Here is a 72,089-nt window from a genome sequence, read left to right on the forward strand (position 1 = left end):
AAAACTCAAAATGATTTGACATTTAGCCATAATTGTGTTAAGCTATCAATAATCCACGTGGCCAACGGATTTTTGTTAACATCAGCATGTATCGGTAACGTTCAATTCCAGTCTTGTTATAATTAAACAATAATTCATGGGCATCTAAGATTAAAACATTAGTAGATGATTTAGGATGTAGTTATATTTATTTAACTTCCTGGGTAAATTACAACTTTGCACCTATTTTAAAGCAGAGGTTACGAGATCAATATGTACAAAAATGGCATGAATGTTTAGAAGACATGTCCAAATTGGAATATTATAGAATGTATAAACAATGTTTTGGTTTTGAAAAATATTTGGAATGTATTAATATAGATAAATTTAGAAAATGCATGACATGCTTTAGATTAAGTTCTCATAGTTTAGAAATTGAGGTGGTAGATATCAAGGTATGCATAGAAATGAATGAATCTGTAAAGCTTGTAATACAAATTTAGTTGAATCGGAATATCACTTTTTGTTAACGTGCCCTATATATTCTGAAATAAGAACAAAATATTTAGGTAATTGTTCATGGCCTAGTAGGCAAAAATTTTCAAACATTATGTCCTGTAAGAGTAAGAATAAGTTATATAAAACTGCCAAATATTTGTATGAAGCATTTCAAATAAGAAAAAGATTTGTAGATGTAGAAGCTGCTTCTTAATTAGCATTATATAATAACACTTCACTATACTGTATATTTGTGACAATTTGTGTAGGTTATATGTATATTCATTATGTACTAGCACTGTATTATGTACTGTTTTATATGTTTATGTTGTCTTGGCCATATTCTTCACTTTGCAAATGTTAAATTGGCCAAAGGCATGTTATTATGCCGATCTGCTGAATAAACTGAAACTGAAACTGTTATAATTAAGATAGGTTTTATGGTATCATAAACATGTTTCATTGTCAATTATTGGTCACTCATATTCATAATAGTCATTTTTTATAATATATTTCTAATTCCTCTCAATTAACAGACACGAAAATCATGATGTTTTTTCTTGAAAATTATAAAATAGCTTATATGATTCATTGTTCAAACTGTAAATGCCTGAAAGTGAAAAGCACTACTGTAAAAGTAAGCAAAATGGACATTTGCTAATATTTACGTAAAAGTATGACGTTTTCATTTGTTAACTCCCAACCGCCCACTGGTTTCTTCTTAATCTATCTGTACGTCCAGTGCAGACCAAGATCAGCCAGACGGTCCATCCTTGTCGCCTGATCATGATATTGAGTCTATTTAGAATCTACCCTTTAAACTAGACATGTTAATCGTTCTTGATGTGTGTTAAACACTGTTAAAGGTTAGGAAGGTTCTTTAGCACTTTTCCTAAATATAATCATGTTTGCATCTTAAAATATGTTCATCAATAATTCCGAAGAACAAGAAAATATACCAACATCGAGAATGCCCCATAGAATGCCCCATAGCACTTAACACCTATGTGACCTAAATTTTTTCTGTTAGTAATAGCTGATGGACGAGTTATTATGAAGTCAAAGCGTTCTGTAAAGTAAATGCAGACGATAAATTTCAAGTATGTCATGTTAATTGCCAAAATAACGCTCACAACGTTATTTCCTGCGTTGAATAATTACCGGTTTGTAATAAAAATGACAGACTGCGCAGCCAGTGTCGTAAATATGTTCTTTTTTATTTATATGAATAAATATGTTAATTATTTATACCAGAGTGGAATCATTTTTAAAAGTGTCTGATTCAGATGACCGATGCTGACCAAATAGTAAATTATCTTACCAACATTCATATTTAACGTCAACAGTTTGAACACTGAGGGTTATGTCACACAACCAATTTTGCCTATGCATGAAAACGTAAACAACATTGGTTTCGTTGAAATCTCAGTTCAAATTATGAAATCACTGATAAAACAAAACGATAATGAACTTACACGAAAACAAAGAGAGAACAATTCAAACTTTTAAGAATAACGCATAAATAATTTGTAATAAATGACAGCGATATGTAAATTGGTGAAACCCCAGCTGTAAAGCAACATTTATTGACTCCATAATAAGGTAGGAGACAGACAGGGTTCATTCTCCACCCCCTCATCTCATATCTTATGTCTATTGTATATTATACATATTATTTATAATATAACTAAAATCATAATACATACTGTATTTACACACATAATCCATTTGTGTTCCCCACGACTGAAAAAGAAAAGAAATATATGCAGAAAGTATTTCATACGAGTCTTGTTTTTTTTAAAACTGGTGATCTTACAATACACCACATATCGAATTTATATTTGATCAAATTTGTTATTTTATAGTAGTCAATGCCATTCCAAGACTATCTTCAAAACAATACCTGTAGATAAAACAAAATCTTTACAAAAATGTATTTATCTTTTAAGTTCTAAAAATATGATATCATAATTTAATTTAATTGCATCAGGGACTAGAACAGAAAGAAAATATCATCACAATTATAAATGTCATCGTTTCTATATTAAAATTGAGACTATAAAGTGTATGCCATTACAGAAATAAATGTGAACATGCTGGTTCAAGTCAGTTACAATAACTATAATTTTATTTTCAATTTTCATTTAAAACAAAAAGAAGTTTGATGTATGTAACAAATGAAAATACGAATTTTTAGTACAGTTGAATTCATAGATAAAAATTAAATATTGATACATGGTATTATCTGTAAAACATGTGTCCCATTTGTTTTGACTTCTAAGCGCATACTACAAATTCATATACAATTTTCTAATTGTTTCCAATATTAAGAATATAATATGTTTAATACATCAGCTTAAAATAGTGTATTGAACATTAAGAAAATAATTGCAAGTAAAAATGGCAAGATGTTACATAAATAGTTTCACTGCCCGTTTTAAACCATGTTTTTTGCAGAAACTTAAATTTGCATGTTACTAACTTAATACTGTATAAGAAAACATGACGTCATCGAAGGTACTTGTAATATAAAGTACTAGCAAATGACATTTCTAAGTATAGATCTATCTAGTATATGGTTTAACTTCATCATATTAATTTTCCATATTTACTAACGATTCTTATTATGTTTTTCTTATTTTATTTATAATAAAAAAAACAACACCAAACAAAACATTGTAAAAGAAACAAAAACTAAATACCAACTTTATGAAAGTATTGTATACGTTGTAACTGGTAGTTAATAAACAAATGTTTAGACTTGCTTTGTATCTTTGTAACTGAAATTCAGACAATATTTCCTAAACTGAAATGCAAAAAATAATGATCATGAAAAATGTGTGATTATTAGACAAATTCTTATTGCAAATATGTTTCTAAAATAACACCATTTCCGTCTGAATAAATGGTTTACATACAAATTTACCATTGTTCAAGCTATAACATACTACAAACATTTTAGACTTTTATGTCCCAATTAGTTGTGTCTCTGATATAATATTCAGAATGTTTTCATTTTCTATCAACAATTAGTCTCATTACGTTCATGTTGTACGCTCATGTTTCTCACTATTTCGTTTGTAAAATAGATTCTCATTCGACGTACGTTTACGGCAATATACTTATTATGTAAATCTTACAAATGTATCAAGTAGTAAAACTTATCAACTAATCAACCGTAATCAATATCAAACAATTAAGAATGATTTCATATGATTAAGACAATGATTGGTGAAAAGAAGGTTTTGACATATTACAAATTGCAGGAACAATTACCCGTGTTTGATAATTATTTCAATAATCTGATCAGAAAATCATTTTCTTTGGTAGGTATTGAACTAATTGTATATGTCATGTTAGTCGACCTTCAACATTCCCTTCTTCTTTCATAACACACATTTAGGTTGAAATGAATCAAGCCAATTAAAGTTATGTTTTCAATATGTGTGCGAAATTGCATCAGGTAATCCTTGCCTACCAAACAAAATAATATATATTGCATACATATTACAAGTATTTTATACAGACGACACATGCGGAAGTACAGACCTACCTAATTCTTGTTCATGGTATGATAGAATTCCATTTATTTTTGCCCTAACTATACCAAATACAAGGTATATACGGCATAAAGGTCATTGATATTACACGCAGCGTGTTAAATAAGTCCCTTCAACTCGGTATTTTTCTGTAGAATTCGAAAGTTTTTATATTTTTGTGCAGCTTTTGTCAATTGAAAGTAAACAGTCGTTTAGTCATAACGTACAATTTTGCTCCTACTTTTTTTAACAACCTCTACCCATAGGTTTTTAAATGGAAGTTAGAATATTGAGTAACGTTCCTCACTAAGGACAAAGGAGGGAACATACGCCAAGGAAATCCATCGCTGCATGGCTGATGTGTATGGGGATAGTAGCCCGAAGTATTCAATAGAAACTATTTCTATTTATATAAGTGGTGGAAGAAAAAGAAGAAGAAGAGAAGATGAATATGAGGATTTTATTAAACTACATTTACACAAACACATAAATCATTATATAAATCATCAAGCTGTTAAATAATCAACAAGTCAAAATTTAATATTCGGTTATCTTGTCTTGTCCATCTTAATAGGTATTGTTATTGGTTAAGAACATATTTTATGCCGATTTTGCCAACTAGAATTGTATAAACTTTAGTTGATATTTAAGCAATCTTTGTAGCAACGATATATGTCGCAACGCCGCTATATGTCGCAACTAACGCTAAATGTCGCAACGCTGATGCTATATGTCGCAATCAACGCTATACGTCGCAATCGCCTACCGCTAAATGTCGCAACGTTGCCGCTATATGTCGCACAAAAAATGATTGCCACTAAATGTCGCAACACCTTGACGCTAAATGTCGCACTTGGTAGGAAAGTAACAGATCGAACTGAAACAAAAAGTAAGTGTTAAAACATTTAAAGTTTATACCATTTACACATGAAAACATATCCTAGTAAGCAAACAAAAGTTGTATTTCGCGGTCTATGGCAAAAACCTTATATGGCCATAGAAACGGTTTTTGATTAAAGGGATGGAGTTGGTTCTCAACCACGGACCAGGTGTGAGATCAAACTTTCTCTTTGAGGATGTCTTTCTCACAAAATGCATCAACAAAAACATTTGGATATACATGTATATTTGTTATATTATTTGACATAACTGAGCAAACCGCTTGCTAATGCTAAGGGGGAACTATATCTTAACATTTTATGTTAATAGCTGTCATTATAAATAGTGGTCGAATAGCCCAGTCTAGGTAATTCGAATTTGGTATTTGTCCAGAGCAGATATATACTTATGTATTGAGTAATAAAATGTGAAACATCAGTGTGTTCTCTCTCCGTTATACGACAGGGGATACAACAATATTTTGATATCCGAAGTACTGTGTCCAATTTCTCATATTATACTGCGCTTTGTTTAAGCCTCGTTTTTTCTCCGTTACATGGATACTTTTGTAATGGTTTGATATTGTAGCTTCATTTTTACTTCAACATGGTTTCGTTTGTGGCGTTTTCATAATGAAGTATCATTTTCATTTTATGATACATTTGCCTTGTTTTACCATTACATGAAATACTTTTGTAAAGTAGCCTGGTTTTCAGTGTCACATTTCCTTATTGTAGCCTCGTTTTCATTATAATAGGGTTACTATAGTCTCTTTTCCTGCGTTTAACTGTAACGCGGATACGTTTGTAACGTTTCCTTACTGTTGCCTCGTTTACACTGTAACGCGGATATGTTTGTGACGTTTCCTTACTGTTGCCTTGTTTTCCCTGTAACGCGGATACGTTTGTGACGTTTCCTTACTGTTGCCTCGTTTCACTGTATCGCGGATACGTTTGTGACGTTTCCTTACTGTAGCCTCTTTTTCATTGTTACATGGTTACGTTTGTGACGTTCGTTACTGTAGCCTCGTTTTCATTGTTACATGGTTACGTTTGTGACCTTTCTTTATTGTAGCCTCGTTTTCATTGTTACATGGTTACGTTTGTGACGTTTCTTTACTGTAGCCTCGTTTTCACTGTTTCATTGTAACGTTTGTGACGTTTCTTTACTGTAGCCTCGTTTTCATTGTTACATGGTTACGTTTGTGACGTTTCTTTACTGTAGCCTCGTTATGGTTACGTTTGTGACGTTTACCTTCTGTAGCCTCGTTCTCATCGTAACATGGTAACGTGTATGACGTTTTCTCCCTGTAAAGCACGTTTTCACTATTACATGGATTCGTTTTTGACGTTTCTTTACTGTAGCCTCGTTTCATAGTTCATAGTTACGTTTGTCACGTTTCCTTTACGTGGCCTCGTTTGTATTGCAATATGGTTACGTTTGTGACATTTTCTAATTACATGTATATTCTCGTTTTGATCGAAACAAGGACAACTTTGTGAATGGTTACTCTATTTCCTGATTTACATGAACACGAACACGTTTATGACATTAAATTATTGTCTCATATTCTCCCTTATATGTTTTATCCTCTTTTTCCTCGTAACACTGATACATTTGTTAACTTAATGTATCGTAGTCTCATTTTAACTTCACCATGGTTTCATTTTTGATGTTTCTAAATTATTTCGAAGCAGAGTTGTTCGTTCCTCACATATATCACATCTGCAATATGCTGAATGACAAGAATCTTGTCAAAACGTAACAATTTTTTAACACTTTGACTTTAAATATAAGACCATAGATAAAATCCACAAATAGAAGAACGTTGTAAAGATATGATAAATTTTATCATCATTTTTATTGGAACTTTTGTCATGTCCAAGTATGCAGATGATGTCATCCAAAAACTTGAAAGTGATTTTAATATAATTTTAATATGTGGTAGAAACATTCCTGTTTGGACCTCTGTCAGTTTGGAGGCAGTGGCCTTACTCTGGCGACATAAATCGCAAAATTATTCATTTCCAAAATGTTAACATACGAGTATGTCAGTGCGGTTTTGGGACTACTTTCTGAGCCAACTATACTAAAGCGAATGGAATAGATTATATTTTTCTTATAAGTTTCGTTTTCATCGTTACATAGATATGTTTTTTACGCGTTTTGTTAAAGTCTAATAGATTCTAGTACATTTGTTACGTTTTGTCATTGAAGTCTCGTTTGCATTGTAACATGCCGTTCGTGAAGTTTTCTTGTTGTTTTCTTGTTATTATCGTAACATAGTTACGTTTGTAACATCTTCTTCCCGTAGTTTCATTTTCAATGTTACATATATACGTTTGTGACGTTTTCTTATTGTAGCCTCGTTTTTATTGTAATTGAAACATGCTCACGTTTTTGACGTTTTGATATTGTAGCCTCGTTTTAAAACTGACATGGTTACGTTTGTGACGTTTTCTTATTGTTGCCTCGTTTTCGTCGTTACACGGTTGCGTTTGGGACGTTTTTTTTCTTTAGCCTCATTTTCACTGTTTCATAGATACGTTTGTGACGTTTCCTTACTGTCGCCTCGTTTTCAGCTCTAAGTTTGCGTAGCCTCGCTTTCATCGAAACAGGGTTTTTTAAGTCACGTTTTTATCAGAAAACGAATGCGTTTATGAATGGTAATATAATGTTCACATTTACATGTATTAAGTTGTTGTCTTATTATCACCCTTTGATGATTTATCTAACGACAAATTGGATGTATAATTCAATCGATATTTGAATTATTCTTAATTTGTCGCACACAAGAAAAAATGAACATTCGGTTCATGCTTATTGAATTATCATTATTAATATACATCTAGATATCTAATACATACGATTTTATGTCTGGTTGCTTTTGAACATATTATGACATAATTCATGGAGGATATTCAAGTGTTTTCTATAAATACAGGATTTATTTTCATCTAGTGGCAAGACAATAATTATTTTATGAGTGGCGGTAGCCATGAATGAAATATGATAATTTCCATACCACAAGATGATAATAAATCCTGTATTTATAGAAAAAAACTTGAATTGTCTGTTTATCATATAGATTTCTCTTCTTTTTTATTCTTTTTTTCTTTTGACATTACAATTTGAAAGAATTCTCCTTAAATTATGTGTATTGTCTGAATTTAGAAGAAAGTAGTCCGGCAAGACAGCAGTGAAAATACGGGAAATATATTTCACTGCAGTGAAAAATAGCTTTTTACAGTGAAAATACTAAAATTGAATATACGCATTTTATTTCATCAGTATTTCTCAAAATTTCACTTATAAGTATATAATAAAAAAAAAATTCTTTTTGGCTTGATTTTTAGTTTCTCTATTTTTTTTCATGGGTCAGCCTATAACCTCTATATGTGAACGGATAAAAGAATACCTCTATTTATTAATTTTTATTCATTTTTGTATTTATTTATTTATCTAATTGTTGTTGTTGTTGTTGTTGTTTTCTAGTGGGGGAGTAAGCAGTTGACAGGATGCAATTGACAGTAAGCAGTTGACAGTAAGCAGTAGGCAGTTAACAGTAGGCAGTAGTTAGTCAGAAGTAGACAGTAAGCAGTCAACAGTTGGCTGTCGTTTATGGAATTCCATGTTATAGTCCATGCATTTATTAATTTATCAGTTAATTCCTTTAAATGTTGTTCTAAGAATATATATGTACCTGTAAACTATTAAAGTAAATTAGGAGGCAGAAAAATACAAAGGGTCCAACCGGGTTTTGAGCCACAGACCTCTTGGTCCGTAGACGGACACCTCAACCACGTCGTTAAAGGGTTAATCTAACAGCAAGGCTGATGGAAGTGGCCTATATACCTACAACCACTACACTCCTCCCCTCTTTACTTTTCAGAGCTAGCCAGCTCTCCTGAATGACACTCCCTGCTTACCGCATGAGTCCGTCAAACACTTCTGACACCATTAAAGTAAATTAGGAGGCAGAAAAATACCAAGGGTCCAATCGGGTTTTGAACAACAGACCTCTTAAATTAATTTATCAGTTAATTCCTTTAAATGTTGTTCTAAGAATATATATGTACCTGTAAACTATTAAAGTTAATTAGGAGGCAGAAAAATACAAAGGGTCCAACCGGGTTTTGAGCCACAGACCTCTTGGTCCGTAGACGGACACCTCAACCACATCGCTTAAGGGTTTACCCAACAGCAAGGCTGTTGGAAGTGGCCTATATACCACTGCACTATATTGTGTTTGACCTCCAGAACGGCAACTATTTCGGCAATTGAATAATTTTTTGACCAATATAGTTGTAATAGGTCGTCCATTTTTATTTTAATGCTATAAGCAGTGGATAATAAGTAGTAAGCCGTAAGCAGTTGACAGTAAGCAGTTGACAGTAAGCAGTAGGCAGTCAACATTTGTCAATTCCATAGTATATTGATTCATTAATGTTCCCAAAGAAATATTGAGATAAATATAAAAAGTTATGTAAGTATAACAATTCTGTCATAAACCTAAATCAATACACCGCATAGTTACGAATATCGATCAACAGATCAATTGGGTATTATTTAAAACTTGCATGTAGTAAAGCCTATATCTAGTCAGATTATGAACAGGTATAATATAAAATATATATTAAGATATAGTTCCCCCTTAGCATTAACAAGCGGTTTGCTCAGTTATGTCAAATAATATAACAAATATACATGTATATCCAAATGTTTTTGTTGATGCATTTTGTGAGAAAGACATCCTCAAAGAGAAAAGTTTGATCTCACACCTGGTCCGTGGTTGAGAACCAAATCCATCCCTTTTATCAATCAAAGCACAGATGGCGCTGAATTTGTTTGGGTCTCAGAATGTCAGAAAGGTGAAGGTTGTGAGATTATAAACCATTTTTTTTTTGTAAAGTGCCACCAATGCTTTCAAGTGTTTTAACGGTAAGACTAATTGCAACACTGATAGTCAATTCAATGTTTATTTGACTTAAAAAAAATGAGTTGCCTCAACTGGGATTTGAACTCCAGACCTCTCGATTCATAAGCGAGCGTGCAAACCACGGTAGATATATATGTTATCGGCCTGAAGAAAACCATATTATTCTAAATTAGGGTTTGTAACTCTTATCTCTTATCACCTGTTGTTTAACACAGATGTAAATAATCATGGAGCTTACTGTAAGCATGTATATCTATAAAGAATGAAACAATATTAGAAATCTTCGACCAATCGGGAACTACTTTGCTTGAAAATTAATGCGCCTGTCATTTGACAATATTTACGCATTGATCTCCCTGAATTTTTTGGCGTTAGTGTACATATAAAGGGAAGTAACCGCTTCAAAAAAGTGGACTACTTTAGGCATTTGCAATTAACAGCATTCGACTCTGAAATTCCGCTACCATTATTTGTTTGGTCTGACGACCCAAACAAATAAAAACCGTTTCTATGTCCATATAAGGTTTTTGCCATAGACCGCGAAATACAACTTTTGTTTGCTTACTAGGATATGTTTTCATGTTAAAATGGTATAAACTTTAAATGTTTTAACACTTACTTTTTGTTTCAGGTCCATCTGTTACTTTCCTACCAAGTGCGACATTTAGCGTCAAGGGGCTGCGACATTTAGCGGCAATCGATTTTTGTGCGACATATAGCGGCAACGTTGCGACATTTAGCGGTAGGCGATTGCGACGTATAGCGTTGATTGCGACATATAGCGTCAGCGTTGCGACATTTAGCGTTAGTTGCGACATATAGCGGCGTTGCGACATATAGCGTTGCTACAATCTTTAAAGACAAAATAAACTCGGTTAAACAGTAACTCAAATTTACAATAAACGTGATGTCCCGGGTGCCATACGGCTAGATATTTTAGATTTACTGAATTGTAAAATACGGTGACAAGATATAAACCGACAAAGTATATTTTATGAACGTTTAAAATTGCAGCAAATATGACAGTTACAAAACAGCAATTACGTTAAATATGCACAATATGTTACAAGACTGTCTCTATGCATTAATTATGGTACAATATGGTAATAAGTACATATTTACGTATTTCCGTGTTCAAGTTTGCATTAAAATTAAATTTATATGAAAACATCCATTGTTGTAGAAAAGAGAACTTAACAACAGTACATTTCGAGTTTTTAACATGTCAGTTATAAATCATTTTTCGCAAGGATCTCTGCGTCCGATGAGCCATTTTTTTGCTTTATCAAAGAAACAAAGATTTCTTAGAAATATCCTTTTGGCGTTTTGTCGGAAAATTGGCTTATACTGGCACAAATGCAAACATCATTGTACGTTGTGAAAGCTTTATAGTTAATCATTGTTGAATTGTAAGACTAACATTACGTACATTTTATTATAAAAACATTCCTTTTATTAATTGCTTGAATGATGGCTAATCTTTGTTTTGTTTTGCAACTTATTTAATTGTTTTATCTGCAGTGTTTATTTTGTCACAGACCTACAGCGATGATATTGATGTACTTTTGTTCCTATATATTCACATAATATTTATTGTTGAAAAATTTGTCAATTACGTCGTATGATAGCATTCACGTAGAGAGAACATGTGTTATTTCTTTTAACAAAGCTCAATAAATAATAAGACATATCATAACATTAACACTTTTAAATATAATAATTTAATGATTACTAGAAATATCCATGCCAGTAATTTTTTTTGTGGGCTATTTTGGCGTCCATTGCTTGTCCCAAATGTAATGCCCTTAATGCAAAACTGATGCTTTATCTATTGTACGGTGTCCCACACGATGCCTGTTCAGATATTGCTGAAGGAAGGATGGGTGTTTCGGTAACTTTACATGGTTACTTATCTACGTAAATTCTAAACAAGGCTCATCTGCATAGTTTTTCAATCTCGGAGTCTAATTACAATGTACAATGTATATTTAAGTACAAAATTGAAAGCTGTACATGTATAGGCATGTATAGGTTCCAGCTTTTATGTAAGTATCTTAGAAAAAATGGCATAACTGGAAGTCTGTCAAACACAGAAAATGTTTGTGCTTGATATTATAACACTGCTAAAGCATATAATAAAAGAAAATGTCAAACTCTTATACATGTAAATACCTTGAATTACTTTTTCTTTTTCTTCTTTTTGAATGATGTGATTACAATTACGATGTAAACAATTTAGATCAAGGACAACAGATTGATGGATGGATGTAGAAATGCTAATTCACGGTCTAACATTTACAGTTCATGGATAATTTATTGTTGATCTAAAAACAACAATCTTGAAAATACATGTGTAATTGGGTACAAATATGTAAAACGTAATGAATTGGAAAATAATTTGTCAAATCGATAGAAAAATAATGGGTTGCTACTTTTTTCTCAAAGTTGATTTATTTTGTTAACATGACATTTAGATTAATCATTGTGATGCGTAAATAATGCACGTGTATGCTGGAGTAGAAATATAAAGAAGTTTTACAGTTTTATCTGTGGATGTTTCTGAATTGTTATGTTTTAAATGTTGAATTCTCCCTAAGTCGGTGCTAGGAGGCATAGACTGTAGCTTGTAATTAAAACTACCATCCATAAACAGGCTCAATAAAACAGAGTCTCCGAAATTTTCAACTTTGCCGATTTAGACTTTCTTAAGAGATTCCGTTTTCTCCATTTCAATTATATGTAAAAAGGAACACCCCTTGAGGGCAATTTAGCAAACATGGGCAAATATTGCACTTCCGGTTACAGCAGACACAAATTGACTTTCGTTTCCGTGAACAAAATACACACATTTATGAAACTACTAGGTGGATTAACTTAATTGGTATCTCATAAGTTTTGGTTGCTACAATAGAGGGAATGACTGGCGTCTAATTGAAACAATTTGATATGTCCTTCATGTCTTAATGTTATAACATGTCGTGATAAATGTAATTGGTGTCCTACTGAATTAATGAGAGGCTGTTTAAAATAATCCGGAGCTGTCCAAAAACCGTCATAAATTAATTCTTTATTATCTGTATTTATTTAACAGAAGGATGATCATCGTCAAGTTTGATTTGTAGCGTCCATAAATTTTGACTTTGAAAAATAATTTTCATAACCCTTTAACCATGTGTAAGTAAAATGCCCTGCTTTGTACTTTTAACAGTTCATTTGAAGTTTAAAGGGTTTCAAATTCAAAGTACAAAAAAAAGAAAAAAAAAGAAAAACGAAAGAATAGATAAAAATATTTAACACAAAAATTTCCAATTTAAGGTGACCTGGCTATAATTTTTTAAAAGGAAATTTCCCCGCCCGTTTGGCGTTTAAAGCAAATTTATTTTTTTTAAAACAAATTAAATTATTTAAAATTTTATATAAAATTAACTTATATTTTAAAAATATGAAAGGTATACTTCTTTAAGAGATGCCAAAACAAAGTTTATTTATCTTTGAAAATTTTATAATTGAATTTTAAAGAAATTGAAGAAAAGGATTTTTACATTAAAATCAGAAAAATCAAATTTTTCTGTTATCAAAACATTTTTTTAGACCTTGAGCAAAAATTTTTGCAAAAAACAATGCAAAAATTTAAGATATACAGAATGTTGGACAACAGTAAAATCATTATTATGATTTTTTTCATGAAATAATTTTTATATGCAACATTTTTAAAAAAAACAAGATGTCTACTAAGAGATTTGTTTTTTGGTGTTTGATACAGATTTTTGTTTTCTTCTTGATAAAATTTTAAGTACCAAAAACCAATACGGGGGGAAAAGGTGTCAGCAAAGTTTTTGTGTTAACTTTATAGGGCTGTTAGCCGAAGTATACGAACAATAACCCAATAAAACGACAATATATTTACACTTTATTCCGATCAACTTACAAGCTAAGCATCCTTTGAAATGTGAAATGTGCTTAGCAAAGAAAGAAAAAACAGTTAAAATTACTTCTTGAAGATATCTAGACGTCGCAACAAAAATGCACAATTTACATGCAGATCTACACAGACTCGAGAGCGAACATATTCATGGTTTCGTGGCCGAGCTGTTAACACGTCGGAATAGTAATCTTAGGATTGCTGGTCGCGTACGTGAGTTCAAAACCGCGACAGGGGCAAGCCGTTGTGTTCTGTAGCTAGTAACTTTACACTCATTGCTCCGTACTTGTTTGTTCCAGGAACGGAGTCGAGATTGTTCAATAAAGTTTAGTTTCTTTACAGTCAATATAGTGAAAATAAACAATAATTAAATTATTAAACAACCAAATAGAATTTATCTAAAATAATCCTATCCTTTATAAATTTCAACTTGTATTGATGATAAAAGACAAGCAAAAAACTAAATATCTCTTTTGCAACAATAATCTAATAATATCGCTGTGTGACCCTTTTCAAAATAGTTTTGTAATAACAATATGAAAAATAATGTATGGTAATACCCGAAAACGGTATATCTGTACATAACTTAATACGTTTCATTTTATTAACGATATTGACTCCATTATTGCCATTCGCAACTTTAAAATGTCTTATTTATATATCTAATATAATGTTGTATTTGCGTGATGTTTGGTGGTGTTAATATCTTAAATCGTGTTATTCTGGACATCATTCAGTCACGATACTAACAATGTAATAAGTATAAAATTGAGCCGCGTCATGCCAAAACCAACATAGTGTGTTTGCGACCAGCATGGATCCAGACCAGCCTGCGCATCCGCGCAGTCTGATCAGGATCCATGCTGTTCGCTTACCAACCCTATTACAAGTAGAAAATCTGATAGCGAACACCATGGATCCTGATTAGACTGACTGCGCGGATGCGCAGGCTGGTCTTGATCCATGCTGGTCGCAAACGCACAAAGTTAGTTATGTCATGGCGCGGCTAAAATGGTTAAGCACAATATTATTTAAGTATGGTTTCAAATACAATGTGATCAGAATGTAAAAACGAACAAAGATAACGTGACAAGCAATCGATTTCATAATATTTTATAGTAATTGGGAGTATACATATACACATGTATGTACATGCAGAGACAAAATTTGATATATTAACTTTACATAAGGATTTGTCGTGAGAAATTATATCTTTCTATTATATCTTTGCTTTCACGAATGAAAAGTACAGCAAATTATGATATATATCATACAAAAAGATCAAATGATAAAAGGCAATTTATTATTCTCAACAAATGATATTAATCAGAAAAAAATAGAAGAAATATTTGTCAATAATAATAACAGCGAGACTTACTCCAACTTACAATAAACAAACGAATATGTTTGTGCATTGTAGCGAGATTATTTATTATGAGATTATAATTTATGAGTATTTATTTATCACAAGAGGATATGTATCAAGCATATTACGATCAAAACAATAAAACAATCATACATTGCACAAGACATTTCAATGTGAAATATAAAGCTAAATATAAACATCCTATAATGTTCGATCGTATATATTCATCTAAGAAAATTTGACATTTGTGCAAACCCCCTTTTATCTTATTTTGATTTAAGAGAAACCGTATATCATAATCTTGGTCACTCACAGAGAAAACGCTTCAATAAGACTTCTCAAACTGTTCTTAGAAATATTAAACCACGAATAATTGCTCACAAATGCTGAAATGCTTATAACATACAATCCTACAGATCAACCTATTTGTTCTCAATAACCTTACATTATTGTGTTTTACATATACAAGTATGAAACATACTTACATATAAACTAGACGACCAAGATGACCCTGAATCGCTCACCAGAGGATATGGTTTGCACAGACAAGATAAAATTATCAAGACAATCCTTTGAATTCATTTCTATACAAATCAACTAAGGGGTTAAGAAGATGTCATTTAAGTGTTATTTCTGTATCTAGCATATTTTAAAAAAATCCTTATCGGCAAGATGAAAATGTTGATGGTAGACTCGATTCGATTGAGCCTATTCACGGCCAGTTGTGGTAAAAACACTCTGCCGTCAACGTCAATGTTTTATCAAAAGGTTGAGATGATTATTATGTTGTTAAAAGATTTTTCTATTGTTAGCTCTGATGGCCATATTTTAGCACACTTGGACAATTTTAGCAATTTAAGTGAAAGACCACACACTGTTTAGTTTATTTCTGTTGACGTTCATTTAAAGCAATCGAGCGGCTATGGAGGAGATGTCATTTAAAAATCTATTTCTATTTTAGCAACCACCTTGTTCAATAAACAAGAATGATGTGAGAATTCTAAAACCTACCTAATATCTACTAAGTGGTGGAGGAAGATATGTTGTTTAAAGTTTATGTTTTTGTTGTTTGTTTTTGTTTTGTTTTTATATTTTTAGCTGAGACTGATCAATTTTTCTGGAGGCTTTTCGTTACTTTCCTACACTTATTACCATTGACGCACTGTATATTTCAAGAATACAGCTCCGGTGGTCTAGTAGTAAGTACGGCGGAATGGTAAAAGTGAAGTTGCAAGTTCGAATCTTATACAAACATTTTTATAGATTTCAGTTTTTCTTTCATTAAACTATAAGTGCAACTCGAGTTGATAAATTTTGTGTTTAATTTCTTGCGTTTAATTTTTTAATTTATCATAATTTTGATAAATACATAATTTTACATTTCATTCATTTCAATACGAAAAGTCGTACAATGAACACGCAAGCATTATACAGATTTATTAAAGAAAATATGTAAAATATGATTATAATGTTTTGACTATACAACCTAACAGCCTTGCACCTTGTCACTTAGGCTAGTTTGTCAAGCGTTATGTTAGTAATATATATACCGTTGTGTCATACATTCAAATGATTCACTTCGGAATCGAAAATTACAAACACAAAGTCATTGAATATTCAAATGTCTTAGGCCAATATTCACAAACAATAAACCAGCTATCAAAATTATCAGTGTAAAATGTTACAGTTACAAAATGTTGTCATTTTAATATCTTTCCTCTACACAGGGTCGTTTTTGCTACATGTAGTATACACATATATCTACGACGTATAAATCTCGCAAACATCTTCAAAGTTATAAACGTAAATGGAGTTTTTGGAATTTCCAAAAATATTTGAAAATAAAATTACAACAGTCGGCGCTGTTTATGATAATGCATACAGTTACAGTGTCAAACAATCTTTTCAGTTTGACAATAAATCTTTATATCAGATTTTATGTGTATCGACCTTGACCTTGAAGTCTTTGTAAATAATAATGTTCTTTTTAAAGTTTATTATTATTATTATTTCAAAACATCGGGCGTGTTGTTTGTTAACAGTAAGGAATGACATCATTTGACTTAAAGTTTAAAGTGAACATGTTCCATTAATTTTCATAAACAGGTAAACAAAAGTTTTTTAGCACTAAATTAAAAAGACGGTTTATACAAGTATTAAATACATCGTTATATTTAATATTTGACGCTTTTGCAGGTAACGAGCATGTCATTTTTACACCAATAATAATCTCATGTTAACTTTGCCTTTTCTTACTTAAAGAAAAAATAATTCACTTCTCAGGCCTAATATGTCTTCAATGCGGCGCCGGTAAATTCATTGTCTGACAAATGCTAAACACTTTATATAATGTTCAACAAGATCAATGAATTTTGCAGGAATGTGTCAGTACGTCTAAACATTTTTGACAAGAAGTACTACCCAAAATTATCTCCCAAAGTAACTTTAAATGTTAAATTTTAATTTAATGGATACATAGGTTAATGTGGCAATATTTATTCTGTATATACATGTAGTTAAATTTGGGGTTGCTAAACTTATCGTAGTTAAAAGTTGTGTTGTTTATGGCAAAATGAGGCATCTTTTATCCTAGCTATAGTTAAATATGACGTCCATGGTTCTATTTACATTTAAAAGTGACGTTAATGTTAGATGTGGTGTTAATGATCCTATCTACAGTTAAATCAGGTATTGTTTGTCCTATCTATTATTTATAGATAATATTACCGAGGCCGTTATTGCACATTGCGTCCTGAGACATGCATATTGTAAAAATAAATAAATAATAAAGCGCTAAAACGGCGCGTGGTCACTCGGATTTAATCGTTAAGCATGTTAAGTTTGCCATATATTGATACTTGCGCACGTTTTTTTATTCAAAAATATTGTTTCATTGCTTCCGAGGGATCACCCATTTTCCAGAGTTTTACAGGCGTTAAGTGTCAGCTGTGGTAGCTATTAAAATATGCCCCTTACTTTACTTGTGTTGTATAATATATTCTTAGGATGTGTGTGTGTGGGGGGGGGGGGTGTACGTGCGTGCGTACATATTTATGGTGAATAAGATGGTACATGTATGTAGTGTATATAAGGTATCAGCAAGTTTCTTCTTTCTTGGTTGTACATGACAAAAAAGCATTCAAAACTCGATGATAGTTGGTACTGAAAATTATTAAATATCTTATTCTCTCTCAAGCACGATACATAAAATATGTTTAAACCAGAGTACTTTTGAGAAGTTGCTTTTTTGAGTTGTAGAAATCAATATTGCTATAAATAATGAATGTATCCATGACTTTTCTTGAACAAAAAATACAAAAGAAGAAAGGTGTTTTACACCTAAGCACATAGCTGATAAATTGATATAAGTAAGAGAATAATGTAGATATGGCGAAGGTATCAATTTCATTCACGATGTTGAACTTGTAGAATCCTCGATGCTTTTCTTAAAGCTAAAAATGATAACAATGTTTGTTCATACCTATAAGTAATAACATGCTCCTTTGCATAAGGTCAGATTATTCTATTATAACATGGCCTGAGATTGACTGCAAAAAGTGCAGGGTAAACCGTAAGATTCAATGGGACATGTGATTGGAAGAAAATATAATGTTTACAAGTATGAAAATAATTTTAGAAACTAATTAACATTTTTTTTGTTTTCTTATAAAATGAACTGTTTCATAAGTTTCTAGGATCATTTCTCATTTGGATATTTGAATTTTAAAAAAGTATATGTCAGTCCTGTGATCAGCAGAAAATTTCAATGAAAAGGGGTGTACATTGTAACCATCCTTGGGGACATTTTGCGAAAAAAATGGCCGATCAACCATATTTAACAAGATCAATTTAATGTGTCAGGCATGCCATTCTTCTAGAAAAATCACATCTTTAGCATAAAGATAGGTTTAGTGGTCATTTCTTATAATGTAAGTCTATGGGAAAATTAATACAGTAGTCTGACCATATCAAGTATTATTTTTTCTTTGTAATTGTGAAATTATAGCGCTATCCCACTCCTCGAATATGATGAATCGGTACGATTCAATGTCATATTTTAGATATTAGATACCTATGACAAAATCTCATCTTTGATAAATATTCATTTTCATTGAAGGAACAGTGTTCACACAGTAGGTTCATATCGAACCGGGGTCAATCCTATTATATATTTTTTTCCAATGATAAATATCCTTATTCAGCTGACCGTTTTGTAACAGACAATCTGATTGGTTACAAATGTTGGTCACGAAGATTTTAATACAGTTTCATCGAGAAAAAAAAAATGATATGGAAAAACCAATAACAAATTTTATTTCATGAAAGGAATAAAAGGAAATCCGATCATATATGCTTATTAACCGAGTCGTTAGTGATTGGTATGAAATGCTGATATAAATATACGTTAATATAGAAGTTTCCGCCCTTAATACAAAATTATGATACACGGATAGAGAGTCGGCGTGTGTCTTCGTATTGACTCCTTAAGTTATATTAAGTGTATAATGATATATAACAATGCATGAACATGTACTTCAAAAGATAGTCATTGATTAAATTTAGCTATCAAAATATTGTAATTACGTATTTTCATACTGTTGAATCATCTTTAAATTCAGGGCAAATTTACCACAAATAAATTCTTGAAAACCATATACTATCAGAATATAGTATTTATATATTCTTCATATTGTAGCTGAACTTTTCTTAATAAAAAGTCCAATTATCAATACATTTGAGGCAAGAAATAATCATCAACACCGTTCTGGACGGCGGCATATATTAACAAAATTTCTACCATTTCTACCCATACACCGCCTGCCCTAAGCCAACCAAAACGGAGAATTAAATACCACATGATAACAAACTGGACGGCAAAAGACTTCAAACAGGAGCGCCTAAGGAGCACGCCATCTGCCATGTTATTGCCGGGTTACCTATATATAGAATTCATGTACGAAGCTCCAAACCAGTGTGCAGGCTCCTTCGGGGTAAACACTGTATGGAATATTTCTCTTAAAAAAGGAACATTTGTTATTTTGTTCATGGAGGAGTCTACGAGTATTTTATCAAAATTATTTTCAAATACCCTGCTATACGGCCATTCCGAGCATTTCTAGAGTGCTATTTATATAGAACTGCACTATTCTGAAGAGTTCACATGATGCGGAAGTCCCCTTTACGTGTTTTAATCTACTTCCGTCTTCCGTCGTGTAACTGTATCATTATATCCTTAAAATATCGATGATGACGTGTTTAAGAAGCTCTTCTGAGGTTCCATAACATAACCTCTGAAATTCTTATATAGAAAATATGAACAAGATGTTAAAATTGTAACTGAAAATTGATTTTTGTATGATTCTAAAGACAATCGGAGGAAAGAAAGGTTTCAACGCTTTCCGTTTCAAGGTCACTTAAGACAATTAAATTTATAAAGATATGTAATAAATAAAATAGTTTAAATATGGTTTCATTTTTTTTCTGAAAGAGCATAGCGACCCCCATAGTCTTACATTTATACATGTATTTTACGTTAAACATTACGTATGCTATTTCTAAGTGTTCTATTTTTACAGCTTTTGAGCGTTAAGCAAACGATAAATTTCATGTGCGACACATTAATTACCGAACAATATTCTTTATGTTTACATTATTTCTCGCGTCGAATAATAACAGTTCGTTATAAACCTGTCAGGCTACTGCTCAACTAGAATAATAAATATGCTATTTATGAATGATGTGAATAAATTTTACATTCATCATATTGGAATTAAATCCTTTTAAAGTAAGTGACCGATGCTGTCCGAATTGTGAATTTGCAATATGTATCTATATATAGCAATACAAATCTGCGACGTCAGCAGCTCTGAAAAGTCGGAGCATCTGTCTATTATATAAATAACATATAGTTTAAATGATACACATATATATCATAAAAATAAGTTTAAAACAATTTGTTATGTTTTACTTATATGTAGATAAATCTATGCGTAATTTATAGCGTATGTATGTACGTTGTTTGATTGTTTGATTGGGTTTTACGTCACACCGACACAGTATAGGTCATTTGGCGACGTTCCAGCTTTACTGGTGGAGGAAGACCTCAGGTGCCCTTCCGTGAATTATTTCAGGCACGAACGGGCACCCGAGTAGAACCACCGACGTTCCGTAAGCTAGCTGGATAGCTTCCTCACATGAAAGAATCCAAAGTCCCTGTCGGGATTCGAACCCACAGCGGTGAGGGGCAAGTGGTTTGAAGTCAACGAACTTAACCACTCGGCCACGGACGCCCCTATGTATGTATGTATGTATACAAATTAGTTGATGTTTTCCGCTTTATTGGGACCTTTGCATTCTTGCAATAAAATCTTGAGAAAAAAATCCTGAACATATGTTTTCAAAGCATCAAATTTATTTTTAAATAGTTACAGTGTTAAAGATCCTGTATGTTGTAATGAAGGATGTAACAACACTTTAGTGGAATTTTATATATGTATTTAATTATTCGTCTAAAACAATTTCAAAACATCAAAGAATATGTTATGTATGTACTGCAAATGTTTTTTTCGCATTATAGGTAATCATTAAATTCTACGCAATCAATTCTTATTTAAACATTTGGCTTGACTTTATCGAAAATAGATTTCTAATTTCTTCCATTTGTTTTCATAAAATGTAAATTCGGTAATATCTTTACAAATAATGCTTTTTGAAATCACAGTATTGATAAATCATCATTTAAGTATCAGATTTATTATATAAAACCATAAAAATTTCTGCAACAAATAGCATTGTTTCATTTTACCAGATAAAAATAATGGCTTTATTTTCTTTCCTGCCAGAAAAAAGGTACAACACCATGAGCTAAGCTGATATCATTTATGATTTTGATTTAATTGACAGAAATTTTCACTCAGTCTTTTTAAAAACAATAAGACATGTGCTCTAAAACAAATTTACTCATATCTTTGAAAAAAAGAAGAAAAAAAAAACAGATTAGAAAGCATAATGAATAATTAAAGAACAACTGGGCGTTTTATCTCAAAACCTTTTTTTAATACCAAACCAAGGTTATAAATATTAATTTGAAATTTTGTTTCAGATAAATATTTCATAAAAATGGCTAAAATCATCTGTTACTTTGAAACTGTAGACAAAATCGCCAATAGCAAAAGAAATACAAATGTTAGAATTGATAAATTTACTTGCAGAGGTAATATTTCAAGTAGATGAATAAAAAAGAGAAACCATTTAGCGTTTTACATTACAAATGAAATAAATGTTATAATTGGTGTTCACGTGCCGTAAAGACATCAGATCTTTTAATGTTCCCTTTGATCTAGAATAACCTACATAAATATCCATATGTCACAGTTTGCTCTACAATAGTCACATCATCTCCACATAAAACTTTCAGACTGCGCGTGGGTGCTGAAATATTTGTCGTCTTACTGTGCTAAATACATTCTTTATCTTAGTCAAATCAGTTATAATATATTTATATTTAATGGTATTTATAGATACAAAAAAACCTTTCATTCATACTGCAATTGTACAAAATCTGCCATAAATCTGAATATTTTGTCTACTGACCTATGTTTGATCTTTCCTGGTCCATTATTTGATGACTTAGCAAAATATTCTTAGATGTGCCCGCTCTTGGTATACAATAAAGTGAATACATTTTCCGGTCTTTGGACTTTAATCATTGCAAGCGTTTACTTTGTTAATTCATGCTTGACCTCCTGGTGATATCTATGATATAAAGTAAATCGATGCATTTCAAAAAAGTACATATTATTTTATGTTGTCATAGAAAGTTATTATTCAAAATACCTCAATGAATATGATAAAAGCAACTTGTGTTTATATGTGCACATAAAAAAGTAGCCAACATCTGACGCTAGCTAGCGCTATTTTACATGTTCCTACCTTAATAATATTCAGATTAACTCCTTATATATACATTGTTGTATTTAAGACATCATATTATTTCTCAATTTATTTATTCAATACTAGTAGAAAATGCTACATAAAAGTATGATAGATCACAAATTTTACCGTTTCCCCTCTACAAATAATACAGGGAGAGATTACATTGAAGGTATGAAATGGTCTGAGAATAGGCAATTTATTTAGCTCAAGCACAGTCATGTGTGCAATTTATTGTTTTCTGTTCGTGTCAGCTTGTTACAGCTTCTCTGCATTATTTGTTGTATATAGTCATTGTTGTACATAAAATGGTTTGCAAGTTACTTAAATATTTAAGAAAAAATACATTGAGAGCAACGTTCATTGAAAGCGGCCCTCGACAATGCCCAGACACACATTACCACAAGTATGACTTCGAATAGAAACGAGACAAAAAGCGAAACAATTGTTATTGTACAAAAATTCAAGAGAAGAACCCTTCAGATGCAATTAGAAACAAAAATGAATTAAATAAAAAAAGGCTGTTTAAAGGAATGATGGTTGGATAATATAATGAGGGAGAGCATTTTTATAGGGTTTTACGTTACACCAACACAGTATAGGTCACAAGGCAACTATGCAGCTTAACTGGTGGAGGCAGACTTCGGGTGTTCCTCGGTGAGTTTTTCAGGCACAAACGGGCATACGAGTAGAACCACGCATTCCGTATCTTAGCTGAACATCTTGCTAACATGAAAGAATCCGAAGACGCTTGTGCGGCTCGAACCTACAGCGGTGAGAGGCAAGTTGATGGAAGTCAGCTACCTTAACCACTTGGCCACGCACGCCTCAGGAAAAAGTAAATAGTACCAAGTAATCTGTAGCATATTCTGCATGGAGCTATACGAGTGCAGGTAAAGTTTCTTTCTCTAGATATATCAAAGCAACTATTTTGTAATTTCCTTTTTCTTCTGTCAACATGATGTCATATTTTGAAACATTTTGTGTTTGTGTTATGACAACGGAATTTTTTAGACATCAAAATATTCATTATGAATATGTTAATTTAAAAGTTTTCAGATTTAAATTTTACAACTTTTGAATTTATTCTAAATTTTGGATTTAAGGTTCACTTACGACAGACCACGTGATTTAAACATAATGAATTTTTAAATCTATTTGAAAATCATTATTAGCAAAGTGAAACCCAACGTCAAGGACACATCTTTCACTTAAGGATTTTTCCCCTTTGCTTGACAAGGTGTCAAAGTTTTGGATATGCTAAATTTGTAACAGAAGGATGTCTAGACCGGTTCACAAGAAGATCGGTCTCAAACAAGTAAGCTTCTTATAAACTGTATATTACTCGTTCCGTACTTTGTTTTAACCCTTAACCTGCTGGCAGCAGAAGGACTAGCCTTAGCCAAGCCAGCATGCTCATCCGCGGAGTCTGATCGGGCTCTATATTGTTGATAGTTTAAAATGGGAACTTTGTCATTGAAATCATTAAAACTTCGAATGAACTGTTCTTGCATATCAGACTGGCGTTTCCGTTAGATTTACCCATGCCGGAAATCTCACCTGGCATGGGGTGCCAGATGAGTCGCGTGCTATACAATGTCATGCTTAGGATTGCGTAATTTTACCGTTATGAATGAAGTTGTAATTTTATACGCTGTTGTAAGGTAATAGTGACGGGTGTAATGACCTAAATTTCCATGGACAATTGTTTTATTAAGGTAAAGAAATTAAAATATCAAAATATGGGTGTTATTTTCTCCACTGTCTGTTTGTTGCTCTACTAGATGCCTGGACGTTATCAAGGACAACGTTTTGTAAACGTCATCTTAAGGTTCATTTTTTAAGGAAAGAGCACACAGAGTTTTGCATTAAAACAAGTTTTGCAAGAAATCAAAGTTATGACATCGCAATGTGTTTGCTGCATTTTCTATGCTCAATACGCATTTATTAAATGAAGAAATATCAGTAGTTGATAATATAATAACTATGAAGGTACTGAGTATAATTTAAATTCAAAACCTACTTATTTATCATAAGACTTATTTCAAAGTGCCAGTTAATGACACTTGTTTCCTTAAAAAATAGGCTAATGTAATACGTAAATTAATGAAATTATTTTAGTTTATTTTATGATATGTCAGAGTTTATAATTTATTTCCTACGTTACGTTTCTATAAAAGGACGCTTGCTGCATAAATAAAAGGCTACGTGTTGCCTTTAATAGCATGATTGTAAACCCTGTCCAGATCTGTAGTGTAATCATGCCATACTGACTACATGAGAAACTGGTTAATTAAAACTGTCGTATAGGTGTTATAAATTTATATTTTATTACCTGCAGAAAGATGGACATTGTCACGTTGATTTATGGTAGAAGTAACTTCTGCCCTTCAATTTTATTCCGAATCGTTTGTAGATGACAGCTTCGCGAATAAGGTATAGATAAGTATTGGCTCAGAAAAAAATAACAAAATGATCTTTTAATTATTTTGTTATGAACAGAGACGAAATTAAATAGCATATATACAAAATATCTGTTAACTGGTCTTTCTTTGCTTTGAAGTTAAATATAGCATAAAAAATGAGCTGTAGCTGTAAAGGCTCAGGTTATGACACAAATTAAAGGTTAGCCTTTAGTAACCAAGGGATGAGATATACCTCAATGCAATTTTAAGTATTACTCAAAGAATTTAAAGATGAAAGAAGGTCGAACTACCTAACTTACAGAAATATCAACAGTTCAGGCTGGTACTTCTTCCATTGTACGTTCAAGCCGTTTATCTGTTTTCAGACACGTGATTATCATTCTCAGTGCGATGGGCTTTTTTTAGAGCCATCTTTTCGGCATTAACAGAGCACAGGCAACTTTTTATCAGGACTTAATATCTTGTAAGTTCCCTATATACAATTAATATGTTGTTCCGCCCGCAGCTTCTGACAACGGCATGTGCTTTTTAATCGCGACGAGCATGCCCCAGTTTTTCGAAAGAATATCTAAGTTAATCTATGGTCGTATATTTATTTGGGAAAACGAATCTGCTCTTGCATTTGATGTTATAATAGTGAAGAAACTATAACTTGTTTTAAGGAATTTCACTGAGGTCCAAAAGCCTTAAAGTAAGTATAAAGTTTAAAACTCTTACATATTTCGACAAAGGCACTTAAATGGACAAAGGTGAAATGATAATAAAAAATATCCTTAAAATTAAACTGAAATTCGTTTCTTAGATGATCTGAGTTCAACGAAGTAAGCAAATGATCAAATGATTTATGCATACAAGTTACTGGTATAAAGCTATGTCAAACGGTATAAAATATCTTGAACAAATATTGCTGTCATGTCAAAAAAAAACTCAATGAAGAATCTGTCACCTTTAGTAATATAAATATTGGAATCTTGAATCTTCAGTAAATCATGTGATTACCTATTATAGTTTGCAATCAGTAGCCCACATACACGTTCACATTACATGTATTTGCAAAGTGAATCACCGGCATGAATAAGCTTTTTTTACTTTCACAAATTCTAGTATGCGAATAATAAACGGACTCGTTCAAGAAATTTAATTAAGTTTTAACACCGTAACAGAAATAGTTAACACAATATACGAAACATAATATCCGAGAAAGGTGCAGATCACAAGCTGTTTTTATAACATTTAATTGAAAATTGTGTGCAAGCAAATTTCATTGAGAACAGCCTAGGGTTTCTGTATTTTAACACTACGTAACTATGGATTTTGTTTACATTTATTTATTGTCATAGCATCATAACAAAAGGTCATTGGTTCTTGTTACAAATGTAGACACCAAAACAAACAACTATTACTTGTCAGACAGAAACAAGAACACAAGACAATGTTCTATAACTATATTGAGGTTGTTTGCCAAAGCAATGTTTGAAAATTGTCGGTGAAACACGACGTTTAAGAATAACACCCTAAATTGTACACGTTATTTACGTGTACTGACAGGTAAAGCATCCGTTGACTTATGTTAAACATTAGCTCTAACACCTTTCTGAAATGCGTTAACTTTATAAATAAGGAAAATATATATCAACATGTAAGGTTAGATAAGCAGACGACAACCCTTGATAGAAATCTAAAAGCCAGCTCAATTTAAAACTAGAAACATTACAAGACGCAAGGCAATTGCATCACTAACACCAACAGTAGAAAATATTGCTAGCTGTTAAAAAGAGCTTTTAGTGCAATAAAATATGCGTAGTTGTAGTTTTAATAGAATTTACTATCAATCTGCCACTGCTCTATCGAGACCATGTACAACGGTTTCATTTCGGTTAAATAATAGCGGGGATATGTCACTCTCGCAATTCAGGGCATTGGTCGGATAATCCGAAGTCAATATCCTCGAAACTCCCAAAGATAGTGGGTAGTGGGTAAAAACTTTTTGAATCAAATTTGTATAACCGGAACAAACATATTAACTCTAATACGAATAAGCTTTAATTCTGGAAACATTAATTCTGGAAGTGCTCTTTTTTATAAATCTATGCACAAACGTGCGTTATTGTCTTCACAAATTCACAATGTGCTTATTGTTTATGGATGTGCATCATCTAAAATATTTTAAATTGCGTTATCTTAAACAGTGTAAGATCATTTTAATTGCAGATTATACAGATACAGTTAATAAATCAAAATATTAAAATATATTAAAATCAATTTAAGTTGTAATTTTGCATGTCATTAGAATGCAAATGAACAGTAAAATGTATGTTAACAACATGTTTATACGGTGTGTCATGCTAAATATCACACAACCAGGTGAAAAGTGTTATTTTAAATGAACAGTTTTTTAGACAAACTTAATGAGCAAATGTATAAATTTCCAAATGCATGATTAAGACGTTATATACATTGCAATAGCTGAGAAGTTATTTTAAATGTATATACATACAAATATACAATGAATACATCCAATCTAGTTAGAAAAATATGAGAAAATTTAAGCCTTAGACATCAACAAATTCTCAAACTAACTTTTAAAGTTTTGTTTATTTGCACAAATTAAAGAAACTAACTATCGCATTTGGCAAGTTAACTTTAAATTAATTTACATGAATACGGCAAATTTATCCAGTTAAGCATAACATTATCTTTTTAAAGAAATGACATATAAAATTTGATATACAGAAAACGGTCGCTGATGCAAATATGTAATAACATGGTTAAAATCATAGCCCTTTAGATAACATCACAAGAAAATCGATTAGCAACATTCATATGAAACAGCTAAAATAAAGCATCTATACAATACTGTTATTACAAAATGTTATTATTAACATGAATACAAAGATCTTCTATTTCAAATTTTCAACAGGTTTTGGCACTATCTATTAACAAACTTCATAAGTAAAAAATAATTTTAGCTTAGAATTATCATCCAAGCTATAAAAGTTACTAACCGTTTGTCATTCTTTAAGAAGAAAGAAATTTGATCGTATATCATCATATAATGCACAATGTAATATAACATGGAGTTCTGACTATGCATCATTGCAAAATGGACATTTTCTTTTAAAAATTATAGGTTCTTATATCTCTCTGTTTTGTGATAATGGCCGCAACGCAACATGTAAATTTGCAAAAACCATCCCTATGTCTTAAGTTTGATGATTGAAATATTACTTATATGAGACAAATTACAAAAGGAATTTGCAGTTGACTACTTATTTTTCACTATATAGCCCGGGTCTCCACGATTCCGGTGTACATATTTTATACAAGGTGTTTTTCATATAAAATTTTACTAACTTGATAAAAAGAAGGGATAAACAACTTCATTAACATTTAATCCTCTTAAAAATGCATTACTGAGTTCTGTTACTATGAAATTCTCGCTCACTACAAATGTAAACAATGGTCGACCATTTTGTATGACGTAGTTAAACAGACTTCATGCTACCGGTGCACTGGTAAAAATGTTATTTATATGGAAAGCCATTTCAGTTTTAATAGCAAAAATATCATTTTAGCATTCTTGTATTCATATCTAAAAAACAAACTTAAAAACAACATAAAAACGTGTGTTTCAATAGTTTACTGTTCCCTTTTTATCACCCCAAGGGATCTCTGTATTAGAATCTTACACTCCCAATTACAGGTGTATATTTTACCATGTGACTGGATTCAAAAATTCCCCCCTTCACTTAATTTTAGCGTTGTTGTGATTTTCTGGTCCTTTTATATCATTTAATCTATTTTATTTCTATATGATGAAGATTAAATATCAATATGGCACTTTACACAGTCTCCCTTAAAGGACTGAATGAAACTGACTTTTTAATTTTCACAAACTATTTTATATGCACTAATGGCTTTCCATAGATTTTTTTCCCCGCCAAAAATGATGTCAAAAGGTCAAGTGACATATAATGGAGGTTGAATGACGTCACCACCTGTCATTTTTTATTTTTTTGGAAAAAAAAGTGTTTTGTAGAGTGACCAATTTATGCAATGGAGGAATAGGATAGTAAAATAAAAATAAGGTAGGATATGTGAAATATTTCCTTCAGAAACTCATGAAAATGTTTAAAAACTTTGAAATAGCCACTATTACTGGGGGCATGTCAATATAAACACTCGGTAGGTGGCGTTGACAATAATATCGCGAGATATGTGAATATACTGGTACCATGGAGTCACCGGTATCATGGGGTTCGAGTATATAAGACAAATAAGGCATCCGCCGACAGAAAACAAATACCCATGATAACCGATAAAGCAGTTAGCAGGACAAGATTAGCAGGACAAAGAAAAATAAGTTGAAAAGTTTTTTGTATGAAAGAAATAGTTCATGCAAATATGGAGCGGTTTGTGAAATGACATTAAACACTAATGCCGTTTAGGTCATATTTGATTATGCGCATGTCATGATGTGTCAACCTTTGAATGTCTGACGTTATAGAATCAAGGAAAACAGACAGACAGACAGACAGACAGACAGAAAAAAGTATGAGTCGATCAATGCAGACGCAAAATAAAACATGATATTTCAGTTACACCTTAATAAGTAACAAAAGCTGAAATTGTTTAAAAAGATTTTATGCAAATAGATGAAAACACAAATTTATCAAAACATTAAAATTAATTGTTTGTTTGCATAAATGAAGATAGTTGTCTAACATATGCAAACAAGGTATTAAATTTCGTACATAAGATATATATGTATAGTTAAGGCAAATATTACATTTGTCAAGACAAAACAGAAAAATACACTTAATACAATGCTTTTGAAAATGCGAGGTTTAAGGCCATTTAGTCATAAGCAAGCTGATATGATAATGAAAAACAGTATGGTATTGAGGTTTTACCTTGTCAAACCATTTTATCAATTTACAATTAAAAAAATATACGATTTCTTTGGTAAACAAACATTTTGTATTATTCAAGTTGTAACAAATGAAGACATAACAAACTAAATAGGTCAAAGTTACACTATTTATTTACTCGCAGAAGTACATAACAAGAAAACAAATTATGATGTCTGTCAAAGAATACGTTTGAAAACAATAATTTCTCATCACAATACATTCCTTGTTAATTTGTATATACATATGTTACCATATTGCAATGAAGGGAGCTCGAAAGATGTACAGAAGAATAGATATAATCTCACTCAAATTAAATACTAATAACGTATAACATGTGAAGATGTTTGTTATGTTGTTCGATTGCGGGTCTTCTGCAACGTCTGTCAATTTCTAAATACGTACATGTGGGGAAGCTAACAGAAACGTCGACGGTTCCAATTCGGTGCCTGACAATGCATAACATAATACACGGAGAGTACCTTTTCATCTATAAACCTGGATAAAAACCATACAAACCTTTAAATTCCATCCAAAATACGTTGCTTTATGTAATAAGTTATTTTTAGTCAAACCGCACAATTATAGTGGAAAAATTAATATAAGCCAGTGTGCAGGATTTATGATATGTTTCGTGTTGTATTGTAAAATATTCTTATTTCATCTCAATTATTATACATGATAAAGTGATGGTAATCATTTAGAAATCTATACAAACGTCTTCGGATTCTTTTATGTGAGAAAGTTATCTAGCTACTAAAAAGAACGTTGTTGGTTCTACTCTGCTGCACGTTCGTGCCTGTAATAATGAACAAAAAGTGTGTGGGGATGGGGGGCTGAGGTCTTCTCCCGCCAGTAAAGCTGTGGAAATCCTTCATATAACCTGCAATGTGTTGGTACGACGTAAAGAAATCTTGTTTACTGAATCTCATGGTATATAAGTATTTGTTAGATGACATAATATTATAACATGGTATTTCTTGAAGTAGTACATGTATTCAATTATTTACTGTTACAATTATCCTCTCATGTTGAATATTCTACTTATTAAGATAGGGCACATTTGAGTTTGAAAACGTTTAAATATTGGTTTTAGAGCATTTTAAATGCTTGTTACCTGAAGAAAGTAGCGCTAAATGTGACTTTATTGGTGTTTTATGAAACAACATGTGAACAAAGCAGTGTTTTGACTTTGACTTTGAAAAATTTCAAATACATACTTTTACCATCAAAGTCATTTCTCACCAAACATTTAATTAACAAAGAGTTTATCATGTGTCATTAAATAAATGGTTTCCTTTGCAGTAAAAGTAATGTTTCGCATTGTTATTTCAGTGGGTGAGAAAAAGGTAATTTTTGGCAAGTGTCACTCGCTCCACTTAACGGGCTCTGTGTCAATAAATTGACATTTTTACAAGTTTTTACATTGTTAATTCTCCGATTTATTACTTTTATTGTCACATGTGTTAATACATTGATGTTATTACATGTAGTGTTTGATGTAAATTGATGTATTTATATCTACTTCATCATTGTAATAATTTATAATCATACATGTACATTCTGGACTAAAATAGGCCAAAATTAAGTTCTTAAATGTCGGTCAACACGCGAAATAAAAAGAAAGAAAAATGTTGTTAGGTCTGTTTGAATGACTCTGTCATTGGACGGCATCGCTAAATGCAAGCTACCGTCTACGCCCTTGGCACGGGCTTAAGCAAAATGTATTACCGTAAAAAACTATCTATATGTACTTAGCAAATTATTTGTAACAAAGTAATATTTAATTTGAACTGATAATACGACCTTTGTTAGCTTATCACATATTTGTTCATTCAATATTCCGAAACGAAAATAATATTTTTAGCTGTGAATAAATGGGTGATTACTATTTTTACTATAAGAATGATAATACAATTATTTTGTCAATATTTGTAGTTTGATTACGTTACAATGCATGATTATCAACGTTTTCAACCACTTTTATTTTTCACAAACACAAATTGTTAACTCAAACTTGAATTCAGTTGTCCTTCTCTATCAATTTTAGCTAGAACGGCTCCGAGTGATTATCTTGGGGCCTCCGGGGTCCTCACTTACCCTTGTGTTGTGGTTCGCATTCCTTGAGGGACACTGGATTCTTTCCCGTGAGAATTATATCCAGCAAGCTTACGGAGGGTCGGTGGTTCTACTCAGGTGCCGGCTCATTCCTGAAATAATGCATGAAGGGGCGTTTTTGATGTCTTCCTCTACCAGTAAAGCTGAAAAAGTCCCCGTATGACCTTGACAGTGCCGATTTGACTTAAAATCAAACTGAAGAATTAAATATACAATACAGTGTCATTTATCTGTAAACTGCAAACTGTCTGTGCAGACCAATCCGCTCAAGTCGTTGCTGGACCGTGAGGGATGTTGAAATTTTTTTCATTATCCTTCATGTACAGACTCAATCAAACCGAATCTGCAATTTTCATGTAATTTTCTTTTGATTTCTGCTTTCGAGGGATCACTCTTTCTCACCTTGTTTTTTTTGTTGGGTTTTTGTTGTTGTTGTTGTTGTTTTTTGTACTGGAAATGTCAGAAATAAATAGCACGTTAAGTTGAACAACCTACAGCAGATACCAAGGTCACCGGAAGTTTTTATTAAACCAAAAACAAGTCGTTATTCTTTTTTGATAAAACTGTCACAAGCATTTATTACCTATATCAACAATACATGTTTATGGCATCGTCTAAAAATGCAGTTAAATGATAAAGTGAAAAATGCTGTAAGTAAATCTTTAGACAGGCCTGAGATTCACATTCTAACCACGTGCCAACAAAATATATGTATAACTTTTATGAACCACTCATTTACAGCTGATAAATAGAAATGGTTAAGCATTTCTGCACAAAAAAGAACAGGTAATAAAATATCAAATTTTTAATAAAGAAAAAAGTGAAACATGTCATAATTTGCTTGATTATTTACAATGTATTTGTATTTAAACCTCCTGTAAAATTTGAATTTCAAAAATATTTCCATTCTGATATTCCCTTTACTCTTTATATTAAAACAGAACAGAACAGACATTTTGTTTTAGACTTGTACATCGCCATGCAAATATATAAACAAAACAATTATCACGTCACGTGGTCATGATAACATAAAAAACAATATGATAATCAGGTCAGAGAAAATGAATTTGTTTACAAAGAGAATTTAGATAATTGTGCTAGAAATCCTACTGGCAACCTCACATGATATTGCAAATTTTACCCAGTGAGTCTAAAGGCCTCAACAGATGGTAGGATTTAGTTGTACAGCACTAATTAGAGATAAGATGTACAATTTTCAAAGCAAAACAACACTTGCATTCAAACGGTAATTCTGCATTGTAGGAATCATCTGAGGTTTCCCTAAAAAGAATCCCTCCCAGTTGATCCTTTACATACTTTACTCACTAAATATTTTTTCTCTCCATGAGTAATGATTGAAACACCTCCATTTTTAGAAAAAAAGATTTTTTTTTAATGTGTAGTCTGACAGAGACTCAAACCTGGGACCCTTGGAATACCGTACTGCGGCTCTACTGACTAAGCTATATGGCCGCTTACAAACTACCTCCCCTCCCCTGATTAGAGAACAGTTCAATACCATGACATAATCATTTTCGGAATCATTTGGGATTCGAACATACCACAACTTTGGGTCTTCTGAAGAGTTTTTCAACATCATTTTCATCCCATCTTAGTACTATACTTACCTTTTAGCCGTAATTGTTCTGAAATTTCATTCATTACACCCATTATCAGGAGATCATTTGGCAATATGTTACTTGTCATTGTGGGAGGTCTGTACGACAAGATTTTCAAAATAGAACATGTCCTATCCCTTACACCCAGTATTAAGGTTTACAAATTCAAGAAATAGTAGCCTTCACACATTAAGATTTGCTTGTACATCTTAGTTTCAATTGGTGTTGTACTTCAAAATCCTACTGTCTGTTGAGGCCTTAACCATCCCATTGAAAGCAAAACTACCTCCCGAAATGGGCGAAGGATAGATGTTAACCAGCAGCAAAACTACATACTTACAGAACAGTTTCTTTTCTATTGAAAGAAATTAGACTTCTTTTAAATTATACTTTTCGTATTACAATTCAGTAAATGACATTTGTACTGAATAACCAATTAGCAAAGTATCGATCTACGGCATACTAAGACTAAGTAGGTCTCAAGGCCGACAGGTTAATATATGATTTATAAATGCAAATTTATACACTTACAATTATAAGACAATAAACAATGCATCAACTGTAAATCTTAATTACATCAAACGTGATGACCTATGTGTGATCAGGGCCAAATTATAAATTGTATAATTTATGTAAACTCAGTGGAAAATGACAATTTTCATGTTTAAATTATCAAATGTTAAAAACCACAGGAAATAGAACATGCAACTGCAATATTTGTTAAAATTATGCACATTATAAATTATATTATAATCATCTTTTTTTGCAATAATTATGTTACTCAAGTACAATCTTTATGTATTTCCTTGTAAAGCTTGTTTGATATCTAATAAAAGTTAATGTCAACAGAATTGCTTTTTAATGAAGAAACTTCAAGAAAGCCTTAAAATATGTGTTATTTTCACGGCCTATACATGTAATGACAAGCATTGAAAAAGTGTGAATTTGATTATCAACGAATCATTTATCAATTCAAAAGTCAAAACGTTTTGCCCGTTAAACAATAGCAATAATCGTGAAATTTTAATTCTTTTATAGGTACATACAAACTTTTCATACATGTCATTAGATTTCACAATTTCCACATCTCAGCTTCGTGCAGCTAGAATTAAAACATCTCTAGAAAACAAAATAGATAAAGGTTGCTGTTCTATTCTATTCTTGTTTATATTTCTAATTTAATTCTGTTAGGACTTCATTTATGTCGACCTTGTGAAGGTCATATAATTAAGAATTAAATTATTTTGGAAAACGGTGAAAGAGAGCCAAAGTGAATATATACTTGATTAATTGGCATTGAATCCGTTGATTTGTAATCCAACACAATACGATTCTCTATGAAATATGTAATGATTTCATTACATTATAAGCAGTGTACTTTATAGTGATCAGGTACTTTATGCTATTACAGAAACACTAGACGTAAGTTATTTGATATATAAGTTACTGGGTTTTGTTTCCAAAATCGATTTAAGTTAATGGAATTTTATTGGTCTTGATATAAAACATTCATTGATGAAATATCTTATGTCATACCACACGAGGTACGTCAAAATGTCAGCTTGAATCGTTACTAGAAAATGTCATTTCATATGTAATATGATTTGCTATATATAGAAATGCCTTTTATTTCATTAGCATGACACAAATGTTAGTTAGTGATGAGGACTAGCATAAAGTAAGCATTACCCGAAATCACGATTAGAAAGTAAGATAAACCTTAACTAGTAAGAATAGAAGATTTGTTCGCATATGTTTTAATCACAATAAAGCAAGCTGAAGAGAAAAAAACTCTTGTGTAACCATGGCAGCAGAAAACAAGAAACCTGTGACATTAACTTTTTTATTGTCCTCGATATTTAATGCTGAAGGGTCTAGAGCATTCCAGTCTGGTTTGTATGTTTTCTCAAAGTCAGTTGCTTCTTTTGAAAGGTATATCTCTGTTAAAATAGAAGAAAATGTCAGCTTTCTATTTTAGATCTACTTTGATAAATGACCTTTTTTATTAATGGCAATGTATTTTATAGTGGTATATTTTTGTATGTTTTTTGTCCTATTTATTTGGAATTCTCTCTTTTTTTTAATTTCATATCCTTATTTGACTTTAATAAGAAGCCTGAAGCCACGTTAAATTGTTTTTATAATATCATAAAGTAAATGATTTTGTGTTTCTAGGAATGAATTTTCCCTTTAAAAACTAATTTGTTCTCTCCAATACCGCTTGAGATAACGTGTTTGTTTTTTCCTTTGGTCCTTTTGTATTCATATTATAATTCCCTGTCTTTGGGTTATGGGCATGATGTCAGTATCGAAAGCATTGTAAAGGGATCACACAGTAAATTGTCCTTATTGTTACCAAAAACACACTTTGGAAAAATACGTTTGAAGAAAAACTATCACTACCGGAAACTTTATCATTTGTCATAGATTGTAATGTCTTAAATGTTAGGTTTCCTTCAATAACAATTTGTCTCTAAATAAATAAGGGTAGGAAAATTATCACTTTGCAAGAAAGTGTTTAAGTTTAAAGTTTCACTATCATGATTTTCATTAAGTTTTCATAACAGGCGTGCATTGCTTATAATATATCAGACTGGTTTTTTATTGTTTCACCACTTTTTCTGTGTCCTGTTTTGTTTACACCATGTTTGTAAACATGATATTTCATCACGCGAATTTTGTCTGTAAATTCTTTTTATTAATGCAGTTCATATGTCATTTCCAACAACAGTAAGAAAACAACAGCAGAAGTTCCTTGGCATTGATGTTATGAAAACATTTCAACAATAAACATGAGATAATGTATACAGTGTTACATATAAATGTACATGTATATGTATATGAAAACGTAAGCATGAAAAATATTATGATATAATCAATATAAATGTAAAAAATAAAGCTGACATTTAAACGTATTAATTGTTTTGGGACCTTGACTTTATCTATGTAATATGAACAACTTATTTTCTATTTTGATTTTTATAAAATAATGTCATTTTCTGTGATTTAACCAAAAATGTCAATACATACTATTCTTTCTCGTCTTGGCGTTGTATTAAGTGATAGTTCAAATAAGCCTAAGGTTCTTTGATTTAGAAATAATTCGATTGTCAGGTTCATGTACAACATCTTTCAAAATAGAACAGACACGTTTTACAAGTATAAATTACATTTCAATTACAAATATTGAAATAACATGGTAATTGAAACCACAAATTCATATTTTTTATGTCTTAATATATATTGGTTAACCACTAACGTCTGTTTAACATAATTAACAATTTTAATAATTGAATGATATTTAAAGATAATGCAATTCAAATGTATTTATGATATTCAAATGCTACTTTACAATAGTTTCAAAACAAAAACAATCACTATATTGTGGAGAAAGTAGTAGACGTTTATGCAACGGCAAAAAGTAAGTGTTTCTGCAATAAAACGTCAGCTGAAGCGTACACATTTTGTGATTTATATTTCAAAATGTATTCCTTATCTTGAAATATGCTAATTTTGTGATAGCAATCTGATTGTGTATGCGTTGTTTGAAGAAGATATACATTTAACGTGTTTAAGTAAGCAAATCACATTTGTATCCATGTTATGTTTCTGAAAAATGTAACGGACGCTTATTTTGACAGTACACGAAACTAACATGTATATGTGAATGTATTGCATAACTTCGTTATGTTTCACAAACTTATTTCGCCATATGCGACTACAAGCATTGTATTGTATTGCATAGCATTGTAGTATTGTATTGTATTGTATTGCACTGCATTGCATTGTATTGTATTGATTTGATTTTATTCCCCACTTTGTTCCATCTTGTCTTTCTGATGAACCTGTTTTTCTTTTAAAGATATACGCATATTAAAAGAAATATCTTGTAGTACCTGGTAAATTGATAAAACATTTACCTTATCACTGTCATAACAATGTAATTCTATCAACAGAAACATAATTTGCATGTCTCCCAGAATCCTTAATATGTCCATATTTTATAGCCTTTTGTTTGACTTGCAATTGAAAAGCTGAATTGTTTAATAAGTTTTTAACATTCAAAGAAATCTCTGATTTATTGATATAGACTTACAGAGAGATTTTTTCATTTTTCATCCTTGGAATTACCCAAAAACTAGTTTTTCCATGTTATCACGTGCCCTAACGCCTAATTTTGGTAAAAAATTGTTGTATTTGGACATTTTTTATTTTTTTAATTAACCTTTTACCCCATGAGCATATTGCGAAAAATGGCCGTTTTCATTGAAAAGCCTCCTGTAACAAGTTCAAACTGCTATGAAACTATGAACTGATGAAACTTGGCACAAATGTTGACTAGATCATAGCCTCTGTAACAGCATGCTCAATCGTAAATTTCCTGTTACCATGGCAACGGGGGACGTCTCAAAATTGGCAAAAATCACTATTTTGCATTGTTTATTTCCATCAAAAACTGATTTCAAAGTGCTGCAACTTCTCAATGAATTGGGATAGAGTAAAAGGCTTTTCAGCGTCGGTTACTAGTTACCCTAAGATCGACCTGAGGCCATTTTTAGCCTGTCACATGTCCAAAATTTTCTAGGCGATGAGGGGGACTCCGCCCCCTTCAAACCCCCCAAGGGGACACATCCCCCTTCTGGCAACCCCCTGATGTAACATTTGGATTGGGGACGGCGCCGAAAAAGTCGTCACTTTTTTTAACAACATTTTTCAAACGAAAAACAGTGTTTGGGCCAAAATAGGCCATTTTTTCACTGTTTAAGGCCTCAAAGTGGGGGGGGGGGGGGGGGGGGGCAAAAAGTCGTCTAAACATGCTTATATAAGGGAAAAGGTTAAACTGTTTGTCTGTTATATTGTGGGTGATGTAAAAGGGTTATTTGACACTCAACAACTTTAAAAACGCACCAGTCAATGTTTGAATGATTTAAATACTGAATATTGTGAGGTTGTAATTTATTGTTGAGTTCCATACTGAATTTTATTGGTCGAAGATACGTTAAACTAAGCGCTAGCCGATTCTGATATAGGTTTTGCAGCTGTCTGAGCCCAATAGAATCAGTATTATTCTCAAAAATGTGTAATAACCTCTTTTTTCACATTTATTGACATTTTCACAGAACTTGAAAACGAGGCTGTATGTGGTACGATATGCATTTGATATTTAAAATTAAAAACGAGGCTATATGGGGTACGATATGCATTAGATAAAGATATTTTTGCCTCTGAAAATGAAAACGAGGCTAAATGGAGTCATATATTTAATACGATGTCCTACGTCCTGTTAATCTTCTTTTAAACTTCTTTTCGAATGCTCGTGGCGGGTGTTGACTTCGACAAGACAATGACCTTGCTCTTCCTACTTACAAGATCAACTTTTGCCATACCAAGGCTGTGTCAAATTTATAATGTATTGGATGAGATAACTTTTGCTATACCCAGGCTTGGTAAAATTGATAATTTTGGGGATGAGATTAATTTTTCTAAACCCAGGCTGGGTGATATTGATAATCTATGGGATGAGATAACTATTGCTATACCCCAGGCTAGGTCAAATTGAATATTTGTTTGAGATGAGCCTGGTCAAAGAGTGAGATATATTCAACAGCGTTGCCTATGTTCACATTTGTATTTCTGATCAACAAATTGGTAACTTCACACGATAATGATCACTTTCACCTTGTGACTTTGAAATTGTCGTACAATACTTAAGTGTTCATCTATTTACAGATGATGTTTTGGACATTGATTATTAAAGTTTCATACAGATATTTTATCAATGTTTGGGTTTAAAGTCATCGACACACGTCTGGTACGTATTTCAAGTTGTTGAGTGTATTATTTATAACAACTTTGTATGTTATTTTAATTTGTCGTTTTGATCTACTTTACTAAATCAGATTGATTTGATAGTTTTCCTTTTGTCTTTATTCATTAAATAATACTTTTTATCCTGTTTTAACAAACGACTCTCGCAACAATAAATATCACTAAATCACAATATAACCAAAGGTATTATATATCTTTCTGTTATGTGAAACACTGAAAAAGTAACTTCAAGTGAACAAATGTATTTAAGAAACAAACTTATTTCTGTTGATTTGATAATGAAATAATATTCTGGTTCAAAAACAGATTTTACCTGTGGGTGTGTCTCATGCAAAGCTTTCCGGGAATACATTAGAATTACGTACTAAGCATTTACAATTAAATGATATACTCTTAAAATACACGAATCTATCACACGCATTTGCTTTAAAATGCAAAATCACGCAGGTACATGTATTATACAATACATCACCTGAAATTACTTATTACATCATTCGTAATGAACTATGTGTGATCAGGGCCCAATATGTTAAACACTTAATTAATGAACTATGTGTGATCAGGGCCCAATATGTTAAAGACTTGATTAATGAACTATGTGTGATCAGGGCCTAATATGTTAAACACTTAATTAATGAACTATGTATGATCAGGGCCTAATATGTTAAACACTTAATTAATGAACTATGTATGATCAGGGCCTAATATGTTTAACACTTAATTAATGAACTATGTGTGATCAGGACCTAATATGTTAAACACTTAATTAATGAACTATGTATGATCAGGGCCTAATATGTTAAACACTTAATTATTAAGATAACATGTCAACTCAATGACAAATGACAAGTTTCACATCCATTTTTCAAATGTTGAAAACCGCAGTAAATATAACAAAAATACATCTACACTGTTGTAAAGTATGCACATTATGAGATACAACTGTCGTTTTGCATTAATTATGTAAATTTTAATACAAATTAATGAATTTCCTTGTAAAATCTGGCTCTTAACTGAAGTTTATATGGAAAGGAGTGTGCTCTTTCCTGATAAAAATAAAATTAAATTGACCTATTTTACAAATATGTAAACCGACTCGTTTCTCCAGATTAAATATATAAATAGGCGGGCAAAATATGCTATAAGCATAACTTTAAAAATCTGAACCGTCACGTGACTGTACATTTCTCAAAGAGAGTTGTGCAAAAAAGTATCCATATTATTAAATATAGAAGAATGTTTTATTTGCAAATTAACTCCCAAAAGAGTTATATGCAAGCTTCCATGATATATACAATTACATGTATGCATAAGTCAATTACTAATTGAGCCGTGCCATGACAAAACTAACATAGTGCGTTTGCGACCAGTGTGGATCCAGACCAGCCTGAGCATCCGCGCAGTCTGATCAGGATCCATGCTGTTCGCTATCAGTTTCTCTACTTGTGATAGGGTTGGTAAGCGAACAGCATGGATCCTGATCAGACTGCGCGGATGCGCACCCTGGTCTGGATCCATGCTGGTCGCAAACCCATTATGTTGGTTTTGTCATGGCACGGCTCAATTATTAAATACACGTGCATATAATACATTAATAGCTAACGAAGTTGCCAAAATATTGTATGTAGAGTTTAGCCATACGTATGCGTGAGAAGCATAATTCTTTCAATTTATTTTCTATATAATATATATACAGGTTTTTTTACGATTTTTTCTTTTTGTTTTATCAATACAATTACCCCGCTGAATTTTTTAAAGATCTGTTTGACTTCTGTTATTGAAACTTTACAAATTATATAAAAATGAAGATAAAGAACAACATAAAAAGCTTGGTTAGACTTCAAAATGAAGTACAAATTTAGCTAATCACTTAACGCGCTGACCGATTTAATGAAACGTAAAAAATGACGTAATTCAAGAAACTGATTAATTTTTTTCTTATTTTAGGATTTTTTTGTTTTGTTTTGATATATATTTAAATAACTTCGCACTTCAAGTAAATAACCACGCGTATATACGTGCGTTGATATTGTTGTTCTTGTAAAACGATTGCATGTACATAAGGTCATTTATCGTGGGAAGGGATAAACTTCATATAAGACTCTTCATTTTTAGAAATGAGAAGGATAAGAGTCAATGTTTAAAAGGGCTAAATAAAATCAGAAAAATGTTTCTTCTATAAATTCATTTTCTTTTTGTCTAGATAATAGATGTGTCTTTGTTCTTTAAAATTTCCTTAAATAGCATTTTATGATACTGTCTGCATTGGACATTTTGCCAACATTTATGACGGAAGAACCGCATAAAATTTTAATGTATGATGTGGCTAATCTACAATATACAAAAGCTTTTAAGTTTACCTTTCTGCGAAAGGAAGACATAAAAGTTTTTATCACCCAAGTAGACTGGTGTTTGTTGTTTTTTTTCTTAAATTCACCTAGTGACATATATAGCCGTGGGACTTTTGATACAAAATTACTAAAGAGATACAAAGTGATATTCATTATATAAATTATAATATGCTAAAAATTATTGATAAGCAATGATGAAAATGAATATTTATAACTTTTTTCTTACATATTTCTAATAGACAACAAGTACATGTATGTAAAAGAACAGAATTCTCTTTTTTCGTATCGATCTAGATCTGTTAATTTACGTGTGAAAATCAATGTATTTTTAAAACATACACATTTTTATCATTACAAATTTGATTTCAATCTCAATATTGTTCAACAATTGTGTTTAAAGAATTGTTAGATTATTTTCGACCAGGGATTCTCACTGAGCTCTTTTCGATGATCCATAATGAGCGATCGTTATTTAAAGAGCGAACGGTACTTTGGTCGAGTCAAACTTGTAACAATAAAATGGTTTGTGCTTGCGTTGTTTTGTTTTTGTTGTTGTTGTTGTTTTTGTGGGTTTTTTTTTTAGTCATTACTTTGCAAATTTTTTTTTACTTTTTTATTACATGTTCTACGAAATATGGAATCAAATGCATTTTTTTAGTAGTTTCGGTCATACTAAGCCAGCCATAAGTATAAAAAATGACGTAATTTCTGATAAGGACATTTTATTTCTAAAATCCTACTCTTCAGTCCACGACAGATAAATGCTGTGCGCACAGAGACTTGGACTTCCTCTGATCTGACCGAGCATCACCTTTGAACGGATCGAGTCAGGTTGCAGTTGGTGTGCTAAATATCTATATTGGTTGAATGATACGTGACAGGTTGATACCGCGTCATCTGCCGGATATAGAAACCACCTGGTCAATATATGAATACACTAATTAAAGGACACATAAATTAACCTGTCGAGTACATGTCAAACAAACATGCACATGACAGCTTAATTGGGACAATTATGTCATACTCTTAATGCATATAGCAACACATTTGAGCCGCGTCATGACTAAACCATGCAACATAATGGGTTTGCGACCAGCATGGATCCAGACCAGCCTGCGCATCCGCGCAGTCTGGTCAGGATCCATGCTGTTCGCTTACCAACCCTATTACAAGTAGGGAAACTGATAGCGAACAGCATGGATCCTGATCAGACTGCGGGGATGCGCAGGCTGGTCTGGATCCATGCTGGTCGCAAACCCATTATGTTGGTTTTGTTGTGACGCGGCTTATTTCATGATGTAACGTCTGCAAGCAAAGGAATCCAAGCTAATCCGTTTTCAAGCTAATGCGGGAATATTCAATCAAAGCAATAAATTCACTGATGTAGTTCAGTATCACTAAATAGTCAGTATTCAAGTCTCGGAATATCATAATTATATATTATTCAATGATAACGATTCCACATAAAACATAAAATAATTTTCTTAACATTTTTGTAAATATTACAATCATATGTTTAACTACGTACACATATATATCTCAATTATTCTGGATTGTTTACGAAAAAAGCTGTTTTTGTTTTAAATCGAGGTATTTTTCTTTCATACTCATATCAATTTGAGTGTCGCATTACATGATTACATTTTTTCATCCATGTATATTTTTATTTTATTTACTAAGCATTATTTGCGTGTGCCAGTTTAAACTATTTTTGCAGTCAAAAGTATAAATATTTAGCTTGAAACTCTTTGGAATACATAGAGACCTTCGGATTACATAGAGACCTTTTTGTATTGATTGAAACACTCTTTTGAGCTTATTTTGTACATTAACATGTGCAACGGTATATCATCATAATAATCGGCCATTTACTGAGATTTTTTTTTATTGTTGGCCAAAAATAGTTCAACACATATAAGAACGAAAGTCAACTAAATGACGTGTTGTACACTTACTTATAGACATATAGACATGATGATAACTGTATTATATAATTCATTTAAACGCTGCATAATCTTAGAACATATTCCAGGATAAACACAATTAGGCTTTGCCGATCTCAATCTCGAGATATCTGTCCTAAAATATAAAATATTACTTATTCCGTTTCATTGTCAATGTTAGGAATATTTTCATGAGGATGACGTCTTCTTTTTTGTGATTGTGCAAACTTCCAAGAATATGTTAAGCATAGTTTGTTTATATTTTCTTCTTTACCTAAACATATCACAGCCTTTTTAAAAACATTGCTTATTTCAAATAATCGTCAGTTGAAAAAGGAAACACAGCGTTTAATAGAATTCCATGCGACCATGTATTGTGACCAAATGGAAAATATATTCCAATCATAAAATAAGGTTTGTCGTACTTATCTTATCTTATCAGTATAATTTATCAGTACTTGAAACGACCTGACCTAAAAAAATCAAATTAAAGGGTAGATAACTCGGAAACTGGCTGGGTAACATCTATGTTTCCGCTTAATGACCTTTTCGGGAGTTTTCATAAAGATAAATAGGCAAAATTAAAACTGTTCAATAGAATTCCTCGAAACTTGGCATGTTGTTAGAATATGATAACAGACACATTTTAAGCGAAAAGAAAAAAATTGGTGTCACCGTTCTCGTTTTGAGTTATCTGCCCCTGAATCAGATTTCTTTTCTGTTTAAAATGTTTCTGTTATCATATTCTAATAACATGACAAGTTTAAAGAAATTCTATTGAACAATTTTAATTTTCCCTACATGTCTATATGAAAACTCCGGAAAACGTCTTTAAAATGATTCTGTTATGATATTATGCAAAGTTAATATAACTGGTATCATACAAATTTTATTCTGCAGATATGTCTATGTAAATGTAGTATACGCCTTTAACAACGGCTCAAATCGACCGGTACTCAATTGATCTTAAAGCCCCTAATATAAATAGCATTGACACTTGTCATTACTATTTTATAGCCCCGATTTAATGTACAAAGCCTTGAATGTGTATCATCACTGTTTTAGTAGAGAAATTCCATCTGTCTGTAGCTTGATCGTAAACCCAATGTAACAGTATAAAACAAATTAACGCACCAATCAATTTTAAAACCACAAATTCCACTATTGCGTTGTTTTCTTAACCCATTGCTTCATGAGCATTTTCTGAAAAATGGCTGTTTTCATTGAAAAGTCTCCCGTTACAAGTTCAAATTGCTATAATACTATAAAAACTGCTTCAACACTAATCAAACTTGGCACAAATGTTGACTGGACCATTGTCCTTGCAACAACATGCTCAGACTTAAATTTTCTGTTACCATGGCAACGAGGGGACATCTCAAAATTGCCAAAAATCACTATTTTGCGTTGATTTTTTCCATCAAAATTGATTTCAAAGTGCTGCAACTTATCAATGGATTGAGATAGAGTCAAATGCTTTTCAGCGTTGGTTACACGTTACCTTATGATCAATCTGGGGTCATTTACAGCCTCTCACAAGTCCAAAATTTTCTTGGCGATGAGGGGGACTCCGCCCCCCTTCAAACCCCCCAAAACAGAAGGGGGCACATCCCCCTTCTGGCAACCCCCTGATGTATCTTTTGGTTGGGGGGCCGCGCCGAAAAAGAGGTCAATTTTTTTAACAACATTTTTCAAACAAAAACAAGTGTTTGGGGCCTAAATAAGGCATTTTTTCATCATTTGAGACAACAAAAAGGGGGGGTGAAAAAGGCGTTAAAAGGCGTGTATATGAAGTAATGGGTTAACTGAAAATGATAAAAATACTTGAAATTACCCTAAATCGCGTTTTTTCATGTTTAAACATGGCCTGTCATATAAATTTGAAGAAAAATTGTTGTTTTGTAGATTTTTTTATTTTTTTCATTAACCCATTGCTTCATGAGCATTTTCTGAAAAATGGCTGTTTTCATTGAAAAGTCTCCCGTTACAAGTTCAAATTGCTATAATACTATAAAAACTGCTTCAACACTAATCAAACTTGGCACAAATGTTGACTGGACCATTGTCCTTGCAACAACATGCTCAGACTTAAATTTTCTGTTACCATGGCAACGAGGGGACATCTCAAAATTGCCAAAAATCACTATTTTGCGTTGATTTTTTCCATCAAAATTGATTTCAAAGTGCTGCAACTTATCAATGGATTGAGATAGAGTCAAATGCTTTTCAGCGTTGGTTACACGTTACCTTATGATCAATCTGGGGTCATTTACAGCCTCTCACAAGTCCAAAATTTTCTTGGCGATGAGGGGGACTCCGCCCCCCTTCAAACCCCCCAAAACAGAAGGGGGCACATCCCCCTTCTGGCAACCCCCTGATGTATCTTTTGGTTGGGGGGCCGCGCCGAAAAAGAGGTCAATTTTTTTAACAACATTTCTTAAACAAAAACAAGTGTTTGGGGCCTAAATAAGGCATTTTTTCATCATTTGAGACAACAAAAAGGGGGGGGGGTGAAAAAGGCGTTAAAAGGCGTGTATATGAAGTAATGGGTTAACTGAAAATGATGAAAATACTTGAAATTACCCTAAATCGCGTTTTTTCATGTTTAAACATGGCCTGTCATATAAATTTGAAGAAAAATTGTTGTTTTGTAGATTTTTTGATTTTTTTCATTAACCCATTGCTTCATGAGCATTTTCTGAAAAATGGCTGTTTTCATTGAAAAGTCTCCCGTTACAAGTTCAAATTGCTATAATACTATAAAAACTGCTTCAACACTAATCAAACTTGGCACAAATGTTGACTGGACCATTGTCCTTGCAACAACATGCTCAGACTTAAATTTTCTGTTACCATGGCAACGAGGGGACATCTCAAAATTGCCAAAAATCACTATTTTGCGTTGATTTTTTCCATCAAAATTGATTTCAAAGTGCTGCAACTTATCAATGGATTGAGATAGAGTCAAATGCTTTTCAGCGTTGGTTACACGTTACCTTATGATCAATCTGGGGTCATTTACAGCCTCTCACAAGTCCAAAATTTTCTTGGCGATGAGGGGGACTCCGCCCCCCTTCAAACCCCCCAAAACAGAAGGGGGCACATCCCCCTTCTGGCAACCCCCTGATGTATCTTTTGGTTGGGGGGCCGCGCCGAAAAAGAGGTCAATTTTTTTAACAACATTTCTTAAACAAAAACAAGTGTTTGGGGCCTAAATAAGGCATTTTTTCATCATTTGAGACAACAAAAAGGGGGGGGGGGTGAAAAAGGCGTTAAAAGGCGTGTATATGAAGTAATGGGTTAAGACTACTATTTATTGCCAATTGATACAGAAGATTTAACACCAAATATACATATTGCCCAATAATACGGAATAGCTAACACCTTTACAATTAACTTTGGCTGGCCAATAAACATTACGAGATCCCCCAGACGCTAGAACGAGGTTAAGTATTGGGGACAGACTTTATATTGTAAAAGGTATTCAATAAAATATTTCATTTTGTATTTGATTATCGCCTATTCTGAACGACTTAAAAATGCAGTCATAAAAAGTCGTAAAAGATGATTTACTTATGTAACCAAATTATTTACATTTCAGAAAAGGTGTTTCTACTGTCCCGTTTAATTATCTCACCTTGTCTACCTCTTACTTATTAAAATTTAGAAATCTAAGGACCATATCTTACTTTGTATATACTATGCCTCTTATTCAATTGTCATGTCCAAAAGCACAGTGAAAACTATTCAGTATGTCTAGCCGTGCTTTCACCACTGGGTATTTAATTTATACATAGTTTAATTTAGTTCAATGGCGTTGAAAAAAATATCAGTTTATAGACATACTTTCGAATCCGTTCCTAAAGCAACTACTACAAAGCAAAGAGTGTAAAGTTTCTTGCTGAAGGAAACAGCTGCTTGCCCCTGACAAGGCTTGGACCTACGCGGGCAGCCGTCCTAAAATTCCAACTGAACAGAAAAAAATGTTTCATTTAATTAGCACAAAGTACATCTTCTTTTGCGACGATATGTACATGCCAATAAAATCAACACTCAAAATAACGAAATAACGCAAAATAAGATTAACACGGAGACAATTGCATATCACAATGTGTAAATGTTAATACTTTCAAATATCAAACATTCATATCATAATACATTCATATAATAATACATTCATATAATCACGAGAAAGCATTTTTGCAGAGCCACCACCAACTTGTCGGAAGTAATCTGGATATTCTGTTCTTATTGGGATTCAGACAAACTCGGCCTATGGGACAAACGTTTCAATAAATATAGAAGTTTTTAGATGATACAGTTATTGTTTTATACATTTCGGTTAGGAACCAACATTTTCAACTTTCAATACGTTACTTATTTTAATATAATTATTTTATAGCACCATTTCTTTTAATGATAATGATATTTATTATCTTTAGATAGAATCTTTCGCATCAGAAATACACCTTGTCATTGGCGCGCGGCAAAAAAATGCATGTACAAACGATATATTAAATCGTTTATAAGGACAGCATCGGGTGATGGCTATTCAATTTAAAAGAATTGAAATTGCATCAGTTTTTAAATAATATAAGAAAATCTTACAATTCGTTTCAAATACATGTACAATGTATATACAAGTCTAAACATAAACGGACATTCTTTTATATTAACAAATACAAAATTTTCCGACAATTAACCTATTTTCTTATTTAAACATTTAAAAAGCCTCGTTAATCGTACTTACGTAAACAAAAATAAATGTGAAATAAAAAAGAAAAAGAAACATTACATAAAAAGTAACATAATAAATTCTGTCGGCAAAGTGGTGTCAATCATCGGGCCGGGGGGCGGAGCTAACATAGAATATGCTTAAAATGCATTTTTGCTTTAAGTGTGAACAATAAAACTACTTTGTCAAACGGGACAATTAATATGGACACTTTGACGACTTCTTTATGACATATTTAATTAGTGCGCGAATGAAAAGGGAATCCAGTACCTATTTGGAAGACTTTAGTTTTCATGGTTGAAGGATAGGGTTAAGCAGACTGAAGAACATCCGGCTATATATAGTTGGAATCGGTTGCAAAGTTTTCTTTTTTAAAGGTACCATGTACTGTTAACAAAAGACTGCTCAAGGAGGTTGGATTAGAATATTGAATAGTCTTTGGTAAGATCAATTTTAGATTTACTTTTATGTGATTTGGTACTTTTAGTTAAATAAAAAATATCATGTACATAATTCCAAAACAGGATTGTTTATTAATAGTGTAATTCACGATTAATATAGTTGAATACTTTGAGTGGTCACTTTTAATTTAAAATTTGAATTCAACTGATTTAAGAAATTCAAAAATTGATATTTGTGCACGCAAAATGAAAAAATACTGGACAGTTTGAAAGACATTATTGGTTAATTGACATTTACTTGATTTTTTTCTGTTTGTTTGAATATATTTTGCTTAATTTTTGCTTTGATATTTTGAGACTTATTTTGAAAATTCGTTGAGAGGCTTTTGAATTTTGCAAGTGTACGCTATTTATTTTTTTCTGTTTGGTCTCATTTAAATACCAACTAGTTTTTTTTCAGTGTTTTGTTTTTATCTAGATATTTCAATAAGATTGTTTTGGTACTATATAATTTTTAATATGTTAATATATATAACTGAAATGGGAATTATGGGTACAGTATAGATGCATATGTATTAAAACGCATCCGGGAGTTGAAGTAAAAATATCATATATTAGGCCTATTTTTCATTGTCAAAAAAAAAATATCAAACTGTAATAGTATGTTTTTAGAATTAAGAAAACATCGTACGTATTATTCATTCAACTTTGATCATTTCATGATAAATTAAATGCCCCCTTCACACAAATGACAATTATCAAAAGGTGTATGTGAAAAGATCACCAAAAGTTATTTACCTACAACGACATGACGAATATTATATTAAATCTATGTATGTTTCTTATATACTGAGTCAACACTAAATGCAGACGACAATTGTTTCCGTGACAGGAAATGAATGTACAGCCGACTTTAAGATTAACACTAAAGACATTGGCTAAGATAATTAGTATATATATTTACAAATCAAAATACATCAGAATAGATTCTAGACACATTTTGTTTGATTTGTTGAACCCTAACAGTAAGTAAAAGGAACGTGCGTGTCAAGATGAAGCTAAAATACGTGTTTTGTAAAAACACGGATGAAGTAGTTGAAGAATGACCAAAAAGAAGAAAAGATAGATTTTTCATTAAAATTCCCTCTCTCAAAGTTAATTTACATAATTATCTTTTAAGCTCTTCATGGGTCACATGAAACGTTTTTAACATTTCTATTTTTCTCTCAGTATCTTTTTTTAATATTCCATAGAAAAATGTGTTTAAATATTTTGAAATACAAAAAAACAACAACAACGAAAAACAACAACAATAACACTTTTTAAACCTGCTTCAGGAAGTTTGTACTGGACATAACAAGATAAATACACCTTATTGTTTAACTCTACGCTTAATTTATTGTTTAATAAACCTGTAACAATCCGTTAATGGAGTGTTAAAGAGGAAATAAAACATAACATCGCCGTACCGTACCGTTTAAACGACAAAGTGCACGCCAACGTAAGATACTACGGCGTACCGTTAGCGACATTGTAGTTGATAAAATGCTTCACCAGCTTGCCTCCGTGACAGATGTTTAATTAGGCTATTCAACCTGCAAATATCTGGATTTTAGCTTTTAATCTCATATTTGAAAGCTACGTTTTAGTTCTCTCAAATTTTAAAATAATAAAGGAACATAATAATAAACACCATGGGCGCAAATGACCAAAATGTGTATAGTTGAATTGTAAATCAAGATACTGTACAAGTAAAGATACTAATAAAAGTAATACTGTTAAATGTTTAAAGTTGTATTTTTGTAAGCGTATGTTGAATATGATAAAAGATATATTTGTAGCAAAAACATTAGGATTCAGTAGTCTGCCACTGCATTAGATTCATTTGTGTTTCCTTTATTTTATAATACATTTGAGATTATTAAGGGAAACTTGAAAAAATTCTTTTCAGGTATGCCATTGGCGTAGGTTTAAGTAAAAAATAAAATAATAAACTACTTATTATCAGTTCTTGAGATTTTGCCCAATCAATCTAAAGAAAGTCAATTTCACGACAGGCAGAAAAGATAAGGCATGCTTACATTTATTGTGAATAACCTGCCCTTGAAACAAGCAAAGTTTTTTTAAGTACAAAGGCTGATAACTCGAACTCGGTGTACCGTGGGGATGACACATTCGTAATAACTATAACATAAGCCTTTAATGGTGTTTTTTTCCTTTTTCATTTTTTTTGCTTTGGGTCAATTACTCTAAAAAATACAAAATCAAAAGAAATTAAAAACTATATGTTGTAAATAAATAAATAAAAAGACCGTCGAAAGCAAAAACGCAGTCAACACATTACACAGCAAAATGGTATGTTATAAAAAAAACAAATAAGTCTTATCGCGTTTCTGTCATACATTTCACACGCTCATGTTTCCGGTGAATCCCTTTAACTGAAGAAATAAGTTTATTGCCCATGTAACAAAACCGGTCCTTAATAAAGCATTAGGTCCTAAAATTGCGTCATAACAGTTCAATACAAATACTGGTGTTGGAAGACCTCAGGTATTCTGTTGAGTATTAATTCGGTAACGAATGGACACTACAGACCAGATGACGTTCTGTAACCTGGCTGGGAAACTTCCACACTTAAAAACGTAACTTAATAGTCACTTACAAGATTCGAGCCCTGTTTTCATCCTGAGTTCGTATCATAAGAAAATCCTTGTTTTGGTTGTATACTATAGTTCTAAACTTGTTGACATGTAAAGAATATGTATAAAACGTGATCTTACACATGTAGTGAATCAGTTTCTTTTAGATTTAATAGCCTATTTTACATACTGTGCGATTTAAAAAACAACATGATTATTCCATTTAAAGCATTGGTCAATTTCTTTCAGAACTGTAACGTGCAAATAAAATGCAAACGATGATCGTACGCAAGATTAATATTTATTTAATGATAATAACATAACAGATCTGAGAAATGGTTTATAATCCACGTGCGATTTACACAAATCATTTAAATACATTTTCATAAATGTGCAAATAAGACGATTTGTTTTTTGTCTTTTTTTATTTATTTTTTGGCTTTAATATTACTGTATACGATACTATTACAAAGAAAGCATTACATCCTAGTACGGACTTTTTTTATTTCTCCGTTCGTTTGGTTTGTGAAAAAGTCAAATTCTTATCTAAGCTATATATACTAGACAAAAAAAAAACAACAACAACAAAACAACATATTATCTCACAGTAGTGTTGTATAAACACCACGACGTAAACTGCCCCAGGTGCTTGTATGCTTAAAAACCTTGTCAAAGTGATGGGACATAGTCTTTTACATATTTTGTTTGTTGTCATGAAAAATGGATTATGTTACTTGCGGTGCTGTATTTTGTCATGTAAATAGTAAACACGGCTGACCATTCATGACATAGCTTATTAAGGTTTATAATTTATTCACCCCTTTCATGCTAATAATGATTTATAACGGACAAGTTCTCATTAACCAACCTTTAAGTGACGTCAAAAACTGGGCTCAGTCGTTGATATTGTGGTAACTGACCAGAACATATGGTTGATGATTAATTGGAAAGTTCGTATTATTTACTACAATCATTGTTTTAGATTTAATGTCGCATGTTTTCGAGGCATGATACATGTATCTATTTCCCTGTCACAACTATGGCATATTCTAAATTCAGACTGTTACAAAAATTGGAGAATAAAAATTTCACTGTAGAGATCTTGACTTGCTTGACTTGAAGATAGTTGTATCATAATTGCCACATCTAATGCTGCTTTCGGCTGTAGTGTAATTAGCGTTAAGTAACGTAAGTTACGTAAGTTACGTAACGTTTAACAAACCTACTGGTGCTTTGCTAAAACGTTAATCGGCTACTTTGCATATTTGACAACGAACGCATCACGTTAGTTTCCGTAATATATCAATTTTATAAGTCAAAAAAGTGGATGCCAAAATTATTTAATAATGTTTCATTTTACACATGTTTAAAAGCACTTCAACATTAATTAACAAAGATGTATTGTCATTTAATTTACATTTATGTCAAGATTTATGTTATACATGCCAGGTAGTTTATCAAAATAATCACTTTAATTTGTTACGTTAAATTGAAAGAGAATAGTTACATCTTCATCAATAATGCATTGTAGGTATGTAAAGCTCTTTTTAATTGTACATGATATGTTAGTAGTTCAATAAAAAGATGAAGTAGTTCAAAAGAAAAATAAATAGATCACCTAATTACATGATAAACTTAAAAATACATAAATCATTTGTTTTTTCATCTCATTTTTGTGTGTGCATGCGTTCGACTAAAACTTGTTAAAACTTGTACATTTATGTACTTTGATCTCATTTAATGTGATGTTTAACAAGAAAAAAGAGACATACTGTTAAAGAGGGTAAGAAAATTTTAAGCCAATCATTTTTATGGATATTTTTAGATAGATCAAAGGTATAATATAACATTATACAATATTCATACGCGATTAATGCATTCATGTATATAATGAAGATAAATAGTGCCTTGTCATAAATGTAACACTGTCATTACATAAAACGTCATAACCTCCTTAACGGAAAACAGTAAAAACGGTTTTTGATTAATGTGTACTCAGACAAAAATTACGTTACGTAACTTACGTAACTTACGTTACTTAACGCTAATTACAGTACAGATTATGTATTCGGTTCTTCATTTTTTCAATGATCAATAATAAAATTTTGGAATATATATAGAAAAAAATGTAGAAGAAATTAAATTTGCGTATTCTTTGCAATTAATATCGAAATTTTAAATACAAGAATACAATGACCCGGCTGTTGAAAATAAGAATAAAAATAATTTCGCTACCAACACAATTAATAACAGTATCATAAAATACAATGTTGCCTAGTTTTAATCCTTTATATTGACAGACAAATTTAAAAACGAACTCTGCTTACACATGCTACTGCCCACATTTATCTGCTTTGGGTTACTTTTTTCAAATTTTACCCACTTTTACCTATTCAAGTATCGTTTGCTTCATTTATTCAATTAAACTTTTTAAGTGAGTTTTCTCCACTCTCACTTCTTTCAACATGTCAAATTCACGTGTATAAAAACGTGTTTTTCCTCATGAAACGATCATTTTTTATCTAAACAAAGTTGCCTCTGAAAAATTACTTCCTTAATAAAGAGTCATTAATAAAGAAATGAGTGTCACGCCATTAAAGTCTCCATTTTTCATTGTTTACAATTAACATAAATGGGTTATACTTTACGTATATCCGGCTGCCTTCGTCAGCTCTGTTTTTATAACTTTGTGGTATTTAATTATGCAATGGCATGCTATGAGGATTTCACTACTGAAACACATAGCTCCGAGAGGAAACTTTTATTCCAAAAATTTTATGAAATCGGCAACAGGAAATAATTTGTATATTTGTCAAACGCAATATAGCAGATTCAAAGGGTCATAATTGAGAAATTTAGCATGAAAACAATGTTTTTAGAAGCCAATAAATATTTAATGAGTTCAAATGTAAATATGCAGTGATGTCATTATTCATAGGGCCCGCCCCTTACGTTTATCATACTGACCTATTTTTTTTTACATTTAATGCATTTTACAAAGTGAAATCATAGTCTTTCCTTGTCGTATAACGTGGGAGCTATTTGAATTTATTTCAGTCAGAGTCAGATGACCTATATTTGTCATATCTGGTCCTTTGAAGTTGGTTTATGTTGGAATAAACATTTCATGTAATGACACTACTCATATTTTATTTGGTCAAAATCTAGAATATTTCTCTGCGTTTGTCATTTGATTTTTAAAGCGTGAAATAAAGTCTTTAATCAAATAGCTCTAATTTTTTCGGTAGGTTATATGTAAAGTCGGTAGGTTACATGTAAAGTCGATGGGCAAAGTATTCGGCTGATGACAGTGTCGACATACCGTATTCTTAAACATACCGTAATCTGTTAACTAGAATTTTCAAAAGAAGGTTACCACTCATTATCGCATGGTTTGGAACTTTTTCTTTGTTCTTACTAATAGGAAAATAACACAACTGCTATATAGCGGTTGAGTTTTTTTCGCACCTTGTATATCGGTGTAGTTTTTTCACTGAGGCTCCAATGGGGGAAGCGGTAACGAACATTCACTGTAGAAAAAAAAATAAGTAAGAAAGAAAATTAATGAAATGAATTTATTCTCATATAATAATGCAACTGCTGAAATAAAAAGGAACATCCGCTGAACTGAAAACGCCCTTTAATTTTGAATCCGAATAACTTTTTTCACAAACTATCAGTTTACAATCCGTCTCTAACATTGGACGTTGCTTTAAGTTTTCAATATAATATAACTGTAATCTAGCTTACAACATCATTAGCTGGTATTGGTTCATTTTATCTGGGAGTAAGAAGGTGAAAAGTGAAAGGGCACAAGAGAGAGAAATGCACGTATTTTTGCTTTTTGTTGTTTTTTTGTATTTTTTTCTGATTTCTATTACAAGTAAAAATGAAAATGCGATAAAACAGTTATAGTACAATGTATATGAAACTCGTTAGTTACGGGGATATAACACTGGCTGGGGCGACATCAAGGGGTGTTTCTGCTAAAACGAGGCCTATAGGCCGAGACAATTTTTTTGCAGAAACATCCCGAGACTATATATAACTATTACTTAAAAAAATCTGATTTCTGGTTTAAAAATATCTTGAGGGTTCTAAAAATAACGGTTACTGTACTGAGGCATGACGTACCTGAACAAGGAAACGCTGTACAGTTTCGAAGATAAATATTACTCAACTGAGATTATGTTCACGTATTCCGGTGACGGGTTATGGTCATATGGTTAAAACGATTTGCCAAATTAATGAATTGACAATGGATGACATAATCACGTTAAATAGGCAAATTACTCATTTATTTAGCTGTAAAGCAAACGAATTAACTATCAGATGCAGCCCATTAATCTTCTTCTGACGGACTACTTTCATAACTTTCATGAAAATGCAGTTAACCTGTCAAGACATGCAATTACTGGATTTAAAGGCCGATGACCTGGTTTTGGCCTTAGAAAAGCAACACCTTTTTAGCAGTTTTATGCCTCCTGCGCGTGTTTATAGACAGTAGGACATCACTAATTGGGACGTTAGTTTTTGTCTAGTTTACATTGTGTGAATTGGAATAATTCAGAATGCTTAATCAAATAATATTCTAATTTACACCAACACATCCTCTGTATCAACCATGGGCATCAAATAAAACTAACTATAGATATCTATAAAATATACGCATATACCTGGTTCATTAGATATTTGTTCATACTTCATATTTAAAACAAGTTTCATAATTTATCGTTACAGGTAAGGATTGCCACCTCTTCCGGAAGACACAGCATGTCAGCAAGCATGCGATCTGGATCATTAGACGCCTCGGCCGCCGCTGCCAAGAAGGGGGGACGCCGATTCTCGTGCCCTCCAGGTACTCTTGTAGAAAGTGCTGTAACAATAAAAAGAGCACCCTTTACACAAACAGCATTTGACGAAATTCATCTGAAATCTGACGATCATGAGAAAAAGACACTTTCAGAAAAGTTGAGGTCAAAATGTTACTGTTCTAGGCAGAAATTATTCAAGTTTTTCGCCGCTTATCTACCAATAATCAAGGTTTTGCGATACTATAACATCAAAGACTTTCTTGTGACAGATATTCTTGCCGGTGTTACCATTGGAATCTTGCATATCCCTCAGGCGCTTGCATTTGGACTTCTCACCTCAGTTAAGATAGAAAACGGTCTCTACACATCAGTTTGGCCAGTAATTCTGTATGTGCTGTTTGGAACGTCTGCGCATGTCTCTATGGGAACTAGTGCTGTTATATGTATAGTAACAGCCGCTGTTGTTGATCGACAGGCGGATATTTTTAAGCTTGAAAATCCCCATTTAATGTCTAATGCTACTGGCAATGGGACTTTACTATGGGAGGACATTCCTGAATTTATGGATTTCAAAGAAGCAACAGCAATGGGGATAGCGTTTTTCACAGGTATGATTCTTATGACTATGGGAGTTTTGAAACTTGGATTCATCACGGCCTATCTGTCAGATTCATTTTTCAGTGCCTTTACTTCCGGCGCAGGGGTACATATTGCCACTAGTCAGATTCCAGCGATTCTTGGTTTGAAAGTTCCTCGCTTCAGCGGAGTGTTCAAAATTGTCAAGACATATTCAGCTATATTTGGAGCAATCTCAGCAGCAAACGTAGCCGCCCTAATCATTGCACTCCTATCAATGATTGCCATCTTGTTTGTGAAAGATTACCTAAATGAAAAATTAAAAGGTAAAATTCCTATTCCGATTCCAGTCGAACTTCTTGTTGTCATCGTCGCAACCATAGTTTCATATGCAGGAAATCTGTCAGGAAACTTTGGCGTCGATATTGTCGAAAGTATTCCAAACACAATTCCTGCACCAGTTATGCCTGTTTTTGACGGAGTGGAAACATACATCGTGGACTGTTTTGTCTTAGCAATTCTAATTTTTGCCAATACTATTGCCATGGCTAAGATTTGTGCAAAACGACATAATTATGAAGTAGACGACAGCCAAGAACTGATCGCATACGGAATGTGCAACTTCGCCTCATCGTTCCTCCGTTGTTTCCCGTCAGCTGTAGCCCCACCAAGAACGATGGTTGCAAGTGCAATGAACACAAAGACAACTGTATGCGGAGTTTTCTCAACAGCTCTACTGATTCTTCTCATTTTGGTTATGAGCACTCTTTTTGAACCGTTGCCGAAATCAGCATTAGCAGCGATTATTTTCATCTCTCTAAAAGGTCTCTTTATACAGTTAAAAGATTGTGTTAAGTTTTGGCATGTAAACAAGATTGATTTTGTCATTTGGTTCTTCACCCTGTTCAGCGTTGTGTTCCTTGACATTGATTTTGGACTTGGCATCGGCGTCGTGGTGTCACTGATCACTGTTGTCTTTCAAGCACAGTTTGCGAGAGGATACCGACTCGGCAGAACCATGAAAGATGTAACAGTTGTCGAACATAAAAAGTACGCAGATTCCATCGAAACATCTGGCATCAAGGTCTACAGATTTCACTCAAATCTTTTCTTTGCTAATGCAGAAATATTCAGAACGGCTTTATACAGGACCACAGTAAACCCTAGAAAGATTCTTAAGTTCATTAAAAAACAAGAGAGGTTGAAGGCAAAAGAGGAAAAGTCAAGAAAAAGTCAAGTAGATGGAGAGAGCTACATGTACAAGCCTGAAATTACTATGGAAATACCAGGTATAACCGTTAATGGTGACAATGCAAAGGTAAACGAGAACAAATCAGAACCCGCTACCATTAGCAACGGGCGTGAATTTATGCGACTTGAAAGCACGCCATCAACTGCGTCGAATGGATCATATAAAGGATCACTTGTTGGCATTGACAACCCTGTGTACACGAACAAAGAAGACCAGTTTAGCACACTCGACATTCCACAAGAGTATAACTTAAACCGCAGAAACATGAGTATCGCTACAATTACAACGATTGGATCCTTAGATGAATCTATTGACCCAGAAGACGGACAGGAAGTTGTCACGGAGGAGAAAATCCGACGCCTGCGCAGAATACATCACGTGATTATAGATCTTTCCACATGTAATTACATGGATATTTCTGGTGCGAACGTTATTAGTCATATTTTTAAGGAGTATGCACACGTAAATATCAAAGTTTTTCTTTCAAACGTTTCCTACGACGTACGACAAACCATGCATTTTGCTGGCGTATTTGACACAATTCCAAAAGACAATATTTTTGTTGATGTTCTAGACGCAATAGCCGTTGCTAAGCTAGAAATGGTTGTACCTATTCCAGAAGAAGGTCTCGAGGACTTCACGATAGAGGAGGCGGCTGAAGACAAATATGTTACCAACATTTGATTATTATGTAATCACAAAATTGTATTGGTAATATCTATCCGTGTATATGTATAAAAATGTAAATAATATATATAGCTATAGAAATTATCGTCAAGATTCTACATGTTGTATTTTTGTACCTCACCAATTTGACATAGTTTGTTGTATTCCTTTTATTTGTTTCAATATTGTTCATGTATATAAATAGCATTTTATAGTTTAAACTTGTTGTTTCTTTAGAAAAGACAGCCATCGTATGACATATATATTTTTATTATTATACCTATTGTACTGCAGACGTCTAAAAGAACAAATATAATGTTATTAATTATTAATTATCAGTTGGATATCCAAGCAAATATTTCTTAAAAATATAAATGTGGCATATAATGAAATGGGCATTATTTTTTTGTTCTTAGAAGTTTTACATTTTCTGCAGTCATATTGTTATACAATACTTGATAGTGGTGCAAATGTCTTTTTTCTATTTGACAAGTTTTATTTTCAGTTTTAATTTTTTATGTAATAATACGCGGCTATATTGTCTTTTTTTAAATAGAGCATAACCGAGAAAATTGCAGTGTAGCATATGAAATAACAAACTGGATTTATTTTATGCGAGAATATTTTATCAACCAAATACTTAATATATTCTTGTATAGACAATAGTTCATTAGAATGTATATGAGTATCAAGAAAGATTACATAAAACAGATATCTAAAACAATTAGTGTTGGTATTTATTTTACCTTTTTGTATGATTTCTGAACCATACTTTAATATGTAAAGACTACAAGAGTGCCGTGGGATGAAAGTGGGAACATATCATCCCATTAAGTCTATATATACGAGATTTAAATAACTAATCCCCTCATTTCATGAAATGAAGTTGTAACCATATTCTCTTCTCCCCTAGGTTTTATTATGCCAAGTCCTCATATCCTCTTCTCCGAAAACATTTACATTACCCAATGACTCATATTTACTTCTTCTCCAACATTTATACGATGTGTACAAAAGTCTTCAGATTATCTTCTCCTCCAGTGTCATCAAATTCTTCTCTCCTAAAGCATTTTATTGCTAAGTCTTCGTGTTTCCTTTTCTTCCAGCATTTATATACACACGTCCTCTCAAGATCATGTTCTCTAGAATTCATTTTATCAAGTCGTCAGGTTTTCCTCTCTTCCAGCATTTATGTGTCCGTTTCATCAGATTCTCCTCACCCTCGGCATTAATGCACCCGTGTCATGTTATTCATCATTCCCCTACCAATTTATAATACCAAGTTTTCATATTATCTAATGTTCTCCTGAAACTGACTTACTAGTATATTAAGACTTCAATAGAAACACGTAAAGAACACGTATAGTGCTTGAGGAAAATAGCCCTCTCACGTGACAATGGTACAAAAACTGTTAAAAATAGTTGTTTTTAATTTATAACGACATTGCATTTTTATCATGCGATATTCAATAGAGGACGTTTTTCTTGCTTTTTAGTAGCACCAGGACACTGAATTGCACCCTAAATTACATACTACTTACTTCACACATATAAGTCTTTACATTCGCTTGATAGACCCTTTTTTATTTACCTATTTAAAAAAGTTCAGTGCACTTTAATTTTTCGAGGCATACTTTATGTGGAAAGGTTACCACATACAGATTATGTAAGATTCTACTGACAGTCATAGTTATGCAGAAAAGCACGTTAACATTTAGAAATAGAATTACACTTAATAGCAGTTTATTTCGCTTTTGTCTGTGACATTTTAATGCACATCCGTAATCTCAAGGGCAAATGGGGAAGGGCAACATCGCTAGGTAGTTACTTATCAAGTAATTTATTTCTAGCTTATGTGAGATTTTTAGCAACCTTGCAGACGTAAAAAAGTTATATCATGCAAGTTTAGTAGAGAAAACAGGAAACGCCATATTGAATTTCTCAGTGTGATGTAATGCAGATAAAAGCCCGAATACAGTCTGAAAATACACTTGATGAATTTTCAAATCAATCGTCGTTGTCTCATGGTTTTTCAGCTATTTCATAAAACTGCGTATCTTATAAGCCTTATTGCTTAATCATATTGATGCTTAATTTTATATTGAATAGCCGCGGAAAGTGGGAAATATAGCATCTGTGATTGTTTTACCATAACTTAAAAAGTATTTCTTAAAATTAATAACTTTGTCACAATAAACCTTTATGCTGTGGTTAGCGACCTTCGACGGTTCCCAATTTTTGCTATGATATTGTCACATCGCCGCTGTTAGCTGTAAAATGTCCCCCCCCCCCCCCGAACTTTCAATCGACATAAAATGCGGCTATTGTTGGTTAGAATTATATTCACACAAGATGTCTATACGCTCCTGACATATCCTAGAGGAAATTATCAACAATGAGTACAATGTCTAATTGTATGTAAATTTGAATGTTTCTTGATTTAATGATATGTAAGCCGACAAAATTAATTAATTTCATGAACTAAGAATGTATTTTCAAGTTTTCAACTGACAGTGTAACATTTCACCTTTAAAAGAAGATTTTACCGTTGTTACACTAGAACACAATATCAGTAATTGTATTCAACATTTAGAAAACACTGTTGCGTTAATCTATAACAGCATTTAGCAATTCAAATCTTTTCTTTTAAAGGTGCTCCCAAGAAAGAAAATAAAAGGAAGTTGTTCGCTTGTCAAGTAACACCCCGCCCTCCTAGCAATTTACTTGAAATTTTATTGGTTTTCAAATTAAAGTACGAATATTCAAATGCTTATAGAGCATTAGGTTATAATGCAATAGGTGATATACTGTTATATTGAAAGCAAACTTAACATCGCTTTAATGTTAATATTATTTAATTCAGATTGCGTATTTCAAAATATGTTTAAAATAAGGGAATTGTTCGTACATATCCTTTCTTTTGAGTATAGTTTGTAGACAGGAAATGTTAGCAACTGTTTATAGTCGTGTCTAAAACATACACGAGATAAACCTTGTACAAACATATGTACTGTTTCAAAAACATTACATTTTCCGCTTGAATCAAATGCGATTTTCTAGTTAATTGAATCGCCGTCTTTGTTTTGAAATTTCTAAACTCAAAAACTTCATTAAAAACATGTATACATGTACATCAAGACACAGTTAATCATGCTTTATTCTGAGTTCCCGCAAAGTTCAGTGGTCAAATTATTTTAATAAGATAAAACGAACTTAAAACTGCTTAATTAACAGACACATACTAGTAATAAGTTTGTACTTTTTAGACACACATACATGGATAGTTTATTATGTAGTAAAACCGGAAGAGTTCGGAAGTTTTGAAGATCAAACTTCTTAAAACAGTGAGACAATATCTAATTATTTATAGTCGCCAACTTCTGTCCTCAAAAGAATGTTTATGTTTTCATTTATTTATTTATTTATGTATGTATTTATTACCTATTCATTCATTCGTTCGTTCATTCGTTCGTTCGTTCGTTCGTTCGTTCATTCATTCATTCATTCATTCATTCATTTATTTACTTATGATGCAACTTATACAGAAATTTCTCAACAGCTGTTTGATTCCGAATTCTATTCTGTTCAACAGCTAATACATTTACCTACCATAATGTTATCTGTTATGCTAATTATTATCATGTGTACATTTTATTCAATTAAAAAAACAAGAATAAAGATCAATAAGGCAAATGCAACGTTCCATGACGCAGCCCCCCGACACACTCAAGTAGGGCACCCAGAAGGCACCAAACAAAACCCCGGAGTGGAAACAAGGGCGGCCAAAGGAGAGGGACATGTAATATGTGAAATAATAAAAACTAAAACGGGCCCATATGGCAATTAAAGCTAATTAAAACATTACATGTTAATATCTTTTGTAAAAGATTTCTTTTCTTATGTCAATTAACGAGAGATCAAGTCCTGGTTTATTCTTTGAAAAGAATATTTTCATTTTTATATATACTTTGAAAATTCTTGAAATCGACGAGATAACTATGTCTAGGTTAGTGTCTATAAGTTTTTACAAATTTAAATTGGTAAAGAACGACGCAATTTCATGCACTAATACTGTTTTTGGATCGATGAGTCAAATTTTAAAGTTTTTAAATCTTCTTAATTGCGTTGTTTAAAATAGCTATAAGTAAACCCCTTATCCGAGATCACACCATTTGATAATGGGGGAAACAACAAAGAAGGGATGACACTATTATATTTTGCTTATCTTTTCTTAAAGTTTCTGTTGACGATTTTGATAGGAAAGTGCCACTTTTCATCGTTACTAATGCTCTTTACCGTATAGTGCAACAACCCCAATCTTATCAATTTTTAGTAAAGTACATTGTATCGTAAATCCTAAATCGTAAATCCTACAAGTTGACATATAAATAGACAGACTTTTTAATGGCACCCGATATACACTCTTTATTGCTACAAATGTTATGCAAGGTTTAAAATTTGTTTCTATTTTACCCCGATCGTGATCAATTAAATTGACTTATGGAGTCGGTGCTGAAGCCACACCTATGCATGGAAAGTAAAGTAATTAATTGTAGCTTTGAATGAGGTGGAAACGCGGACAGATCATTATTTGATTCATTTTATTTCATTTGGTTGACGTTGAATTATATACATCAGCTATTCTGCTGAACACTTTGTGAAACAAATACTGTACGATTCAAAAGGTAAACAAAATGTTCTGATAATGGCAACGTCGTTTTTAAATATTTTTTTACAAGGGCCTTTAACTGTTTGAAAAACAAGAAGAATGATCAAATGTTGAATTGTATCTAAGCAGCTATAGGGAACCATGTACAGCAACATTTACATTTTGTCCACTGTGTTACTGTCTAATTTAATAATTCTTATTCATTCCAAAAGCTTTTAACAAATAGAAATAAAAGCATTTTGTGACATAATGGGTCTTTAATCCAATTTTCATTTTAAAACTGCATGCTTCCAGATGAACCAAAATATGTCAAGAAAATCAAACCTGAGAAAAAGTACTGAAATTTGAAGTAAAAGATACAAGATAAAAGTTATAATTACCATGGCATGTGCGATTTATGACCGATTTTGCAGTATTTTACATCATATTTATACTGCGTTACTAACGCATTTAAGGTCTATCTTTGCATAGTTTGACCTCTTTTGGTAATGTAAATGGGATGTTAGTGCTGTTTGCAATTTGAAAATTATTTTCTTTGTTCACTTCAAAATATTTCACTTCTTAAATACTTTTTCAAAAGTGCCGTGAAAATTAGCATGAATCTGTAGGCGTGCTGTGTATACAGTGCTGCTTTAATGATGAAATACGCCTTCAAGTTCAGACCGTTGTTATGATGTTATATCATATTGAGAAAAAACAAAGGCTTCATAAATACCAAACTTTTCTAGGCAAATTCAATGGTCGATTTTATTTATTTATTACAGACTTATTCATGTATGATTAATGACTTTTCATTTTATACTGAAATACGAACTTTTATTAAGTAACAGTTTTCGTAAAAGAGAATAAATACGTGTTTACGAGACACATGTGGTAAATATAACTATAAAATATATACTTACAAATATATAAAAAAATTCAAAAGCAATTTCATTTTTTTCCGTACTTAAATAATATTCGTGTTTATGATTGTTTTTCATAAAGTTGCATGTCAACGCCGAATTAGCAAGAAAGGGAAATAATTATGTTTCCTTAAAGTTCAACTTCATTTGCGGTTGTCGTAAATTTTCACATTCAAAGTACAAAACAAAAATAAGCTTTAAGACAACATGCACAACTTGATTTAATAAAACTAAAAAATCATTTTTTTCCTTTGCTGTCTGTCTGAAAAGCAGGAATGACCAGCAAGAATATTTAAAAGCTAAATTAAACGGCTTCAGTTAATATGTAATTTCTTTGAAAATTATTTGCCTGTTGGCCATTCACATAAAAATGCAAAGACAACCACTTGAAATAAACATACATGTCAGTATAAAAATACTAAAGCACAAAAATTGAAAAAATAAATGTAATAATATCATAAGGCTTGTATATTTGTCGTAAACAGTATACATTGTTCAGCTTCCTTTATGCAATCATTTTTATGTTTGATATCTCATTACATTTTTCAAATGTAACTCATCAGCCAAATTGGTGAATTATCTTTTTGGCATTTGGTATAATTATAGAGATTGAGTATTTTCTACATTTGGATACCTTTTTAACATAAAAGCGAATATTCATGGCCACTTTCTTTGGAACATTATGTGCCTTTAAGCATAATTTTTCTTTTAAATTTGCGATTTTATTAATGCCTTATTTTTTATAAAGTAGACTAGAAACAATTACTTTAATATTTGTATCTAATAACAAACACCGGTATCTCCCTCCCCCACCTCCCCCTTTCCCAAAAAAAAATGTGATATCATTTACTTTGTTTCGACGAGAAGTTAATAAAAGTATGATCGACTTTCTAAGTCGATAGCGTTTTAAAATGATAAAGTTTAGTCTAAATTTTAAAGCTAGGACTTTAGCTTTTGGTTAAAAAACCTGTACCAGAAAAATAATGATTTTCTTTACAAAACATCTCCAGAATATGTGTATTTGCCTTGTTCTGAATTTGGAACAGCTCATTTAGAGTTCAAAAGTTTTCAATATTAAAGTACAAAATTGGGTTTTCAACTTACACTGCACTGGTGTGTTATAAAGATAACGTGACTCCATTTTCTTTATGCAATCTAAAATAATTCACTTCAAGAAAATATAAAAATATAATTAAACACATAGTAAACATAGACTACAGAACTCGCTAAAAAGCTGATGTATCAAAACATACACTTTTGATTTAATTTTGTAGTCATCAAACAAAGTTTTTTTAAAGATATTTCAATTAGACAGTTTTTGTATTGTGTACAGGGATACTTAGTTTCCGAGGTGATCACAATGAAAAATATATTATAGTCCTCTCTATTTACTAACTTCATTGTGTACATTATTGTTCGGTCGACAATTTGACCAGTATTCTCTAATTGGACACCAGGTTGATTTTTTTTGCATTATAAGCACAAATAGATGGATAAAGAATATATCAGTGCAAGTTAACAGATATCGTGTTGCTTTTATGTGTTGCAAAAATGTTTTGTACACGAACAAAAATGTGTTAAAACAGAAAAGAAAAGAATGTAGTAAGAATAGTTCCGCTTAATACGATGATTCACAACTCATGACTCAAGTTGAAAAAAATTGTTAAAGCTCCATTGTTGAACTGATTCTAGAAAAAAGTTTCTTCGAAAGTGATTTTTACAAGTCACAGATATCACAGCCGCCGGCTTTTGTCGTGACCGTTTTCTTAACACCCAACTGTGTTAGTAGTGAAAATGACACATTATACAGCGTATGCCGTGAAAGTTGAACAATAACTACATGCCATTTTTGCTTTGACTATGAATGAATGATTATATAGAGGATATATTCAACACTGACTTTATTGAATGAGTGAAAAGAATCATTTTTCATTGACGCGCCTATCGTGCAACGCTTACATATGGCGCGTTGTAACACCGCACTTTGGGGTCAAACGAACTTTGGGTCCAATTTTTGACCCCAAAGTGCTTTTAACAGGTACATATGCATTTTGTAACATCAGACAAGCGACCGCACTTTGGGGTCATAAAAATTAAATAAATAAAATGAATTCTCATGATGTTTCAAATAATATATTGCAGTCAAAGCCAATGGTAAACAAAAATTAAAGGTGTTGCATAGAGGCAAAACATGTGTCCTGAATAATAGTAGAATCAATAGGGATTTTTAAAGAGTGAAGAACTTTCATCAAATAAAGAATTTGTATCAATTAACAAGCTCAAAATATATATTTTTCTCACATTTTACATTCATTTCAAAAGTATGTTCAAATTTCATTAACTCCATTGTTTTTAGCTAATTGAATCTATTTCCCGCTCATTTTTATTTATACATTTTATAGAAATATAATAGTCTTAGCATAGACAAAGGTATAAATTCTGGGAAATCTTAATAAGACATTTCAGTAAAAACTCTGCCTGATTATATGTTGAAATGGCCATTTATTTAGCTTATCTAAATGTGTCATTTAAGTTATTTGACTAGGTGTAGATCCGGCCTTAATTAAGTAGTAGTTCGTACAGGCAGTATGCAAAAATATCATAAACTATTTAAGTAGTCACAGATTCATTATCAAAGGGCTGTAGGATCTGTAGTATTTTTATCTTTGCAACTAAATCGTACTGTATATTTGTATGCATTTTCCTATGTAAGTTTATTTTTATACACTATAATTTATCTTGTATGGCACCGAGATGCATCGACTGCATGAAGACTTTTTACTGTAACATTTTGAGACATACGGAATTTTGCATGACCAGAGTTGCACCAAAAATCATTTATGTTAATTTTTTATGACAGCCACACTTTATCCTTGCATACCGTGGCTTAAAAACACTTAAAAATAGTTGTCTCTACTGGGATTTGAACCCCAGACCACTCGCACCTTGGACGAGCACGTTACCCCTAAATCACGGGGAAGTTATACGAAGAAAACTTAATATATAGAATTTTATGGTTTGTAATCCTTATTAATTTCGAGATAAACCTGTTGTTTGACACTGATGTAAATAATTTAGCAAAAATCTCGCCAAAACATTCTGACATGTATATATTCCACTACTCGACAGTCAGATTTATCTGATGTATTAGGTAATCGACATTGCTAAAAATAGCATTTATTGATTAAAATGATATTCATCCTGCGTAATTTGTGATTGTGCATAAGCCAACACTACATTTAAGCTTTGAATGCGTTGTAATTTGTTGGATACTTGTAACAAAATAAAAATATTTCTTTCTTTTACACAGCTAATTTTAAGCTGTTTTGAGAACTACTTGTTAGGTTTTTCGTGAAATGCTGTGCCATAGATTGAATGTCAGCATTGTATTTTTTGATCTGCGATCAGAAAATACAATAATGTTAAGTTCTTACTGGGGAAGGGGGGGGGGGGTCCTGATCCCCTCGATATTATAAAAATAACGTTTTAAAGGGCAATTGTGATTTTATTTGTATTTTTTAAGCTTTTTTTTTTTTTAAATGTGTACTTCAATAGTATTCAAAATGTTACTCATTGGCCAATTATCTGAACCATCTTTTTCATCTGTTGCTTTTTGGCAAAAATGAGTACAGTTATAGTGAATTATTTTTTTTATATGGAAGTCAAATACTACATTGTTTACATTTTGCTACTTTTATGACAAATTTTCCCGCATTTATCGCTACTTTATTCAGGTAGCAAGTATCTTAAATTTCTCTTATACTATTATTTAAACATTAAAAATTCATATTTGCCATTTTTAAAGAAGTATGTAAGATTATCCGGCGAACGGCTGTTACGGAGCTTACACAAATTTAAGTTAGTTGATAAACTTAATGATGTATTTGTAAAAATCACTATTTATAGCCTGATCTAGAAACTGGATATTTCACCAGAACATTGCAATTGAGTATTTTATAGTATTTAGGAAAAAATATTAACTGCATTTTATTTCATCCCCATCAAATTTAAAATGTGACTTATGGCACAAAAAGTTATCACCTAAATGACTGACAGAGCATGATATTTTTTCACAGCATCTTTTAATTTTAGGATACATTAAAATTTATGTACTAAATTACTTTGTTATATGGACACAATTTAGGTATTTCAAGTGGTAAAATTAATGAAACTTTTATCACTTAAGCATCAAACCACCACCTTGAACTCCACCTCAAATATTTCAATGTCGCAGATCGAAAATAAGCCAGAATTCAGTATTTAAGCAGTGTAGGAGCACATTTGTCTCGGAGCACATTTGTCTTACGTAAGACCAATGCGGTCGCATTTGTCCCACATGAGACAAATGGGACCTCAAATGTCTACCCCAAAAAACTCATTTGTGTGACAAATGTGCTCCGATCAAGTTTTTTAAGGGACAAGAAAGCACATTTGTCTCATGTGTTTTTAAGGGACAAGAAAGCACATTTGTCTCATGTCATTTTTTATGAATTATTTGTCACATTATTCCCACGGCAGAAATTCTTTTTTAGAATCGAGGTTCGCCGTTTTACCTCATGTCAAGTGTAATCATCAATAGATTTGCTTATGCTTTCTTTATGAAAACCTAAAGTGAACTATTAATCATAATATTTCTAATTCAAGTAATTGATTGGCTTAACCTGTAGGCGTACACTGAAACAAACTAAATCCCGTTCACGATGGTACAATGGTGACAGCGCGGTGGCACGATGTTACGTTGATGAAAACGCAATGGTGCGATGGTTAAAACATAATGGTACGAACGTGAAACAACGACTGTACGATGGTGAAACAACGATTGTACGATGGTAAAACAACGAAGGTTCGATGATGAAAACGTGATGATACTATGGTGAAAGACGATGTTACGATGGCGAAAATACGATGGTACGATATGATGAACTGCGATGGCATGGTGATGAAAACGCGATATTATTTTCTCTATCGTGTCATCGCATCATCGTGATTTCACCATCGTGTCATCGTGTTTTAATCATCGTACCATCTCAATTTCACCTTTGCACCATTGCGCATAGCTGTTCAGGGAGTCAAAATGTTACTTATGTTCAAACGGAACACCGTAATCGGTTGATATTGAATGATACAATATCGTGACTCGTTTGCATCTTGCCGAAATCTCGCATCTCGCTTCGCATCTAGTTCGTGAGACAAGAAATTGATCCCAGGTCATATACCGCTAAGTAGTATTCCCTTTATAGTCTACATAAAATCACTTAAAGGCCCATTATGCCTGAGAAATGCTTTTATTTGTATTCCTTAAAAGCTTTGTATTTTTGGTATACTTTTATAGCTCCAAAAAGTTACTCATTGGCTAATTACTTAAAGCATTTTTCATCTGCTGCTTTTTTGCAGTTTGTACAGTTGAAGTGATTTAGAATTTTGTATTGAAGTCAAAATACTTCATTTTTTATGACGCATTATTTCACATTTATCGCGAATTTCTTTAGATTACAAGCATCTAACTTCCTCAGAAATCATTATTTGAATATTAATAATTTCATACTTGCTCAATCTAAAGAAGTAAAAACTTATTCATTTCTGAAATCTCGTGGTACGGGATAAATCGACATTGCGAGATCTCGTGTTACAATATCGTGCCTCGCTTCGTGTCTCATCGGAATGTCGCGTCTCGCAAGATTCTGAGTCGTCCGATATTCCATAATTATGGCATTACCCGGATTATTTTAGGAACTCATACATGTTGTAAGTGCTTTTTCAATGGCGGATCTGAAAGCTGCAATTCTTGGAAAATGACGATTTTTACATACATATATTTCTGATGAAAACAAAATACGTCTGTAATGGTCTTCTTATTTTCTTCCATAGATCATTTAAGGGCCTACGTGACCGATTGATTTAAAAAAAAACACTTGTCCCTAACCGCTGCAGGTTCGACATATACACGGGGCATCGAACTATTCATCGAACTTTGCGAGGATCCCGGTCAGTGTCCAAATGCGGAATACATATCCGCATGCGCACGTCATAGCTATCGCGTGCGCACGTAATAGTATCGCGTGGCCACGTAAAAGCTATCGTGTGCGCACGTAATAGTATCGCGTGGCCACGTAAAAGCTATCGTGTGCGCACGTACTAAATAAGAAAATTGTATGTCCCCTTTATGCCACCGTAGATACTACCTTTTTTTGCTAAGAATATTTCTAATGTCATAAATCATTTTTAAAACTTTAAACATTGAAAATAAACGTATCACAATTGATAACGATAACAATAGACTTGCTGCATATGTGTTTAGGTTCTGGATGCTGCACTTGTAGCAATTTTCATTGTGACATGCAGAACAGGGATATTCTTTAATTTAATATATGACTCCTATGCAGAGGCAGGAAGTTTTTGACTGACCTAAAAACGATTTTATATATACAAAAAACACTGAACAATGGCTGGTTGCCGGTAAACGGACGGGCATAATAATTACCTTTTAAGAATTTTATGGAGAAATGTGAGACAAATGTGCTTCGAGTGTCCTTTCTATTGTGCGTCGAACACATCTGTCTCATTTCCAATTTGCCGCAAATATGAATGTTTACAAACACATCGGTCACACCTCGTGAGACAAATGTGCTCCGAGACAAATGTGCTCCTACAAAGCAGAACTTAGTTGACACCTTCAGAACTTTTGAACCCAAAGGGCGTAGATATGTAGCATAATTATGCACTTTGGGGTAAATTTCTCGATTTTGACCCCTAAGTGCGTTTGACCCCAAATTGCGGTGTGACAGCGAGTCTTTACGTTGTTTGCATAACGCAAGTGATGTACCGTCAAAATAAATGCATCCTCGTACCATAACATATTTTTCGACAAATGCCCGGTAACACTTGCCTGATAATTAATTTTGATATCATATCATAAATAAGCCCCGCACATCAATAGCTTATATTTCAGTCTTAGAATTCTACAATTGTATCAGTCTCTAATCAAGATGTTATATTAATTATTTTACTTTTCAATTACGAACAAATTAAATAACGAATGGTTAAATAAAATATTGACATCATCGATGTCCACGTCATATTATTAACATATCAAACAGAGTAGTTTCTTTGAGAACTTGTAAATGTTTACTTATTTTCGCCAGATTATTATTAACAACTGAGCAAGTCTTCCGTTCTTGTTTGTGA

At 32.2% G+C, this 72,089-nt stretch overlaps 1 protein-coding gene across 2 annotated transcripts; it reads left to right on the forward strand.

The window, feature by feature from the left end:
* Window positions 1-24,201: 24,201 nt before the first annotated feature.
* LOC132745750 (prestin-like) lies at window positions 24,202-60,057 on the forward strand. 2 transcript variants are annotated; one of them, XM_060734720.1, is made up of 2 exons: window positions 24,202-24,372; window positions 56,766-60,057. In XM_060734720.1, the coding sequence occupies exons 1-2, from the start codon at window positions 24,334-24,336 to the stop codon at window positions 59,349-59,351; spliced, it is 2,625 nt and encodes an 874-aa protein (XP_060590703.1). In that variant the 5' UTR covers window positions 24,202-24,333; the 3' UTR covers window positions 59,352-60,057. The 2 variants fall into 2 exon arrangements, with proteins under 2 accessions (XP_060590703.1, XP_060590704.1); XM_060734721.1 differs by lacking the exon at window positions 24,202-24,372 and adding an exon at window positions 49,178-49,426.
* Window positions 60,058-72,089: the final 12,032 nt, after the last annotated feature.

The sequence above is a fragment of the Ruditapes philippinarum genome, unplaced genomic scaffold (assembly GCF_026571515.1).
Source record: "Ruditapes philippinarum isolate M1 unplaced genomic scaffold, ASM2657151v2 ctg895_1_1_1_1, whole genome shotgun sequence".
NCBI lineage: Eukaryota > Metazoa > Mollusca > Bivalvia > Venerida > Veneridae > Ruditapes > Ruditapes philippinarum.

Excerpts from the sequence above, each read along its gene's own strand:
- LOC132745750 (XM_060734720.1), top strand. The coding sequence starts at position 24,334 with ATGTCTAGACCGGTTCACAAGAAGATCGGTCTCAAACAA. Across the intron at positions 24,373-56,765 it reads AGAAGATCGGTCTCAAACAA|GTAAGGATTGCCACCTCTTC; the intron begins GTAAGCTTCTTA and ends TTATCGTTACAG.